Source organism: Coturnix japonica, chromosome 30 (assembly GCF_054131305.1).
Source record: "Coturnix japonica strain WE chromosome 30, WE-NBRP24, whole genome shotgun sequence".
Lineage (NCBI taxonomy): Eukaryota > Metazoa > Chordata > Aves > Galliformes > Phasianidae > Coturnix > Coturnix japonica.
In genome coordinates, this window is record NC_140692.1 from 2,918,353 (window position 1) to 2,987,597 (window position 69,245).

Below are 69,245 nucleotides of genomic sequence, written 5' to 3' on the forward strand. Positions count from 1 at the left end.
CTTCCATGTGCTTTCTTTTGTTGCATCTTTTGAGCGAGCTTTCTGCTTCAGGAGCTCTGTGAGGGGGCTTAATGGCTTTCTGCTGGTTCTCTGTTATATAGTCACGTAGCTCTTCCCTTTCTATCTTTTCCCTTGGCATTAGGGAGCAGCTTCTTGCTGTTTGCAGAGGTAATAACCAGCGGGTTACTTAGCACAGCACTTTCTATATAGTGAGAACATTCCACAGTGGGTAGGTGTTCTGCTTCACCAGGCAGAGTGCATCACAGAGCATCTGTTTAACGTGCGATTAAGAACCTATGAAGCTTGATAGATCAACTGCCCGGGGAAATAAAGTTCACTTTGTTTGGAAGCAAAGACAGAAGTGGAGCACTGTGTTCACAGTAAGGTTTGTACTTCTTTCCCCTTTTTAAGAAGAATAAGAAAAACAACTGAGCACCTGCCTGGCAGAATACTTGTTCTCAGTCATATGAATGGTAGTAACTACTTTTGGGATGTTGTCTTAGATCTTCAGCACTTCAGTAGTGTTTAGCATCTGATTTAGGCCTTAAAAGGTATGCAAATCAGTATTGGTACTCCCCAGAACCTCTTCTCTAGGCTGAACAAGCCCAGCATCCTCAGCCTGTCTTTACCCGGGAGGTGCTCCAGCCCCCTGAGCATCCCAATGGCCCTGCTCTGGGCCGGCCCCATCAGCTCAGGGTGCAGAAAATGAAATCCTTCTGGGCAAACGTAAGCCGTGGTATTACTGCACTGATTTCATTTGCCCTACATGTTTGCTTTGGATTTTATGCGGGGTCTCATACGGGTTTTATGCTAATCATGCTAATGGTTTTGCAGAAGAAAACGTCTTAGAAGCACAATTTCCTTGTAGTATCTAAATCTCCGTCATGTAGAACAGTCCCAGGTTGTACATTACCTACAGACAAGGCCGCATTTAAATGCAGAATAACTGGGGGAAGAACCTGTCTTTACAGTGGGGTTGGGAGCACGTGATTAATGAGCTGGAAGACTTGCTGGAGCTGAGCCCTGACAGTGACCGTTCTTATTCCTGCTCCAGATAACATTATGCTTGCTCCATTTTATTGGCACACATGAAACACCTAAGCATGGTGCCGTTGCATCCCTCCCACTATACTAGGATAGTTGCCACCACAAATTACTGGGTCATGACTGACCGAGAAGGGCAGGGCTTGGTCTCTTGTACCTTTTTATGGTATTGCAAATAGCTATGCAGTCATCCTGGAGGAACAGTGCAAGAAAACAAATTACAGGCTAAGCCAGTCTGCCGGTGTCTCGGTGCAAGAGTTTGTTTATGTTAGTTTCACTCTGCCAGTTCTTCCAGAAAAAGGAAATACAGGGAATGCTGCCGTATCAACAAGATCTTCAGCAGGTGTAAGGTTACCAGTGAAATAAGCCACCTGGGAGTGCGCCCTGGGTGCTGCACTGGGGTAGAACAGTTAAAGACACTCGATGGTTCCTTCCTTGGATAGGAACGGGGAAGTGGACTAAATGAATGTGAAGTTCAGTTGGGACAAACACGCTTCTCCAGAAAATCATAGAATGACCCAGGTTGGAAAAGACCTTGAAGACCATCAAGTCCAACCGCAGCCTAACCAGTACCCTAACTCTAAAAACCCTCCGCTAAATCATATCCCTGAGCACCACATCCAGACGGCTCTTAAACACATCCAGGTACAAACAAAGAATCCTCTATAGAAACGCAGTCCAGCAGAGAGAGATTTGAGAGATGCAGTGACTTATAGCCTTACTAAAACAGAACCATGTGAGCTGTGATCCTCAGGAACAGCACAAGTGCTGTCCTGGCCTGCAGCGTCACTGTCCTTTATGTCTCATGGTACCCGTTTTCTCTGTAAAATGTGTGTATTGTCAGCAGTTCTTAGTCTGTTCTTGTTACAGTTAATAAAAGATAGGATAGAATATTTTAGCTAACCATTGCCATGGGGTGTGGTTTATTTTAGCTCTCTGCTGAGTTATTTCTGAGAATGGCCATCCTTCTTTCAAACATGTTTTACGTTTTGTTCCTATTCTCAGATACCGGCTTCTGCTGAAGTCTTTGCAGGGCTATGCAAATGCTAGTTTTAGCTCTAAATAGCTTCTCTATTTATTCAGAACTAAAGATTTGTGGCAAGACAAGCTTTTTTAAGAGCAAGTCTGTATCTTAGAACCAGTGATTTGGCTGCTGTGCAAGAGTTGAACTGACCCTAACCGATGCAGGTGAGGATTGGCCTCTGCACGTCCCACATCTCTGCCTCATCTCTGGAGGCGAATGGTGCCTTCAAGGCCAGGTTGGATAGGCAGCCTGAACTAAGGGGTGGAGACCAACCCAGCCCATGGCAGGAGGTTTGGAGCGAGATGATCTTTAAGGTCCTTTCCAATCCAAGCCTTTCTATGTGTCTGGGACAAATAGGCACAAATAAGCAGTTAGATGAATGATTACAGTCAAAACCGTGGTCATTCCTGAACAGGCTGTTTGCTCTGGGAAAAAAAGGGGTGATGAAAAATATATGGTATGAAGTTCCATGACTGCTGACGTTCTCAAGCCCCATAAATAGTCCGTGACTGCAAACACAAATTCAGATTTGTTAATCAGCCCAATCCCTGGAGAGAAATGGGAGAAAACTGTATCGCAGATACTGCATCCATCATTGGTGTCATTACTGTCGCTTCCTATTTGCTCTAATAAAGAGACAGAGACCTAGAAAAGGAGTCTAAGGCTGTGATTGGCAGCACAGGGAGGAACCTTTGCAAAATGGAGCCAGCTTGTTTCCAAGTCACTTCAAAACTAACAAGCTTTCTGCTACTTTTAGACTGCAAAATATGTAATGTCTCCTGTGCTCACCCTGATACACGGGGTGCTTTTATCGTCATTCTCATCACAGTCATGCTTTAAGAAACCTCAGAAATATTGTCTTATCTGTCATAAAATCTAACCTTTTATAATAGCTACCAAAACTCTTAATTCGTGGCTGCTCTGCTTCATAGCAGGATTATGGTTTCCATTTAAGAGGAAAGAAAAAAAAAGCAGTTTGCCCAAGATTAGTGACAAGAGGCAGCAGTTTCAGTAGCAGCTATAGCCATTAAGAGTGCTTTCTTGCTAAGCCCTGTCACCTTTCTTTTAAGACAAGTGTTTCTGCATCTTTTTGATCCTGTAGTCTATAAAACAGTACCATATTTATTTGGCACACTTGTGTTTTTCTTGTTAGTCAGATTTTTCTCCTTTCTAACTTGAAGGCTGTAAACTGTTTCCAGTCAGTCTGATGCTTAAGGGCCAGGAGCCTAATGAGAACAAACGAGAGGCTAAATTTTGCTTTTGCTTACAGTGGGTTTGTGCCAGAAAAACTCAGCTGAAGTTACTGGAGTAGAGTTACCCTTGTGCAAAGCCAGAGTAATAGAGTGACCTGGATTAATTCCACTCCATTAATTACAACTTTCCCTCTAGTCTGATTTTCTCATTTCAGCAGTAATAAAGGCTGGTAGTGAGAGGGACTATCAGAATGAAGACTATGGTTTTTCATTTCCACCTTACAAACGATGCTGACTTTCTGTGTGCTTTAGTGACCCGTTACCTTTCCTGTTCACAGCTGACTGTAACGTTCAGTCACCTTCAAATCACAAAACAGACACTGGACACTTAGCAGTGGAAAGGAATCAGAACAGATGGACATTTACATAGGTTAATAGCTGCTAAAAACAATTCACTGCAGCAGTTCTGGAATTAACTTTCCAGTAATTGTAGAGCTGCTTGAGAACCTGCATAATTTCAGAGTGCCACGTTTGGACCAGCAGCTGAGTGTCCATGTAGTAGAGCTATAGAACAGGGACTTCTCATTGTCAAGATTTAGTTGGACTGTGGATGGATTTGGAAGTCGAAAGCTGCTTGATTTCGGTCATCCTAGCACAGAAAACAGGCAGCTTTCCCAAAGACATCCAACCCAAGAACGTCAGTAAGCAAGAGTACAGAGCACTTTCTGCAGGCGGTGCTGCACAGACTTGGAGTAGTTGCTGGCACTCACTTGGCAGTTCTCTTCTGCAGGGATGAACCTGTCCACTGCCACGGACTGAGCCTGTTTATTAATACTGGGTGTGGGCACTGATTTTAACCATATTCAACCCAAACAACAAAAGCTAACTGTTGTTAACCTTCTTGGCCTGTATCCCTAAAACAGTTCTATCTAAAGCTGGAATACTCATGCCAGTAGGCAAGAGCAGCAAGGCAGGAGCAAGACTGTGGGTGGTGAGAACAGATGCAGCACGCAGAAATATTTTAATGCTGCAGTTTTACTTTAGCATGGAGGCGGGCTGTGTGTGTTTGGGCAATGCTGTGAGCCAGGAGAAGAGCCCCAGGCTGCCACCCACATTTGTCAGTATTCTCACAAGGGGAAAAAAGAGAATATTTTCTGTGGGGGGTGGGCTGAGGCCAAACACCCCATGGTGAGGCTGGGAGGAGTCTTTATAAAGTCTCAAATAGGTTGTGGATTTTTGGAGGGTTTCCTCCCCTGCCCCAAGTTTTTATGTGCATGTTTGTTTCACGGTTTGTGGTGGGTTGGCTTTTGTCAGATCTGCAGCATGGCTATTTCTGTACAAGTTATTAAACAGTAAAAAGGGAGAGAAAAGGAAGGCTGTTTGCAGTCTTGGAGGACTTTGTTACAAAAGCAAACATTAGAGTTTAATAGATTTTCACGGATGTGAAAACAGCTCCAGCAGGGGAGCTGAAGAGAGGATGGTGGATAAGATTCTGAAAGAGTTTTTGACTGCTCAGCCTCTGATCAAACCTGGCTGCTAACAGCATCAGTGGGGCCAAGCAATCACAGGTGTGTGTCTGTACACCACTTCCTTGTCTTCGAAGTACACAGTGCTTTGTGGGTATGTAAAAGGACCAGGAATCTCTGAATGCTGCGTGCATCCTGGATGACTTCAATGAACGTTGGGTACTTTCCACTGTGCAGGTGTACGTGTGAGCTCTGATGCTCATCGTTTTATAATGCAACAGGAAAGATCTCAAGAACCCCTCTGTGAGTGAAGATCAGTCAGTCAAGACTGCTGTGATCTTTGTGACCTGACTGTCCTGGCTGCTTTCAAAAAGCACCGTAAGGATACTGGCTGTTAAACCCCTGTGCTGTATGACATGTGTGTGCTCCCTGCTTCTATACACAAGTCACTAAGCAGCGCGTCCCTCATTCCAGTGAGTGGCCATGTGAATTACTAGCAAAACTGCTCGTAGTTGTGGACAGCTCATCCTTGCTGTTTAGCTGAGAAGTTAAAGCAGTAAACTGAAAACATCATTTGTTCTTTCAGCCTCAGCTTTTTCAGTCTGTTTCCCAGAGAGGTGAAAGTAGCTGCGTTGGCTGCCTCAGTACATGTCTTCCCATGCATCTCCTGGGAGCACTGTGCAGAGTTCTACTTGTGCTTACTCTTTGCTTGGAGGGGGGAGCAGCCTTAATGAGTCCTGTGAGAGTCATTCTTAGGTTTTTGCCTTGGAAAACGAGAGGATCAGAGGCATGCTATGAAGGAGCTGGCGTGCTCCTTCAGTGACAGAAAGGGAGACAGATGGTGAGCTTTGGTTCTTGAAACCTCCATCCATTTCTGCAAGGAGAGGACATTCATTCTTTTAGGCTTTCTGCATTATTTCAGTCTCTAAATGCAGTTAACAGTTTCACTTAGTGAAGTGTGCTTTAATTCCTGTCCTGTGCCTTCCAGCTGTAATGCTTGAGCAGTGGAAATGCTGTGTTTTCCCCAGGGGGGGAAGACGGTCTTGTGAAGGACAAAGTGTTTGGGAACCATTGGGATGAAAAGGAAGTTCAGGAACCGCATGGCATAAGTTTCAAAGAAAATCCCCAGGATGGTTTTTTAATCTTATAAAGGAATGATCTGCTCCACTTCTCCCTTATTTGTGACTTGTGTTTAGTTATGTCGGTGTGTGCTGTAAGGTGTGCTGCTTCAGTTGACGTTACCCAGGCTGAAAACACCAGAGGAGAGCAACAAGGATGAGACAGTATCGTGGAATACAGTGCAGTTTATAGCATGCATGTGCTGTACAAGCATTCTGACTATCAATATGCTTTCCTTGTTGTCCATAAAATTCCTCTCATTCACTTCCAGGAGAAGACTGGGAAGTCCTTCTTTTCCACGTGTTGTCTGTTCACCTTACAGACTGCATTGGAATAGTTAGACTGACATTTCCTATTTATGCACAGCTGGGTACAGGATGGGCAGTAACACACGAAGCTGTCTCGGATTTGCCCACCTGGCTCTGGTGATGTCAGCACATTTCGGTCCCTGTAGCAGTTCAGTGCTGCTGGTTTTTGCACTCTGCTGGTCAAACACTTCAGAAATAGTTGCAGAGGAGAGTTCTGTGTTTTTTTGTTTTGAATCCACCTCGGTGTGTGTGGGGGAGGCAGCTCTCGGCCCTACACTGACTGCTTTGGCAGACCCATCCAGTTTCCTCTGTAGTGTTCTCCACATGTGGTTGTGAAATCCAGTGGCTGACCTCTTTTCTAAATACTGAGTCACCATTCTTTTAAAATAAGTGATGCCAGAATTCTCCCTTGTTTTCAGGACCTTTCTTTCTACTTCTGCAAGTATTGAGCATTTCTCCCTTGTCCATTCTGCACAATCACTTTTCAAGTAACTTTATTATTCTTTTTGCTTTACTGTGTTCTGGTGTAAGTAACTGTTTGGTTTGTCTTCCAAGCAAAAGATCTGCTAACAAAGACTGCTTTCCTTCAGGAATGCAGGAGCAGCCACCGAGGAGTGTGCTGTGCCCCACAGTTAGCACAGAGCGTGTTCTTCACGTGGGCACACCTTCTGTGTGTAGAACACGGACAGTAACGATGGTGTTAGCAAAGATGAAGTGTTCTGTTTTCTCAGTTCAGTTCTGAGCAAATAGCTGATATGTCTTCACTGCACTACCCAGCTGGAACCACCTGATGTCCTGCATTATTAACGTGGTTAAATGGTATTGCGTGTAAGTAAATGTCTTAGCTTGGCCTCTTGCTAACGATGCTAGACTTTGGCTCAGAGGTAAAAAGGGACCAAATGTAAGCCTGGGCTGCAAAACAGCCAGCAGACTGAATGAGTTCACTTTTTATTGGTGAGTCGTCATGTGCTTCAAGAAAATGACACGCAAAGCTCATAGCAGCCTCACATGGATTTGGTTGAAAAACCCAGTGTTGCACAGTGAAAAGGGCTGCTCACCCTTTTATCTGTATGGTTTAACAAGGCAAGTCTGATTTTGGGCCTCTCTGGTTACTGTTGAGTGATTTACTCTGTAGAAAACTTATGCAGTTCCTTTGTGTATCTGCAAAGATGGTGATTTTCCACAAGGGAGAAAGTCAGCCAGACCAGGGTGACGCTGCTTCTTTGATTTTGCAGGCTTTCCTTAACTGGAAGGAAGCATGGCTGACTTGGAGCTTCTTCAAACAGTCCTTCCTGAAGCAGATTTTGACAGAGGGTGAGGCTCAATGTGTGGGAATGCTGGGGGAAGGAAAGTGGATACAGGTCACAAAATGGACAAGGAGCCTGGGAAGGCTGGGAGGGGATGGTGGTCAGAGCGGCACCAGCAGGTGTTGGCAACCCAGGTGCAGTTACGGAAGGTTTGTGGAGGATCAGAACTGTACCGTCCTGCTGGACATGTCTCTGGAATGCGTCCTGTTAGCAGGGCCTGGACACACACGGGGAGAGATGTGGGGGTTTGTCCTTACTTCTGTGTTTTCAACTTCAGGTGAGCGATACGTGATGACTTTTCTGAATGTGATAAACTTTGGCGATCAGGGTGAGTGTGGCGATGCTGTGCAACAATGACATCATTTTCTAGTTGCTCCTTTTTGTCTGCTTCTGAAAATACTGAAAATATTAGAAACCATTTGAAAATAACATGAAAATGTTGGAGGATTTCAGTGGCGCTGGGACGTTGAGGTGCATTTCAGAGAATGATGGGTAAATGGTTATTAAATATAACACACACCAAAAAACAAGAAACAAAACCAGAGCAACTTGTTTGAGGGTCGTGGATTTAAGGAATGCTTCTCCCTTGGATCAAAACTTGGCAGTTGTGCCTCTTCTGCTGTGCGTCTTGTTTCTGTTTTAAAAACTTGGAAGGAGGCAGCATAGTATCTGATACATTGCAGTTCCTTCTCTTCATTTTCTTGGCCCTGTTGTCTTCCTTTGCAGTCTGTTAGCTGTTACAGCAGGAACACTGTTGTTTGTAGCATCACATCTCCAACTGAATGTGCTCCATAAAAGCAGTGTCCTTACAGAGTAATGAATGGCAGCAGCAGTTCAGGTGACAGCACTGGCTGCGCCACAGGCTGATTCTCTTGCATCTGGATCTTTTATCTTCCTCTGTAGTAAGAACTGAAGGGGCTGCCTGGGGGTGTCTGGGGCTATTGCTAGATTTGCTCTAATGCTGCATTAAGTTCCACTGGTTCTCTCTTTGTTTATCAGAAATGTGGAATAGGAATTTGTGCCAGAAAAAAAGTGACAGCTTGTTGGTGTGTTTTGTTTGTGAAGGTGTGTATGATATCGTGAATAATCTCGGGTCGCTGGTGGCCAGGTTCATCTTTTTGCCTATTGAAGAGAGTTTTTATGTCTTTTTCGCTCAAGTATTGGAAAGAGGGAAGAATGTAAAGGATCAGAAGCAGGTACGTTTGTTAGTATTGGTTCCACATGAAATGCTTACCTTCTGTTGGAGATCAATTGTATCAGGAGTGTGACTGACGTGTGTTTAAATTACTGAGTGTAAAGATATTTGGAAAGAAACTTGAAGTGGAGACCATGCCGAAGGAGTCTGGACAAAAAGCAAATGGATAAAAAGGTAGCGAAGTAGGAGTTACGAGGTGCAATGACATAATGCTGCATTGTCTGGTAATTGAAGTTAAAATCCTCTACTCCAACAGCATGGTGCTTGTGCACCATGTCTGTGCAGCTGTGCTGAGGCAATTACTGTAGGTTCAATCTCTTTCCAGCAAATAAGTGGCACTTGACAATATTTGACTGACTTGAAAATACAACAGGCTGGTAAGCATTGAGCGCTTCAGAGGGTGCCCTTTCCAGAGGAAGACAGCTGTGTTTTAGCTGAGCTTTGGGATTGTTTGCGCAGTAACGATGGTTACATGAAGGAGAGGTTTCTGTATGCTCTAGAAGAAATTCTTGGTCAGATAGGAAGGTCCCAGTCAGCCAAGTGTCGTGTCTCACGTTAATGGTAGGCTGACAGAGGTGTACCTGTGTGTGTGTTTGACGTGGAGTGTTCATGGTGTGTTTGTGTGTGGGCTTATCCCGTGCACCTGGCAGGAGGTTTGACTCCTCATGAGGGGTGTGGGCAGCTGCATCTTACCATGTACAGAACTCACAAGTGGCTCCTTATGCTGTGGCGAAACTTGTAGTCCAGTGTAACAATGAAGACGTGGCCCTTTTGGTGATTCAGGCTGTGGCCCTGGGCAAATGCTGTGCTTTTCTTTGCTATTTACTGGCTGCTGTTTGCCCCTTTCCTTAAGCCCTGAAACAGAGCTGTCAATGGCTGATCTTTGTTGAGAGTTCTGCATATAATACGGAAGAGAATAAGAATACCTGAGCACAGCTGGAAGCCAGGACCAAGTGTGTAGGTGTGTCAATACCAAAAAATAGTCTTGGCTGTGCCTTGCATTGTGCCAGTGGACTTTTTCCCCCTGGAACAGTTTCTCTTGGTGACAGCAGCAGTTGTGCTGGTTCTAGTTCGTGTAATTGACTGCTGGGTTTTGTTGTTTTGTTTCTGTTTTTTTCTCCAGGATGATGTTGCTATGGCTTCGAATGTGTTAGAACTGCTGTTGAAGCTGGTGCTTCTGATTGGCCTTACCATTGCTGTTTTTGGATGTGCCTTTTCTCAGCTGGCTCTGGATATTTATGGAGGTTCAATGCTCAGTTCTGGAACAGGTAAAAAGCTTTAGCTGTGTTTTTTGTTTCTCAGCTCTGTTCTGAGCTCTTGGCTCGGTCAGCTTTCTGTCTGAAAAAAATCAGCTCAGGTTAAAAGGAGCTTCAAGTAGCCTCATTCTGGTAGAATTATTTGATTGCTTTGCCCTCCTGTAGATGCATGCATTTAGAATATTCCAACTGTAGCACCACAGCTCCCAAAGTTACCTGCAGGGATGCTTGCAGAGGCTGGAATGTAGCCCAGCAGTAGTTTTAACAATATTAGGAGGTTTACAAGGAAGGAAGGATAAAGCATTGGCTTTTCCTGACTTGTGTCACGTGTACCAGCTTATGGCCCAATAAATACAACCACCACTTTTGTGTAGGAGATCTTGTCTGTTACATTAATAGCTGCTGCTGCCTTGTACTTTGTGTTTGGGTTCCCCTTGCTTTGTTTATTCTGTTTGTCATCTTGTCAAGATGTCCAGACCAGAAGCTTCTCAAAGGGACACAGAAGTTGCTGTTATCATCGGTGATAATGTTACAGCTTCTGTTGTGGAGTATGAAACTGTGGCTTTATAAAAGAAATAATGATCTCTTTATCCTTGTAATGCTGCTGTCTTTATTTTGTTGTAGGTCCCGATCTTCTCCGGTGCTACTCGTTGTATGTCCTATTTCTTGCTGTCAATGGAGTAACAGAATGTTTCACGTTTGCTTCGATGTGCAAAGAAGAAGTGGACAGGTGAGGAGTACCCCCAGTGCATCTGTGTGTGATTTGCATGGAGTTAAGCATGCAAATGGAGAACAATTGTTCTGCTTGGATATTCGCTTGGAAATGCTTTTCTGTTACTGAGAAGGCAGTTTCTTTTTGCAGTCGTTTTAAGGACTGTGTGCAGACCTCGATGTAAAAGCTTTAGTTTAAACCTTTGGGTAAAAAGGATCCGAACTGACAAGGTTATTAGCTTTTAATACACAGCAAACTGGGAAAGTAATTTAATGTGAAGTCTTATTTTCTGTACATGTACGTGAATAGAAGCTTCAGTTTTTAAGGTGGACTGTTATGTTAAACTCCTTAAAGTCTTGCAGCTGTTAAAACTTCTCAGTCACAGTTTCTATAGATCACATTTGGGATGACATGAGTTCAGTGGTTTATCGGCCTTGAGGAGAGCTCTGGACAAGATGACTTCCTGTGATGTTTTGCAGCCTGGATGTTTTCTTGGTTCTCTGTTGTGGTGTGTTGGCACTGCAACCTGATGGCTGCCATCGGACTTGTTTCACTTCTGTGGCTGTTGTCTATTACAGCTCTGTTCCAAATTAATTAGGCCTTTATTTTTTTTAGGTCATTAATTAAAAGAGATCCTCTTTTAGCAGTTTAGCAATTGAGCAATTCTTTTTAGATGTGCAAGGACTGCTTTTGTCCCCCTTTCCAAGTGTGATCTTCTCTTTAAAGCCACTGTTTGGAGCAGGACTAAGTGTCACCCTATTGAGCGTTATTGTTCTTCAGTACCGAATAGAGAAGGAAAAAGTCCTCAGTGTTTGATACTGCTAATTATTGTTAGTAGGTTTTCTGAAGTGAATGCACAGGTGAATAGTAGGATAGAATTTCCTTCACTTAAAGTAGTTGTTGGTTTAGTTTACTCAACGTATTTTTCATTCTTGTGCTGCATTTCTTTTCTCAGCCTTGCCGGCTGTTAGCAGATGACAGGAGTTGTTGCTCCCATGTTTTAGAAAGCGAATGGATTTTTATCTTCTGAAAATGAGTTTAGTAATTAAATAGTGCAACTGCATATGTTGTTTATGTTGTTTCTTCTTCCTAGGTACAATTTTGTTATGCTGGCCTTGTCCTTCGTGTTCCTGTGCATCTCTTATTTCTTGACCCGCTGGCACGGAAGTGTTGGCTTCATCCTTGCCAACTGCTTTAATATGGGTATTCGCATTGCTCACAGCATCCAGTACATCTATGAGTACTTCAAGGAAAGCTCCTACAGACCTTTGACAGGCTTGCTTCCCTCACCGTTTTTAATACTCGCTTATGTCATAAGTGGAGGAATTACTGTTTATTCAGAGGTAAGTATCTGCCTCGGGATGTTCCTTTCACTGCGGAGGTTTGTCAGATGGCTTCATTACCAGAAGGAAAGAAATATTATCAACAGGAAAGGCTTACAACCATAGCCTTGGAGATTTCCATTACATCTTGCAAGGCTGCGTATAGATCTATTAAAAATGAAACAAAGACATGCAATTATATTGATCTTCAGATGTGTGCCTGCTTGCCTTCTCCAGGTGGCAGAGAACTGTGTACCTAATGAGTCAGACAGTTCTGCTGGCCATCTGTATATCCACATTCTTAGTTCTTGGTAATTGATGGTGATAGTGCAAAGAAATGGTCACTAAAGATTCGGTTAAAAAAATAAAAAAGCAGTGCAGGGGGAATAAAACAACAACATCTATCATGTATGTAGCTGGCCTACCTTGTGCCAACTGGTTTTCCTTCAGTTGCTGGTTTCCTTTGTTTTAGGCATTCTTCTGCTGCGATAAGGGTTGGATGTCAAGGCTGATTCACATCAGCATTGGGGCGCTGTGCTTTGCAGCTACCACCATTACCATGTTCTGCACAGAGACCAAGCTGGTCCACTTTGTCAGAAGCCAGTTCCTCTCCCAGTATATGAAGAAAGGAACATGAAATGCTCGTGGGCAGAATAATTCTTGTTCGTGGCTGCAATTATGGAGGGTTGTATTCTTTGCACGGGTCTGCCTGGATAAAGGTTTCCACATGAGTTTGTTGGAAGTATTGATAGTGACAGTATAAGTGGTTGCTGACTAAACTACTCTGTACAGTGAAAGAGAGCCGAGTAATTTTCTCTTCATGCATCATTCGTTCTTAGCTTTTCTTCCAACAGCCTCGTTGGTGATGAAGGTCTGTAGTGCACCTGCCTGACATGAACTGATGGCCAGAATTAATGTGGGGAGCTCCCATTCTTACTGGTAGGGAGACATATATGAAGGCATTGTATGGCTTACGTCTTAATTAACATGTAATTAAGAATACCCTTATTGAGGATGGTGGGCTGTTGAAAAAGTTAGCAAAGAAATGGTTTGATGTTGAAAAACAAAAACCAGAACCAAAACCTGAAGCAAACACTGGAGCGAGGACCAAGCACGAAACCAGTACCAAAGTGGAACGTAATGCAGCGCAGAAAAACCTGAGTTATCGGTGCCCTGAAGTGAGAAGCATTAAACAGACAGTTCTGGTACTTGCAGGGAAGCTACTGGAATATGCAGCGTGTCCAAGTCCAAGCTGGCTGTGTGAGTTTACTTCTGTCAGCATCATTCATGTAAGGAGAGAATCGATTAGCTTGTCAGAAATGCTCTGAAGCTTTTCTCTAGACAGAAGTGTGGTGGGTTTTTGAGCAGTGCCGAACAACAGCTGTGAATTACAGTCACGTCCAAGTTCCAGAAGGTAGAGTTAAATATCATTGACTTCACTGCTGTTCTGTTCCTACCTGAGGTGATCAGTGCAGTTATGAGCAGATTTGTCTCGCCTTTCTGCAAAGTGGAACGTTGTGTATGTTGAATGAGATTTCCTTCTGGGTTTGTGCGTGTTGGATCTCTTGCTTTTGGATTAAAAAAATGCTGCTTTTTCTTACAACGAGGTTTTTCATCTGGTTGCTCCTTTTTGTGTTTGTTATAAACCTTTGTGTTGATTTAATTTATTGAAAATGTCAATGCTCAGAAGCAATAAAGCATTGAATTTTGTTTCCTAAGGGCGCCATGTCGTATTGCTGGTCTAAGATGTGACTTCAGAGCATACGAGCAGCACGTTGTAACAACCAGCATTCCCTTCACATGGTTTGAGTGGAGCAGGAAATGCCGAGTGTGCTGAGACGTACAGCATGAAGACTTCACTGTCATCACATAGCAAACTCCACAGGTCCTGAGACAGCTCTAGAAGCATCTTCACTTCCAATGGCAGTGAGGAGTTGGTACCAATGGACAGAGCTGACGGGGTGAAATGCTTTCTGGTATCACTGTGGTACCGTTAGAAATGTTTGGTTCTGTTAGAAATGTTTTCTTAACTGTCGCCTCCAAATCCGGCGACAAGTCAAGGCTGCGTGTGAAAGTACCGTGCCTCCGCACATGGGGAACAGATGAGACTCACACACAGTGCGTAATGCCAAAAGAACGAATTTAATGCCTTGCAACAAATAGTATATACCGGTACATGTGACCGCCCCCATCAGGTACTTGTGACCTCCCTGACTCCAGCCCAGGTGCACCCAACAGCTTTGTCTCAAGTGATGCACGGTCATAGTTTACAAATCCTGATGAGCGGGCTGAAAGGAAGTGATCACACTATGATACAGGAACATCCCCTTCACCCGAGATTTCTGTCCAGGTTTTGTCTTCTCCAATTTAGAAAAGGCTCATTGGTAGGCTAACAGCATTGTAACCAGCATTACTAACACATCAAATGCCTATTCCCATAGATTCCAGCATTGGTAACATTAGATCCTATTTGATTCACATCCAATTTATTAATAAAATAGAAGCACACTGGATAATAACCTGGATAATGCCTAATAATTGCAGTTCCTGAGACTGCATTGGAAATGCTAGAAATTCTCCCATTATGTCGCTCCGCTGTTATCTGCAGTATAACAGGTTACAAAGCAGCACACGGGCCCAGTCACTATGAAAACTGGATACTAGGGCCAGTCCTAACGACTCCCATTTACTTTCCAAAAGCACAATTTGTGCGGGCGATGGGGCAAAGGGAAGTGATGTGCCCGAGGAGTGGGGCTGAGCAGCAGGCAGGAGATGCTGGGAGCTTTGCAGGGCGCTCAGCTGTCTGCCCGGGAGGAGCGCCACCTCCTCCATGTGCCACGGAGCCTGGTGGAGAGCTGCCCAATGGCTCCTTGTGGATGTGGCCTCGTTTCCTTCAGGATCTTCAGCGTCTGAAGGGCCAAGGAAGCGACAGCTGGACTGGGGTCATGCTTCATTCCCTGAAGGCCTGCGATAAGAGGAACAGAGAGGCATGATGACCCAGCTCTCCCCTCTGGCAGGAGGGAGCGAGGGACAGGCATGTCACCTGCTGGCTGCCCCAACATCCCACTCCCTGGCTTACTTTGGTAGATGTGCTCTCTGTCAGCCCGCTGCTCATCCCTCATGTGCCGCCCTAAGAGCCCTGCGAACACAAAGCCCCGTCAGCGACCCCCGCTGTTCCGTGGGTGCAGCATGGAGGGCCGGGGATGGGGGAAGCTCAGCCTCGTGGCTCACCGATGAACCTCACGGCCTCCAGTCGCAGGGTTTCCTGCAGGCTCTGCAGGTAGAGCAGGCAGTCGCCCAGGTAGTCCTGCGCTGCACTCTGTCTCCTCCTCTTGGTCAGCTGAAGAGGGAAGAATGTGAGGTCAGTGCAGGCTGGTCCCGACCCTGTCCTGGGGTGTGGGAATGGGCATACTGTTGCGCATACACACCATGCAGTCGCTGATCTGCCAGAACTGCTCTGTCTGCACCAGGTGCTCCAGCTTCCTCCAGCGCAGGAACCGTGCAGCACCAAGGAGGGCTTTCTGGGAGGCCTGCCAAAGAGCTGAGATAGCACCGCAGCCCGAGCAGCCGCAGAGCCCGTGTCCCCAGAGCCCCTCTGCAGGGAGGATGCAGCAGCAGGGGCTGATGCTGCTGTGGGCTGCAGTACTCTTGATGTATGGGGGGCACCACGGGAGCAGCATCACCCTCCCCCAGATGAACCTGATTCCCACCTTGGACGCGTTCTCTTCCTCATCGTGCAGGTGTAGATACAGCAGGACCAGGTTCCTGCACACCGTCTTCTGCATCTTCCTCTTTTCTTGGCCCTCCACAAAGCTCAGCGTTTTGAGGAAGAAGTCGATGGAGAGCTGACGCACCGTGCCGGACTCCTGTGGAGGAGGAAGGAAGGACATCTGTGTCAGCAGCTCCAAGTCCATGGCAAGCAGGGACAGCACCACCAGTGAAGTGGGGGCAAAATCTCCGAGCTGAGAGGATGCAGATCTTGAGGATGCCCTCAGAACTGCTCCAAAGTGTGCAAGCTCTGCCCAGCGGAAAGTCTGCCCAGGACCACGCAGTGCCTGAACCTGGTGAGCGGCCAGGAAAGTCCCCTGGTGCGCTGTCACAAGGCAGCAGGCATGGGCACGCTGGGCTGGCAGCCACATCCCTCGTGTGCTGGACTCCCTATCATCCTTACATCGTTAAGCAGAGCTGGGAGCTTGCCGGCCAGCTCCAGAGCCATGACGCTGAGCTTAACCTCCTTCAGGAGGTGCAGCAGGTTGCTGAATATTGGTAGGGCCGTGGCACGGATGTCACTATCTGCATCCTGCAGCTGCTCCATGATGCACGGCAGGAAGATGATCATTGTCCTTGTCTGTGGGGAAAAACACCCCATCCTTTAGGTACGGCAGCAAGCGTAATGAGGGCAAGGCTACTCTAGTACCAGCCCTGAATAGCAGGCAGTGACGGGGTGGGCAGAGCGCACCAGCTCCTCACTGCCTGAAGAGTTGCCGAGTTGTACATGGCCCCGCTACAGCCCCATGGCAGGCCCAGCCCAACCTGTGGCATTCCTGGCCACCCCTGCTCACCGTGTCCTGCCTCTTGCTGAGCTGCAGGATGCCCCTGAGCACCAGCTGCTGCATGCCCACCCTCTTGCTCTGCAGATAGTGGGCAAAGATTCCTATGATGCGGTGCAGCTCTTTGCTGAGGTCCATGCATTCCAGCATCTGCAACAACACACGTGGCTCTTAGTGCTGGATCTAACAGTCAGCTTGGGGAAAGACAGCAGGCCCCGAGGGAGGCAGCAGGGCTCGTGCTGCCAGTGGCCTTGCAGCCTCCAGTGTTCTCTGCTTCTGCAGCTGTTGCTCACCTCAACGAGGAAGACCATGGCCACCATATCCCAGGAGTAGAAGTTGGTGCTGAGCAGCTCAACCAGCTGCTGGAAGATGGGGTCACGCAGAGCAGCAGGCAGTTCCCTCATCACCCTGCAGGGATAAGAAGGCACCGTGAGCCCTGAACCAGGCAGACGCAGCTCTGGCTGTGCAGCCCTCTTGCCACTGCTGCAGGGGCCACAGGCTCTGAGAACTGGGGACCCCCGTGACACCACAAGGAAGGGCTCCCACCTGGCCACCACCTGCACACCCTGGAGGTGGGTCACAGTGCTGAGAAGCGCGTCCCAGCCCCCCTGCTCCTGGATGGCCTCCATCTGCTTCTGGAGGCCCACGATGCAGAGCAGCACCTTCAAGGACTGCACCGCGGACCTGCAGGTGGAGAAGGGTGCGAGTCACATCAGGAGCCCCAGCACCGGGTCCCTGGGTGCAGCAGGGGGACGGGGATGTGGCACCTGATGGGAGTGAGCTGGTGCTGCTGTTGCCCCTCCCAGAAGATTTCCACCTCCTGCAGCGTCAGCTCCGTGGTGAAGGACACTTGCAGGAGAAGGGCTGGGAAGAGCTGGGGGAAGATGGCTTCAGCCTCCTTGAGGACCAGAGGCAGCTGGAGTATCTCTGGTAGGATCCTTGCTGCCTGCAGAAAGCACCCGGATATGATTCTTGCCCTGTCCCCTGGGTTTCCACCCCGTCTCTAGAAGTGTAGGGATGGAGAAAGGGAGGGGGGGGGAGGGAGACCCCCAGAGCCCCAGGCAGGTCTATGGATGCATCCCAGGGCAGGAAGAAGGCTCGGGGGTGGACAGGGAAGGGGAGTGGGGACTCAGCTGGGGTTCAGCTGGCAGAATGAGGAACTCACGGCCAGGGCAAGGACACGTGGCCTCTCCTTGATGAATGGGGAGGTGTGCTGCAGAGTGTGGTTTATGAGCACTTGGAACACCTCCTGCAGCACCGTCTTCACGGTTGAAGACTCCGAGAGCATTTCCCTCCACATGGTGACAGCAACTCTGCAGGTCCCCAGGGCTGTCAGCGTGGCTGCTCCTGCCTGGCTGACGGCCGTGGGGTGGGGGGGGGGGGGGGAGAGGAGCCCTGAGGGCTGTGGCCCCATACCTGGAGCAGGTGAGAGAGCAGACCAGCAGGCTGCTGACCATCTCCTTTGGGAATTTGCTGGCCAGCACAAGCAAGGCCCTGCTCAGGCTTTCAAGAGCTGGCTTGGCTTTGATGGAAGGCAGGCTGCTGTGGATCGCCTTCACAATCTTTTGCACCTGGAGGGGGGGAGCATGGGTGAGAATGGGATGGCACCAGAGCAGGGCCCTGCTGCCATCCCCACTGCTGCCTGCCGGCCAAGCGCAGTGCCAGGAGGCGCAGAGCCCCCAGGGCTGGAGCGGAGGCAGCAGCAGGTTCCCACCTGCTGTGGAGGGAAGCGAGCCTCTCCTGCGAGCACATCCACCATGTGGGCAGCCAGCTGGGTGCTGTGGAGGCTCGGTGCTTTCATGCTCTCAATGGCTGTGAGTAAAATGTTGACCTTTTCAGGGTACAGGAGGTATTTCAGAAGGACCTGTGGGAGGGAGGAGAGGAGGGATGACTTATCCTCTGCTTGGCTGCTCAGCTGTGCAGGTGTCCCAGGAGAACTGGGAGCAGAGGCTGTGCTGGGTGATGCCAGGGATATGAAGCGTGAGGGCCCCAAAGGCACCAGGGCTGCTCGGGGACAGTGCGTGCACTCTTCCTGACACTGCAGGCCTGGGTTCTCCTGTGGGCTCAGGGTTTGCTCTTTGTACCTCGAAGATATTTCTGGCTCTGTCCTCACGGGAAACCTCCTGGTGGAGCGAAGTTTGGCTGTCCCAGAGCTGTGGTACTGTGCGCTCCTCCGGTTGCCATGGCAGTCCTGGACAGGAGCACACACGGTGTCAGTGAGGGGTCTGGGCATCTGGAGGGACCTAGCCCAACACAACTCCTCTCACTTGGGGCAGCGATGAAGATGAAAAGCTGATGAACAGCATTAATCGCCTCATCTCTGGTCCTGTCATCCGTGGAAGTGCAGGACAGGATGAGGTGTCCGACCAGCTTTCCCAGCACGGGGAAGCGTTGGTTCTCCTGGCACTTGTGCTGGAACACCGCGGTTCCAACGAAGCAGGTGCACAGCTGGGGAGAGAGGCAGCACGGCTGAGTGGGCAGCAGGGCCCAGCCCAGGCTCTGTGCAAGCCTGGACACAGGTGGGCTCTGGCTGGGGAGCCAGGATGTGGTCCCAGAGCTGAGCGCGCCGGGACTCCCTACCTCAGGCAAGACGCAGGTGTTGCTGAAGGCGAGCAGCCTGGCAATGCACACCACAGCCCTCTCCTCCACGGCCGCCAGCTGGCACGTGGTGAAGGGCAGCAGGAGCTGTGGAGAGAAAAGTTGCTGTTGTGCCCACAGCACGGGGCACTCGTCCTTCCCCTTGCTCCCCAGCTGCAGCGGGGTGGGTGGTTGCGTCCCTGTCCTGCTGCAGCCCTGCCATCTTCCCGCTGCTCCCCACCCATCCCTCTAACACCACACGGGCTAGTTTTGGGCCAGCACCCCCTGCCCGCAGCAGGCCCTGGGGGGACCTCGTGTGGATCCCTCCTTTGTGGCCTTGAACCATCCCCGCAAACCCCAGCGTTGCCACATCCAAACCTCCATGATGTTCTGCAGCTCCACGAGGACAAAGCGGCCAGCGCTGCTCACCAGCACCTGCAGCAGGTGGTGCAGGGCTTCCATGGTCTGCAAAGGAGGACAGGGGTCAGGGCGGCCTGCCCTGCTGCGTCCTGCTGGCAGCAGAGGGGCATCCCGGGTGCTGGTGCCCAGGAAGCGTCCCCAGGGCTCAGCTGATGCACACCTCCACGTAGAGTGCCGCATCGAGGTCCGCGTCGTCCTCGTAGCAAGGGAGGTGGAGGACGCTGCCGAGGCAGGCACGCAGGAGACCGTTCTTCTCCTCTGGAAGCAGCCATGCTCCACTGCGAGGGGAGAGAGGGCAGAGGTGTGATGCTCCGCTCAGCACCCTGTGCCCTGCAGCCTGTCCCGCTCAGGGCCCCGGCTGGGACTGATGCCTCCACGCTGGCAAAGCCGTGCTGGGGTGGTACCTCATGGCGGTGATGGTGCTCATGGCCTGCTGCCGGAGCTCCGTGTCCAGGTGCTCGGCAGGCTCCTCCTGCAGCAGCGCCTGTGGGCACAGCGGGATGGGATGGGATGGGATGGGATGGGATGGGATGGGATGGGATGGGATGGGATGGGATGGGATGGGATGGGATGGGATGGTGCAGTGTGCCCTGCTTGGTGTGCAGAGCCCAAGCACCCCATCCAGGCCCCCAGTCCTGGCCCTCGTTCAGGGCTCCCCAGTGACCCTGCAGTGGAAGGGCTGTGCCCTCAGCCCAGCCCTGCAGTGCTCCATTACCTCAATGCACAGCACCACCTTCAGCACGTAGTCACACAGCTGGCTGTGGACCACGCTGTCCGTGATGGCAGCTGTGCAGGCAGTGCGGACGCAGGCCAGAAAGCGCAGCTTCTGTTCCTGTGTCTGAGACAGGAGGGGAGTTACAGGGGTTGGCATCGGGGGACCCCGGCACCCTTTGGGCACAGCCGGGCAGGGGCAGCCATGGAAGCACAGAGTGCACACTACCTGCGGTCTGCATGCACAGCAGGCGTCGATGTAGCTCAGGGGATCCTCGTCCTGAGGTGACACGACGGAGGCAAAAGGATCCTCAGCTGAGCCCACGGGCCCCTGCTGGGGCTGCACCCCATGCACCTCGCCGGGCCCCTGCGGGGCCGTGGGGGTGCGGGATGCTCCGCGCCTCTCTGGCCAAGCCTCTCGAACTCGGAGTGGGGGTCTCTGCTCCATCTCGCAGTGAGGAACAGCGGCGAATGAGCCTCGTGTTCCAGCTCTGCCTCCTGGTGGTCAAAGCCCATTGTAACGGGGCTGTGATCTCACCCCGTTCCATCCGCCTCCACATAGAACCCCTCCTCTTGCCCTGGGCTCGCCCCAGAGCCCCACAGCCGTCCCTGTCCTTGGGCAGGTTCGGTCTGGAAGGAGCCCTTGTATTCACTGTGTGTGTTTGCCACAGCTGCAGTGTTGGGATCCGGGAGTCCTTCTTCAGTCCATCCCCGCATCCCCCCCTGTCAAATTAAACCATGTTCTGGTCTCCATTGGGACGGAGTTGATTTTCCCTTCTTGGCATCTGGTGCTCTGTTTCGGCTTTAGGAGAAAAACAGTGTTGGTAACGCAGCAGTGTTTCTAGCTGTTGCTGAGCTAGATGGGATGGGATGGGATGGGATGGGATGGGATGCGATGGGATGGGATGGGATGCGATGGGATGGGATGGGATGGGATGGGATGGGATGGGATGGGATGGGATGGGATGGTGCAGTGTGCCCTGCTTGGTGTGCAGAGCCCAAGCACCCCATCCAGGCCCCCAGTCCTGGCCCTCGTTCAGGGCTCCCCAGTGACCCTGCAGTGGAAGGGCTGTGCCCTCAGCCCAGCCCTGCAGTGCTCCATCCCTGCAGGCATTCAAAGGCAGGCTGGATGTGGCTCTGGGCAGCCTGGTCTGGTGGTTGGCGACCCTGCACATAGCAGGGGGTTGGAACTGGATGATCTTTGAGATGCTTTTCAACCCAGGCCATTCTATGACTGTACAGTTCCATACTGGAACAAAGATAAAATGGTAACTATGTAAAACATGGAGTCAAACCTGTGTGATTTGTCCACACCAGGAGGTGATTAGAAAACAATTTGTAAGCTACAAAGCTGCTTGCATGAAAGGAAAAGAAAATAAAACTACAAGAATAAGGGAAAACCTTTCTTCCTGAAAATAGGAAGAATAATGGACCTGACATGAAATTTGGGTGAAGCTGCCTGATTTTATGAAGCTATTCCCATTATTTTCTTGGTGCTGTGTTTCCCAAATGAGTGGTTTCTGGCTGTGCTGCAGCACCAGTCTGCATGTGAACATCAACTCTATTCACCATCTGGGAAGATTAGGACTTCCCTTCTCCCACCAGCACCACTGAATTACAGTTACTCAGTGGTTAAACAAAGGAATCCTTAAAGAAGGGTTTACAGCTGTCGTGTTATCTGAAGTGCTTGGAGCATTCTGATGCTATTAAGCTCTATGTATTAACAAGTTCAAAAAGAAAAGGTAGGCATCTGATTGTTGTGCCAGTTTCTAAGTGATTTGGAAAGCTGTACCACCCAACCACTCCTTCTATTTGATGGAGGTGACAAAGCTCAGTTTAATTTCTGACTGCTGTTTAAATTCTGAAGCTCGAGCTGGTTCCTGGAGCAGAAAAAGCTCGGAAGCTGTCCCTCCTACAAGCAGGCACCTCTGAGCAAAATATGACATCTCAATTTCTGATGGTAAGGTCAGGAGACCTGATTCCAGCGTCTAGCTTTCGGCTTCATGCTATGTTAGTGGGACCTTTGGCATCTAGCACTGACCAACAGCAACTGACAGGCTGGTAACAGTGCACCCCAAAACAGTTACGTTTCTATTTATGTTGTGAGGGAAAATTGTATCGCATTGAGATTTCCAGTTTTTACTCTTTGCAGATCTAACTAGCTGCTGGAAGAATCGTGTACGCCATGTTCACACCATTTTCCATGAGCTGGATGAGTCTGTTGTTGGCATTTTAATACCATTGACCAGGCAGGCAATATGTATGGAGTATTTGGCTCTCTCTACAGTCATGAATGTTTGAGTATCTTCAACATGTGGCTCATTGCTTCCATTTCAGGCTGCCCAGAGAAGCTGTGGATGCCTGTCCTTGGTGTTGAAGGCGAGGTTGGATGGGTGATGGGCAGCCTGAGCTGGTTAGTGGGCAGCCAGCCCATGGCAGGGTGTTTAGAACTGGATGATCTTGAAGGTTTCTTCCAACCCAAGCCCTCCCGTGATCCTATGATTCTGTGATTTCATTCAGGTTTATTAAGATGAGATGAGTTCTCCTAAATGCGCTGTTCTCCATATGATGATAATTGGAGTCTAGATGGATGACTTAAACCAGACACCAAACTTTCTGATGGCCAAAATGAAATGAACTCAATCCTTTACTGTGTCAGTAGTCTGTAACTAGAGCCCATCAGGTAATTCCCAGCCTCCTGCCTGTATCAGTGGCTGCACACAGTGAAAAAGTCTGATGGGATTTTAACCTCTAAAATGTTCCAAAGCAACCAGAGGGTGAATATATTCACTATGCAAATACCTGCAGGAATAAGCTTGTCATGTATGTCCTCAGGTACCACAGTAGTTAATGGTGGGACTCAGTAGGTCATGCTGAAAGTTGAGTCTGCTGATCTTGAAGGCCTTTTCCAGCCTAAATGACCTTATGCTAATATTTCTGTATTTATTTCTGTTCAGCTCCCAGAAAACCTCCCACCCAGCCCCCAGCTGACCCCGTGGTGAAAAATAAAACAGAAACCTCAGTGACGCTGGCATGGTCCCCTCCGAAGATGCAACCCCCATTCCAATCGATGGCTACATTGTGGAAGGCAATAAACTAACTGGCTTCACGTGGGTGAGGTGCCACGAGTCTCATGTCCCCGTCCCAGAGTTCACGGTGAGCAATTTGTCTGAAGAGGCTGATGATCAGTTCCGAGTGTCTGCAGTCAATGCGCATGGACAGAGCCCGTCTCTGGAATTCCCAGGGAGCGTGCACCTTGGTAAGCACAAAAACCCCAATGGAAATGGGTCAGTGTGTGCTGAGCAGCTGTGTTGGTTCCCTAAAGATGTTTCCTTTGACTTTAAGGATAGTAGTGCATTAACACACCAAAGGCTTTCCCTTCTTCCTAGTTCTCCTATCAACCTCCAGCTACCACTAAAGTGATACAAGTTCTGTTTCTGTGACAGAGACATGAATATTATTATCTTTTGATATCTCACATGTGCAAGAGGCAGAACTTTCTGTAACAGATTTGAAGCATAGAAGTTCTTCTTCCAGCACTCATGCAAAGGGAGAAGAAGAAATGTCCCTATGATTTAAACTTCCATCTCTAAATGAGATACCAGACTTGCATCTAAAGAGCATTAGGACATACATGTTGTTCTTCCTCAGAACCAGTCCTGGCTGTGAAATCCCCCCTAACAACTGGTGAAGCTGTACCTGGAGGGGATGCCATGTTTACTATTGACCTTATAACAACGTGTTGCAGCACTTGGTACCTCAATGGTAAAGTCTTACAAGAAAGTGAGACCTGCATCATCAAGAGAACCCAAACTACTCACAGCCTAATGATAAAGAACGTCACCAAGAACGATGATGGAGCAGAAGTGAAATTTGTTGCCGAAAATGTTGATGTCAGCAGCAAGATGAGAGTGAGAGGTATTTGCTTTGATCCTTCTCCTTTCATCTTACAGTCAAGGCATAGTTGCTGTGATCTGTTGATTAGAACTGGGGCTGCAGGCATTCACTGCCTGTACCAAATACCTGAAATTGCATCCCATGGACTGACGTGAGTCCTGGTAATGACCTAAACATGATAGCACAGAGTGTAGGGTAAGCCAATCTACCCAGCTGCTTGGTATCTGAACCAGATTGCTTCATGCCAGTTGATGAATGTCTGCAGTTCACAGGTATTGGCCAGTGCATTCAGTCAGCAGGTTTACCACTGCATCACCATAGAGCAGTACTTTCAGCTCCAGGTTCAGACAGCCTTTCTGATTGCACTGGAATAGTTTAGAAGTAGGGGAGCAATCATTCCAATAATATCTGTATCAATCAGCTTTGCATGACCAAATAGAACAGATAAACATTCATTATGGAAGGACCTGTTTGTCATTGGGTGGAAACCTCTGCAGAAGCATGTTTAGAGCATTCTTAATCAGTAGAAGGAGATGTTTGGTTGATTTTTACTTAGTAAATCTGGCAAGAAGACCAAATGAAATATCTTGAATTGATCAGCACTGACACAATGATGAGTGCAGGAACAGAAGGTGATACTTTTTCAGAGATGTTGCAGCAAACATTGACCACGTTAGCCTGATATAAATTGAAATAATGAGGCCTTTGCTCCTGACAGGTGCTGCAGTGAGATTTACCAATAAGAGCAAAGATGTAGAAAAGATCTCCGCTCGGCTGCGTGAGGAAGCCAAACTGCAGGCTGAGCTTTCAGACACAGGCGCTACTGTGGAGTGGATGAAGGATGGGAAGGAGCTCAAGGCCAGTGAAAAATAGGAACTGCACATTGTGGGGAAGAAACACACCCTGAAAATTCACAGCGTCTCAATGGATGATGCTGGAAGTTGTCAGTGCATGTGTGAGGGGGATAAAATGCTCTATCAGCTTTCACTGAAAGGTATGTGACAGTCTGGGCTGTCCTCTTCCAGCCCAGGGCCAGCAGACTGCATTCACCTGACTCCCCGACAGTCCAGCTGTTGTCAGACAGCATCTGGGGTGTTTTCAGTGGGTGTATTGACTTGAACTGGCCAATCTGCTTTGTAGAGCCATTTGATTTCTGTGTTCTGTCCTGTGATTCGTCCCTAAGATATAGAGGAAATCAAGGGAAAGATAGGAAAAAGAGCATCCCCGTCTTCCTGTTCTTCTCTCAGGGTGGCCACGAGAGATGATGTAAACAGCTCTTTTTGTAGCAGTGATCCCAAATGTAGAAGAGACCTGTGAAGAGTCACAGGGATGTTTACTTAGCTGTCATTCCATGGTGGGCTTTTTCTTGCACAGATGTAGAGAGAAACTTAACTTTCCCACGCAGGTCTCTGTTTTGCTGCAGGGTGTAGGTCTGATCTCTGAGATCCACACGCTGGGCCTTGATTGCAATAAATGAGAGCCCTTTGTTTGCTCCAGTGGAAGACTTTCCATTTCTGCAGTACCCTCTGCAGATGACACAAATGCAAATGAACCTTCTTCCCAGCAACAATTGGCTTTTTTTTTTTCACACTGAGTATGCATGAGGCTCTTTATCATATTCTGCTGGCTTGTCACCCTTGTTGATCCATGGAGAAACAAGAAAGGCCTAGAGTAGTGTATGCACTTTGGCATTGGAGAGCTTACTTAATTGCTTCTTCTCAAAGAACAAACTCCAGAGAGACATGGAAACAGCTCACAACAGAATTGAATAATGGGACTAAATTGATGGAGAAAAGAACTTCCTGCCAAGGTTTGTTAGCTAGTCTTAATTTTGCTTTTCTTCTCTCAGTCATGTTAGCATAATATTTCATACTGGCAGGTCTGCCCCCAGAATTAATTGAATTAGCTGGTGGACGTTTCCATGTGCTTTGCACTGTAATGTGACTATCAAATGAGTAATCAATGCTGTTATTTTAAAATCTGTGCTGGCAAACTGTAAGACAAACAACTGCTGTTGGTAGTTTGGTTACTGCAGAATCAGCTTTCGTGTATCTCATAGATAGGGAAGAGACCCTTAAGGGTCAGCTAGTTGGACTCCCCCCGCAATGAACAGGGGCACCGCAGCTCCATCAGGTGCTCTGAGCCCTGTCCAGCCTGACTTTGAACATCCTCAGGCTCACCAATCTTATACCCATGCCACACACTCGCAGTATTTCACCATTCAGCATCGCCACTTGTATCTTCTCTTGCTGTAAACCAGAGCTAGCTGGTAAATCATCTGCTGTGCGGGTCAGCTGTGTCTCTCCCATGGGCATCACGTGGCTGCTGGGAGGCTCTGAAGAGCTGCAGCCAGAGGTGTGTCACCCGCTGGGCCTCGTGCCCAAAGGAGCCCACAGGAAAGTGTTGTTGCAGTTTGTCATGCACTGCACTGCCATGAGACTTGACGTGCCAGACATCCTCTGACACGTGACCTCCTGCATCCAGGCAGGACATCTGAGACGTCTCCTTCAGCCTGACGTGGCTGCAGTTTCACACTGGTTTTACTAAGGAAGGAGAAGGCACGTGGATGAAACTCTTTTCCTGCTCTTCCTGGCATTAGCTCATAGTACAAGTAAAGCACTGTCAGGTCAAGCCTGGAGGAGTAATGCTTGTCACTGACCTGTTCCTGTTCAGGGTGGAGCTGGAGGGTAAAATAACACAAGAAATTGTCATTGAAATTCAAGATCTGTGAAATTCAGCTGGCTGCATTCACAGAACCTGGCGTTAAGATCTGTTTTCTGGTTTCTATCTTGAGCCTATTTTCCATAACCCAGTCGTCATTTGTGAACTGAAGCTCTACTGAAAGCCTTTCGCTGTGTATGCTCATGCTGCAGTGCAGCGCTTGTGACCTCTAACAGCACATTCACATTCCTCTGATCACAGGATCCTTAAGGCTGATTAAGACCCTCTAGTCCGACTGCTCACCCATCACCACCATGATGCTCACCATCAGCTAGCTAAAAACTCAGCAGAGATGATAGATCAAGCACAACACTGGATTTGGGATGGCTAGAGATTCCTAAGATACTGAAGGATTGCTTGCAGGTGGTATTGGCTCAGGTATTCACCCTGCATCCCACCTGCTGTTCTGTTTGGTTGAGAATCATGCATTCTGCAATTTCACTTTGTAATTCAAAGACCCTGGCTTTATCTGTTGAAAAACTGATCTAAAACAAGCCAAGAAGACTCCGTTGGAACTGGTGGATGCAGAACAAAGGCATCCCCAAAGGACAAGTTGCACTGTTTGATGAACATTATTGGATGAGAGCTAAGCTAAGATTTAAAAAGTTCTGGGGCTGTCTCTGAGCATCAAATACAGAGGAAGCCTGCATGATTCCCTGAGAATGGATACCTCCTACTTTGGTGTTGGGTTAAGGGAACACTAGCAGTAACTCCTATCACAAAATGTCACATGGCTCAGACAAAAAAGCCATCAAGAGGGCTTAATTAATAGCACCAAATGGTCACAAGATGGTCTTAGGGCAGGGAAGTAATCTATCTATGTGATACTGATTGATGCTATTAGTTCTTAACAGCTTGACTCTAGAGGGGCTGTTCTTCTTTGGTCACCTAGTTTTAAAAGAATAGATGGCTCCTGTCTATTACAATTTTTAATGCATTATTTGTTCACTGATGCCATAAATGTGCCTGGCATAGCAATTGGCCTTGGTATATCCAGTGACTGAAAACAACAGTTGTTGCTGTAAGAAATGCAATACTAAGCTTGGTCTGCTTGTAGCTGACAGCCATCAGCTTGCTCCTCAGGCAGGTTCTGTCTGGATGGAATGAAGGGCATGAAATACTGATGTGCTCATCAAACGCTGCTTGTTAGCTTAGAGACAAGGTGTTGAATAGGTTTGTTCATGCATTGAAAACACGTTACTTAGCTGCCTTCATTTTAGCTACAGAAGAACACGTGCAGAATACAGAATTGATTAAAAGAAATAAGAACTGTCTGCATAGAACTTACTCTTTCCTTACACAGGAGAATCAAGCAGACGTTTGTATGTGAGTATCTCCAGAGGTGAAACTCGATCACCCAAATGTAATGAGCAGAGACATTACAATCAGTTCTAACTGTATCTTCATGCTGTGCTGAATAAGCCTGAGTCAGGATGTAAACCACTTTCTCTTTTTTTCTTCAGATGAAGCCATTAATGTTGTCAACAAGCCCAAAATGACTCCAGAAATATCAGTCAGTCCTTCTGAAGACCTGGAGCTGGTGTGTGAGGTGTCAGCTGCAAGCGGAGCTGTCGTATGGAAGAAAGATCAAACAGAGGTGAAGCAGGACCAGAAGACAACCATCATCTCCCAGGGGACGCACCGCAACCTCATGGTCAAAAATGTGACCCTGACAGACCAAGGGAGCTACAGCTGTGAAACAAAAGATGACAAAGCAACATTCCAAGTGAAAGTCAGAGGTGAGAAAATGCTTGGAATCCCAGAGATAAAGGAACGCTTCATTTGGTGTGTCTTGCATTTGGAGGATCAACTGACAGCCTCTCTGGTGCAAAACATTTTGGCTATAGGACTTTCTCTGTCATCTAGTCTCATAGCAACACTTTTCTACATGTGCTTTTCCATCCAGGAATGAATTACTGCAACAAACCATAGGCAAGGAGGGTAACTTGTGCAGCTCTTGTAGTCAGCTGGTGTCTGCAGGGTTACAGTGCAAGAGCACACCAGGCATGCAAGGAGTGAGAAAAGGGGAGGTGTTTGAAGAGATCTGGTTACAAAATTTGAGTGACACAATTAGGTGGAAAATGCCAATAATCAGACTCATAAATGGCCTGGGTTGCAAAGGCCCACAGTGCTCATCCAGTTCCAACCCCCTTCTTCCTATGTGCAGGGTTGCCAACCAGCAGCCCAGGCTGCCCAGAACCACATCCAGCCTGGTCTTGAATGCCTGCAGGGATGGAGCATCCACAGTCTCCTTGGGCAACCTGTTCTAGAGGGCCGTTCCCTTCTGATTTACTGGAAATGTAGAGAGACATCAGAAGAAAAAAAGATAAGATAGGAGGTTCAGCAGTGCATGCAGGTGTTCTAAATCTCATGTCCAAATCTGCTATCAGACTGCAAAATGTTTAGCTTTGTGATATGATGTGATATGATATGATATGATATGATATGACATGAAATGATATGTCTATCATTTCCCAAGGCAAAATAGAGGGGAAAGTATTTTCCTGTCTTAGTGAGGCATCACGATGCTCCCTGTGAAGTGCAAGTATAATGAAAACGGGCAACTGGAGTAAGCTCTGCAGCAGACTACAGCAAAACTGTGTGACTCTTGTGATGTCCCTGCAGAGAAAGAAGACGTGTTTACAGAGAAGGACAAGATACAAAAGGAGATGAAGGCTGCACCAACAGAAAATGCCACGCTGAGCTGCGAGGTGGCCCAGGAGAAGATGGAGGTGAAGTGGTACAAGGAGGGGAAACTGATCACCTGGAGCAAGAAGTTCAAGGTGGAGTCAGAGGGCAAACAGCGTCGGCTGGTGGTGAGCCAGGTGGAGAAGAAAGATGCAGGGGAGTACAGCTGCGAGGCTGCTGGCCAGAAACTCACCTTCAAGATTCATGTCACAGGTGAGACAGGTGTTGTCTGAAATACAGCAGAGAACAGTAAAGTAAAATCTAGTTTCTATTATACAGTGATCCAGTTGCAGTAGTCTGTGCTGAGGTTTTTTCCCTAGACTTGATTGCCTGGGTTTGTAGAAAGTATTTGGTTTCAGTATGGCACAAAGACCTGTTTCAGTCTGTCTGTAGAATAATAATTACTGATATATGTACAATGGAAGCAATATTCAAGATATTATTCAAATCTCTCCTGTGCCTGAGATCCCAAACTGTAATTCTTGTTCACCGAAACATTTGACTAAGATAAGTATGTGCAGTGAGGCTGGAGTGCATGTTGTACGTGCAGGCTTTCATGGCAGGAGAAGCAGGAACTTCTCCTAGTAGTACACTGCCTTTTTCCTATGCCTTTATGTTGGAGGCTGCATCTGGATAGGTGAGTCTGCTACTCACAGTAAGAGACCTGGTAGAGCTGACTATTCCCAGAGCTCAAAGTAAAATAGATATCTGCAAATCACACACAAAGAACAAAGGACTGCATTGGTGAGCATATTTCCTTTGTGTCTTTGACAGTCACAGTTGTGGCAATGGTAGATGCCATGAGGAGTCTGTTCAGGAAGCCAGGAGTACTGTTCTGGGTCATGAAAAGGCAGCCAGTGATTTGACTATCACACGTTTATGTGTTTTGATGTTTCACAGTGGGTCTGAAGTAAAAGGAACTCAGGTTTTGGTTGCCTGCAGGACAGATGTTCTTTTAGGTTCAATATGTTTGCATAGTGACTTGCAACCATGGGACTGGTGTTCAAGGACCCTCTTGGTTCCTTCAGTTCCTAGGTTCTTTCTTGCCTAGATTTGACACTTAGTTTCAACAGAAGAGCTGATATTCTCTAGTGAAGGCTATTAGTTTGGGCACAAGTGGTAACCTAAACCTGTTCCAACCTGTACATACAAACCTGCAAGATGGTCTCATTTCAGTCCCTCAGTCAATACTTTTTCTTTTCTTCCCTCAGAGCCAAAACCTGTGTTTATAAACCAGGAGAAGGTGCAGAAAGAGCTGAGTGCTGCCCTGGCAGCAAGTGCCTCCCTCAGCTGTGAAGTAGCACAGGATCCAATCTAAGTAAAATGATCCAAGGATGGAAGACTGCTTGCCTCCTCCAGAAAGTTCAGAATGGAATCTGTGGGCAAAACACGGCGTCTGGTTGTGGAGCAGCTGGAGAAGAAAGATGCTGGAGAATACATCTGCGAGGCTGCTGGCCAGAAGATGACCTTCAAGTTGGAAACAACTGGTGAGCATTCGCTTTGGGAACACTAAGCAGCTTTGGTGGGATGTGGATGTGGGGGAATGGCTGGTTTCATTGACATGAGAGAACAGGCAGTGATGCTGTGAAACCAGATGGATGATGCTCAGCCTGGCCATGTGCCTCAGAGCTGTTTGCTCAAGGAAGCCAAGTGTAGTTGTGGGTTTGCTCTCAAGAGCACAGTTTAGTAGGGATGAGTTGGCGGTTGGACTAGATGACCTTAGTGGTCTTTTCCAGCCTTAGTGACTCTGTGGTTCTCTGCTTCAGGAAAGACCTACTCGCTGACTTACACACGTGTCCAAGTCAAGGATGCCGCAGAAATAAAATCTGTAGCAGAAAAGGCAGAATCTCGTGCCCATCTTACAGTGAAAGGTAATTATGCTTCTGATGACGATTTTGCTTAAATTATCTTATGTTATAAACCAGCTAACATCCTTTGCTTTAATGTCAAGGAAGTTAAACACCACCATGACCTTTCACAGAAATAAAAGCTCCAACCTACCTGCCTTTCTGCCCACAAAATATCCAGCTTGTCTTTTGGGATTTACTTTGCTAAGTAAAACAGGCGATTTTCTTAGGAAGTTGATTTTCTACCTTTAGACTTCAGATTTGTGTTTGAACGTTGAGGGATAAAAACATAGCTTGAATTTTTCTTCATCTTCTCTGTATGTTTGAAATGAGCACAGGTTGTGTTTTTTTTTTAATATATACAATGTTAGGGTATATATATGATGTTAAGTGTGGTAAAGAAAAGGGAGACATTTGAGTTAGCACAGTACTCAAGAGTTCAGTCCCCAGCTTTGCCACTGTTACAATTATAAGGGCAAGAACATCCTGGAAAATGAATTTCTCCTAAGTAGAGTCATTACATTTGAGCTACAGAGACCTTTACTAGGAGAAAACTTGTTGTTCAGAGCTACGTTGCTGTATTTAACCAAAGTAATTATCAATGTCTGTGTTTCACTGATCCTATATTCCATTTCGTAATGCGAGGAGTTTGATATCGAGATGGGAAGGTCATGATTTGATTTGGATGTTGGACTGGGAATCAGAAGATCTGGGCTCTCTTCAGGTTGTCAGTCTTATTGTCTGACTTCTTAACAACTTTCCTTTCTTTCTACTACTTTTTTAATGATGTTTTAAGGCATTTTGAGCTGATAGGTGTAGTGTTCATGTGCAGTAATGCTGACATGAGTAAGTAGGGTGATAATGTATGGGTTTTTTATATTCCTTCTAAATCTCTGCTTTCTCGTGTTCCATCCTTCTTAAAGAGCAATCCATTAATGTAGTAAAGGAGCTGTGTGATGAGGATGTGACTGAGCCTGAAGAAGCCAAATTTGAATGCGAGATATCCATTCCTTCTATGAAACCTCCCAAGTGGTATCTGCGTGAAGAAATCTTACAGGCTGGCAGAAACTTGATTATGCAGCAAGAAGGCACCATCCACCGGCTGACCATACCGAAAACCACCACTGATATGACAGGCACCATTCAGTTCTCAATTGGCAAATCCAAATCCACAGCCAATCTGCTCATCAGAGGTAACGTATCCTGGCTTGATTTACATCATGAAGATGAAGAATTAATTAATGTACAGTCTTCCTTCACTGGAGTCTTTGAAATATTGTGTGTTTTCTGGAGGGTCTGCTCCATTTCCTTTTAAAAGTCGTTGGACACTAAATAAGACAGCTGCATCTCAGTAAAAGATCTGTTTGAATAGTTGTGATGTGCTTACTATTCAGACCTACAGAGCTGAGGTTTTGTCCTTGGCTATACCAAAGAAGTCAAATCAGGTGGAATTAATTGTATTTCTGAACTAGACAAGTTTAAGTTTGGTAGCACCTAAATTTGATGCAGTTTGTCATTGATTTCATCTGAAGGAAACTTCCAGGCTTCTTATCTGCTGTTGTCCCCAGCGTAAGAGTCTCCATTCACATCCTAAAGTACTTGTTATATTTTCAACTCACTCCTATTTGAAAAAAAGCCTCAACTGGGAGCAATTTAATAAGCACAGAACAAGAGCTGGACCTTGCATTTAGTAGATAATATACAGTATTACTTTATAGAAATGTAGTCAATGGCATTCCCTATAGGCAATCGTTTGTTTTATCTTTAGAGTGGTTCAAAGAACAATTGTGAACATGGAATTAATTGGAATGGAATACACGCAAGAGACTTTCCTCTTCTTCCAATTGTCCTCATCCTTTCTTCTCTTCCACCCCTGTTTTGCAGATTACCATTTACAAATCACCAGGAAGTTGGAGGACAAGACAGCTTTGGAACGTCATTCTGTCATCCTGTCCTGTGACTTCAGGCCTTCTCCGAAGGTTGTGAAATGGTTCAAGGGCCACCCACCCATCGAGCCCTCTGAGAAGTACAAGATCAAGAGGGATAAGCATTCAGCAGAGCTCAAGATTCTGAAGCTGAAGCCCGATGATGCTGGTGTGTACAAGTGCAAGGCAGAAATTGCAGAGACTTAGGCCACTCTGACAGCTGAATGTATGAGCATGGAGGGTGGCCTCTTCCATGTCCTATTTCACCTCAGATTTCTCTTCTTAAGGTTCTTATTTTTGTAACAGTTCACCTTGTTTCCCCACAGCTCGCAATGTAGAAGTGACGAAGCACCTGCATGATGTGGAAACTGAAGAAGAGAGCTCTGCTGTCTTCTCCTGCGAGCTGTCCCATGATGATGAGGGATGCTGCACACTGACAATGAGTCAGGTTAAGCCTGAAGATGCTGGCACACTGACAGTGAAGTCAGACAAGGTGTCAGAAAGCGCGCGCCTGAAGGTGATAGGTGGGTCTGGTCACAACCCTCCTGGATGTAAGAGATGCTAAGGAGCTCCAGTTCATTCTATTGTGAAGCAATCCTGCTTCTAAAGCTCACCTCTCTGGGGTGACAAGTTATCAGGGGCTTTCTTCCAGTGGAAGGTTCCATTGCAGCAGATATCAACGAAGGAGGATGGTTTTGGTGTCCTGCCAAAGCATTCCATTGCTTTTTATCATCATTTTACTTAACACAAGAAGAGTTACAGGAGCAATTTTTTTACTGCTTCAGTGCCATGCAGTGTCAATGCTGTTGTCTCCAAGGATTTATGACTGCAGGGAGAGATCAGCTTATCCTCTTAATCCTGTGGCCTGCTGTATGAGCTCTGCTCCATGTGAGGGCAATGCCAGCTCTCCAGCTTTAGAAGAGCTGCATCCCAATAACTTCATATGATATCAGTCCCACCCACAGCAATGCAGGCTGTCCCTCCTGTTCCCTGTATTCTCCTACTGATTAGTTCAGAATTCCTTAAAGCGCATTCTGTCAAGAGACATGAAACCGCTTTAGGTTCTATATTGGTGTTGTCAGTACTGGTAAAGATTTATTGATCTCTCCTTAAAAAGCTGAAAGCAACTGGAAATGTCTCAACTTCTGTATCACGTTGTTCTGTTTTGCCTGTTTAATTACAGAGAAGCCTGCTGTCTTCATGAAGTCCTTGGATGATGTTTTTGGTGAGGAGCGGGGTGTGATTAAATTGGAATGTGAAGTCTCTAAAGAGAAGGTCAAACCAGTGAGGAAAAAGGACGGTGATGTGCTCACTTCTGGCAACAAGTATGAGCTGGTACAGTCTGGGAAGACCCTATGTCTCCTTCTCCATGACCTCGAGAAGCCAGATGCAGGTTTCTATACCTGTGATATTGGCACTGATGTTGCCAAGTCAAATGTCGGCATTCAGGGTAAGTACTGTGGAAAGTGAAGGAGTGCTAAAAGCACATTCAGTGTGGTCACTATGTCTTACACCTATTCCCCCACGAGCCTTAATAGTTTCTACAATAGAACTGTATTTCTGCAATTTAGCGCAGTGATGTCTGGAAAATTCCCATTGCTTTTGAAGTAAATGTATCTCCTTTTGCCATGAAAATCACAAAAAACGTCAAGAATGTCCTGGAAATGTTTCCTTTCTAAACATCCCTAAAATGGAGAAATGGTTTGAACACCAGTAGGGGTAGGATGGTAACAAATTAGCTAATAGAAACATTTAATGTCTTGTCGTAGGCAAAACCCTTTTTCTCACGCAGCATCCTAGAGTTGTCCTCTCTGTTAGGTTTTTCCCTCTGTAGCTCATTGAATCTTCATTGTGCTCCATGGACTGAGCTGCTCTCCTTGTAGTTCTTCCAGAGCAAAGCCAAGAGATTCACGTCTCTTTTTTTTTATAGCTTTCTGGTAATTCTGAGTGGAGAATGTCTTAGAGAATACATCAGTGAGGAACGCAGCCATGATCTGCAAATCCTGAGTTCAAACACCAGTACTGCTACTCACGTCAGTCACAAATGCCTTTTCTCCATCTAAACCTCATACTAACCTATCTCTTATCTTCCAGAGCTGAATATTGGCATTAGCAAACGGCTGAAAAACAATGAAATCCAGGAGGTAGAAGATTGCACTTTTGAATGCATTCTGTCCCATGAAAGCATTGATGAGTTCAAGTGGACACTGAATGGAAGCAGAGTGGAAAGTGGTGGGCGATTTAAAGCTTCTAACGTGGGTTGGTAAGAGACTCTCCTTATCAAAAGTGTGACTCCTACTGACTCTGGGGAAGTCGTTTTTATTGCCCGTGGTCTAACCTCCAAAGCCTCTCAGTCTGTGAAAGGTAATGAGATGGGAGAGATTCTGGGGTCTGATTCCTTCAACTGTCTTCTGATAAGATTGTCATGAGAGCTAACTCATAATATGGTTAAAGTGAATAGCAACCTTCTACTTGAACCTTGAAGCACTGAGAATTTCTCTTAAAAATATGTAAAAGGAGGAACCATTTTACACAAATGTGAGAACTACCCAAAGCGCTGGGGTAGTGTTGGAAATGGGCATCTCACTACAGCTTGTTCCATTAACAGTAAATCAGGAATGATCTGTTGAGGGAACTGTGGGAGCAAATATCCTCTAAGTATAAGCTGAAGGGATGGCCTTCACATCATCTAGCTGTACAACAAATTCCTATCTAGAACATGTGCATCTGAGAGCATCATCTGAGGCTCCCAGTGTGATCAGTGGAGAGAAGGAAGAGGCAGTTTTCAGACATGGTTCATCATCCTCAATGGGGTAGATTTAAGAGAGAATTAATGGTGCCTGCAATTCTATTGTCTGTACTTTACAGATTACTGCTGGCTGTAGGATGGCGTCTGTTGCAAGTGCCTCTCTAACTTATGTCCAGCATGTAGATGCGTGTATTTTGAGAGAGGCATCCTACCCTAAGTGTATGTTACTCAAAAAGCATGTTTTCTTTCAGAAAAACCTACTGAGGTAACAAAACAGCTGGAGGATAAGACAGCAGCAGCAGGGCAGGACATCAGCCTGAGCCGTGAGCTGTCGAAACCAGATGTGAACATCAGGTGGTACAAGGATGGCAAAGCAATCAGAAAAAGCCAGAAGTACGACTTGCAGTAGGAGGGAACTGGGGCCATTCTGATCATCTATGACTCTACCGCCAAGGACAGCGGGGAGTACACCTGTGAGACAGAGGACTCTGAAACAAAAGCCAGGGTCACCGTGCAAGGTGAGTTGAAAAGCACACTGGGGATGGCATGTAGAGAAGTCGAGGTAAATATCTGCAGCCTGTGGGTGATGTTTTTCTCTTCTGTTTCCTTGAGCGGGATCAATTCTTAGTTTTCAGAAAATATGTTGGATTAAAATATTTTAGTTAAAATAATCTCTAAACTGAATGATAAATGGCATGAGAAAGCAAAGCTGAGAACTAAGCTCCAGAAGAGAAAACAAAGTCAAGTATGGCATATTTAGAGACAGGTGAAGAACCCTTGAGCTCACTGAGGAGTACTAGCATACTCTGGAATGTCTCTTGGGCTCCCTACAGCACACATACTTGCTCTGGGGCATGTCTGGATGTCTGTAGAGCTAATTGCAGGGCCCTGAGAAACCTCTGGGGCACATTAGGGGGCACTGGTTTCCATGTGAGTGTTTCCAGGTTCCCAGAAGTCAACAGGGAAGCCTTTGGAGACCCCTTGGGAAGACTCAGTGGGGCCCTAGAGTGATGTAGCAGCTTGTGTTGGTTGCATCTGCTTGGCAGGGAAGCGAGTTCCCTGGTGGGAGCTGACTGACTGGGAGGTGATTCCCTTGGTTTAATTAATTTAATTACCTGGATTATAATTAAATAACACTGTTCAGCGTTCAATCAAGATTATATTTTTCCAAAGTACTGCAGTCGTGCATCTGTAGCAGCTTTCCTAAAATATATCGAGTTTATTCAAAATTCCAGTGATGCTCCTAAAGCACTTGAAGTGCATTTGAGGTGGCGAGTGACAAAACAGCTCTGAGAGAATCATCATCAAATCAGAACATTGGAACGGTAACTAATAGCAGAGATTCTGATAAGAATATTTAAATTTTCAAATTACCTTTTTCTAAAGTTGTATTTCACCAAGTTTCATCAATATGCACACTGAAGAGCTGACTTGCTATGTTTCTTTTTATAAAAAATCATGTGTTACAATTGAGAAAAGAAGGTATAGCATGTAACATCCTCCAAGTAAAGTGCAAAAAACATTTCTTCACAGTTCCAATTAATGTCTTATGTTTTGTTCAGACTCACTAAATGATGTATTTCAGGGTACATCACATGGGAATATAAGAAGACTATTCAGAACAGGAGCTGCAGAGCAAGATGAACAGCATGTGAAGGTAAGGCCGGGAACCAAGGACACAGCTTTTGTGTCACTCAGCCACCTGTGGCAGAGGTCAGGATTTCAGCAGGGATTTCTGCAGACGTTCCTTGAACACCCCCAGGGTGGGTGACTCCACCACCTCCCTGGGCAGTCCATTCCAGTGCCTGGCCACCCTTTCTGAGAAGTAATATTTCCTAATGTCCAGCCTGAACCTCTCCTGCCGCAGCTTGAAAACATTCCCTCTAGTTCTATCAGTAATGACACGAGAGAAGAGGCCAAGCACCAGCTCACTGCAACCTCCCTTCAGGAAGTTATAGAGAGCAATGAGGTTTCCCCTGAGCCACCTCTTCTCCAGGCTGGACATTCCCATCTCCTGCAGCCACTCCTCATATGGCCCCATTGTGCTTCAGACCCCTCACCAGCTTTGTTGCCCTTCTTTGAACACGTTCCAATGCCTCAGTGTCTTTTTCTCAGTGAGGGGCCACAAACTGGACGCAGAATTCGAGTTGTGGCCTCACCAGTGCTGAGTACAGAGGGACAGTCACCTCTCTGCTCCTGCTGGCATCACTGTTTCTGATGCAAAATGTATGTAAGTGTCACATGTGTGACATCCTTCTTGATGGAGTTCTGTGACTGGAGTTCAATGGATTTGAGAGCTGACTTGAAGCCTGTGGGCATCACCCAGGAGTTGGGGTGAGAGGATGAGGCGTAGGAACAGGAACCTCTTTGGTCGTTATTAACTCCCAGCATTTTGGTCAGGAATCTCTGTGTGTTTCTTTATCATGTAAAGAACAGAGTCATTGTGCAGCTTGTGAATGAATTGATTCACGCCTGCTGATTGGTGCTGTTCTCTACAGGGAGCTGCAATGGAAATGGACACTTGTGGTCCACTGTCCAGCCCCCTCCCGTGTTGGATTTTCTGGGCTTTGAGACACGTCTTCCAGATGCACTTTGTGTTATTTCTGATGTGTTGACCTGTTGAGCTCCAGCCCCAAAGGAGGATTCAAGTACTACCATTGGGAATGTAGTATTTCTTGCTAAACAGAATTCATGTGCACCCTTGTCTTTCGTCTGCACAAAGGATCTTGTAATCATCTCTGTCTGTGTTTCTTTTAGACCCAGAGAAGGAGCAGAGAGGAACACAGACTTGGGTGAATCTTCATTCAGGAGCAGGGACACGTCATGCTCATCTGAGGTGTCTGGCTGACAGCAAGAGCAGAGAGGTAAGTTTCATAGGGTCGCGTGCCCATTTTATTTTATTTTTCATTCATGATGCATAGAGGCGTTCCCCAGACAAAGTGAGCATTTCTCAACTGGACTTTCTAGAAATGAGCTAGGCAGTGAAAATGGGTTTGAAGCATTCCTAAGAGCCCCGCAAGAGAATGCTGAGAGTTAATCTGGCACCCTCCTTTGGAAACGTCCGTTGTCTGTCAGCTCTTCAGCTGTGCCCTAACACCTCCCATTGCGCTGCCACACCAGGATAGAATTCCAAGCCCACACTAAGTCCTGGAATGTTGTGGTGCCGTGTTGGAATCAGATGTGACCACGTGGTCTTGGCTCCCCGCCTTGTGGGGGGTCATGGTGGACCAGGCTGTTGGCCGTTGGTGATGTCATAAGCGGCTGGAATGAGGGGAGGAGCGGTGCGTTCTGTGTTCCTTTGTGGGTGAGCTAGTGGTCGGAGTGGTTGGTTGTCTTGTTGGTCTTGTGCCTTTTGTGCCGTTAGTTAGTTAGTTTTGTTAGTTAGTTAGTTTTGTTAGTTAGTTAGTGTTGTTAGTTAGTGTTGTTAGTTAGTTACTGTTGTTAGTTAGTTACTGTTGTTAGTTAGTGCCGTTAGTTAGTTAGTGCCTTTAGTTAGTTAGTGCCGTTAGTTAGTTAGTGGCTTTAGTTAGTATCTTTAGTGCTTTTTCTTCTCACCGTCGTGTGCAGCAGCTTGTAGGTAAGCTGAGCTGACGTGCGATGGATGGGTGGGCAGTGAGGTGTTGAGAACTGCTGGCTGTTTGAGCTCACAGCACCGTATTGCTTACTCTTGACCATCAGACGTAATTTTCCCCGGTACACATGTTCCAAAGGGGGTATCAGTAAAGTTGGCACCTGTCCCGTGCTTCTTCCATTGTCTTTGCTCAGTAGTGGAAGCATTGTAAAGTTGCTGGGCGGACAGGCATCACGTAGCCTGAGACTCAGCATGTCTTGCAGCAAGTGGGTGGGACAGTTGTGCTGTGTGTGTTATTCCATGACTGTCTTAGCCCTGCTCACTGACCTGCTCTTTCTCTCTCCTCTCCTCACCCTCCGCCCACTGCCTCAGTGCAGCTTTTGCTCTCATTTCATCCGAGCAAAGCGACAAGGAACTGCTGCAGATAGCTTGAGGTGATCTCACTGCCAGGTACGTGCCATGTTTTGTCCCCCGCATGGTTTTGCCGCAGGGTATGCGCGGGTAGCTCTGAAGAAGTCTGTCCATACTGTGCTGTGTGAATAGAGAAAACAGAAGTGTGTTTCTGCTCTGTTCCAGCTGTTCACACTTGCTGTGATGGGTGCTGCGTGCAGTGGGATCAGCCGTGAGCCTGAGTTGGCGGCGACGGAGGTACAGTATGAAGCTCTGGCCAGTCTTTTTTCCCTGTGTTGAGCCATTAGAAGGAGCTGCAGGTGTACTCTCCTGCAGGAAAGAATGGGCCAAAAAGGGCCTGGCCACCTGTCTGTGCCAGTGCCATTGCTGATTAGTCTGGGTAGAGAGAGATGCATCTTTGCATGGCCTGGCAATGCACGCCAGAAAGGGAAATAACTGTGATGAGACGTGCAGCTCCTTCTGAAGTGCTCCTGATAAGGACGGAGTGCATTTGCTGCAGCTTTCTTTGCAGATGTGCTCCTCACCTTGAAATCCTCCTGGTTTGTCCTCATCTCCTGACCACGGCCTGTGCTCTGTTTTGCAGGCTGATAACATGCGGGAGCCGCAGCTGGTGCGTGCTATGTCATCTTTAAACGTACCAGCGATTGCGGCAGCCCATGTTATTAGGAGCCACGTTGCCCAGGGGCCGGATGAGCTCTCTCTGGAGGTAAGCAGTTCCAGGCGTTCCTTGTTGTTGTGCACAGAATTAGTATAGAGTGTGAACGCCTTGGGAATACTCTCATATTTTGTGTCGTAGAAGAAGGCTTTTGTTTTAGCTGTGCTGAAGCTGGGATTGATGTTTCAATCTTTTGCAGGTTGGAGACATCGTGTGCATTGTTGATATGCCACCAAAGGAGATGAGCCCCTTTTGGAGAGGCAAGCGTGGCTTTAAGGTAGGAACACATTTTTGACTAGAGAGCACAGCTTCAGTAGAGTCGGGAATCTCCGGTTGGAGCTGCTCTGCCTGCACAGGATGGCTGCTGGATGCAAACAGTTGCCCTGTGTCGGTGTCAGAGGACCTTCCCTTTGGCTCTGGGCTTGGGCTAATGCCCACCTGTCTTTTTGTTCTTATTACAGGTTGGTTTTTTCCCTGGTGAGTGCGTGGAACTCATCAGGGGAAAACTGCCCGAGTCCATCCTACATTCATTGCCAAAGCCAGGTGCGTATTTTACATTTGACAATGCGGGTTAGTAAAATGGGGTCTGAACGTGGCTTTCAGGGGGTTCATTAATGCCCGAGTTGAGCAAGCTTAGAAAGAGAACTGCATTAAGCTCCTTGGGCACCTCCAGGGATGGGGAAAATCCGTTCTTGTGTGTCCTTGTTGGGAACATGCTTTCTGTTGTTACGTGTTCTGTTGAATGTGTTGCACTCGGCCTCGTCCAACCGAGCCAGGGCTGAAATGAACTTGTTTTTTTGTTTTGTTGCGCAGAGCCAAAGAAACGGGGCAAGTTCATCTCCTGCCTTCGTTCCCTGTTGAAGGCCTGCCCCAGGAGAGCGAAGCAGCCTGAGCCTCCAACATTCTCGGGATCCATGACCCTGCTTGACATCGTTGAGAGGTATTTAGCCAACAGGACTTGAGGGCTGAGCTGTAGGAATGGAAGCATCCTCTGCTGTTTGAAACAGAGCGCTTTTCTAAGCTGTGTTTCAGCAGAAACCAGGCATTGCCCGGAACAGGCAACTATTGGCAAGGGTTCGGTGCAGCTCTTCCCTCACCCTGCACCACGACTGACAGCATGCTCTGTTTTCTCTGCAGAATGAGTTCTCCCAGTAAGAGGGCAGAGTCAGCAGCTTGCAGTTGGCGTTCCTGCTTCTGCCTGGGCAAACCATCCCCTGTGGCCAAACGCCAACTGCAGAGCAGTGCCAGGGAGCCCTCTGAAGCTGAAGTCGTGGTCCTGGCAGGTAAGCATGCAAATCCAGCTTTCAAATCACTGCTTGTCAGCAACACAGGTAGAATTCATGCTTTCAGTGGGCTTGTACATCCTTCTGGCATTCAAGCCTGTGCCTGACATCTTCAGTTGACCCCTGTCTTTCCCAAATGAGTCTCTTGTCAACACAAGAGCTGGACCTGCACGAGGATCACTTTCAAGACAGTGACACTGTTGCTAGAAGCCTATTTGCTTCTGCCCACCATCACTGCATAGCCAAATGTCAAGAACCTGTTTCATGATTCATCTTGTGAAACTTTGACACTAACTGCTGTGCGTCTACTCCTTCCTAGGTGACCCGAGCCCTTGTATATCTCCAAGACGCCAGGCATGTTACGATGCAGCATCCTGTGATTCCATCAATGAAGAACTGTTACTAAGCACAGGATGCTGCAGTTCAGATGAAAGCCTTCCGTATAACATCAGTTATAAAGGGAAGAATGCCATCATCGTTGAAGCTCTCGTTCATCCCATACCTGTTGAAGCTGCTGACCTGAGCCTGCCAGACTCCTCAGGCACCAGCCTGAACCGAGTGCCTTTCGAGGACAGCCCAGCCCAAGCACAGCACGAGTGCCCCGACAGCAGCACAACCATGCAGGCTCAGGTCAGCATTACAGAGGAGAAGCCAAACATCTTGGAGGGGGAGGTAGAATCAGGCCAAGAGTCCCAGGCTCCGGGCAACAGCACGACTTCTGAGACACTCTCGTCAGACAACAGAGAATGAGTCCCATCTTTCCTCCAGACCTCACACCCCCTCCTTTTTCCTGTTGAATAAAGGCACGCTCGTGCTCAATCAACGCCTTGACTGAATTCTGAGTTTTCATTCGCAGAGACTGGGATGAGTACAAGAAACAGCAAGACAGCTCAGCTTGCAACGCTCTGGCTGTGGGGTGCGTGCAGGGACACTGTAACCATACAGGGAAAGGCTTCCACTGCTTCCTCAAGCTGTAGTCCAGCCCTGCTACTGCTCTGTGGCACAAAGCCCTGAGGGATGTTCCATATTGTTAACCTAAGTGAAGCCAGCTTCATGCACTGTGTTTTGTTGTTGCTGGGTGAGAGGGGGATGCACGTTGGTGAGAAGATGAGCATTGCTGGATCTGCCACGAGTGTCCCTTCTGCCTCTAAGAATATGTCCTAAGTAGGATGTGAACACTGCTGGCACTTCCTCATTGCACGTGCTTGGAGGATCTTCAGTTCTTGCACATTCAGGATGTCTGTCAGTGACTACGAGGAAATTCTCAAGTGCTAGGAATTCCATGAAACAGTTGGAACGGGTAAGTGTCATCTTTGTACAGAAACAGCACGCCTAACAGTCTGTCTCACCACTCTAGAATTAATCTGAGAATAGATTAACAGCTCTTGTCAGTTCTCTAAGTCAGGTTTCATTTGTATAAATTTGAAATTCGTTTTTTAAACCAGTTGGAAATTGTAATGTTATATTAGAGAAGAATTCACACTCAACTTTAAGCATCTGTGTTTTGATTTGTAGGTGGTTTTGCCAAGGTAAAACTCGGGCGGCATCTTCTTACTGGTGAAAAAGTTGCACTAAAAATCATGGAGAAAGTTACTGTAGGGGTAAGCCAAAAGGCATTTAAATATGAGAATATCTTCTGTTGGAGTTGTGGAGTTCTCAAGAACACGGGGGCAGGTGGGATGGTACATACGAATGCAGCCTACTGGTCCCATTGCCTTTTGAAAGATGCTGTAGAGCTGGAAAAAGTTTAACAGAGCACCACAAATCTTGTTGCTGGTTGTTCAGAGGGCAGAATTCTCTGGCTTTAAAATGGAGGAAGTTATTACATCATTACATTACATTACATTATTGTTACATTATTACAGCAACTTTACCAAAATGCCAATGAAAATGCTGAATGTTTTACTTTTCATTTTTCACAGCTCTGTTTCAGAATTTCTATGGGAGTGATGTCAGTCATTGCTGAGTTGATGTTGAATTGTGTACTGTCCCATATGTGCTTGTTCTGTTCCACAGCAGTCAGATGTGGTACCTGGTATGTCACAGTAGTTAGCGATTTCATCGCTTGCTTTTATGGTCTCTTAAGGATGACTTGCCTCATGCTAAAACAGAAATTGATGCCATGAAGAACTGAAGTCATCAACATGTTTGCCCATTGGATCACGTAAGAGAGACATCAAAGAAATATTTATAGTCATAGAGGTACGAAATAGTTTCTGCTTTCTGTGCTGTCTTTCTTACTTATCTTTCTCTGATACTCTCTAAATGCATTTTCAGATAACCTTATCTTACAGGGAAGCTGTTTGATTGCATTGTTTCTAAGGACCGCCTTTTGGAAGAGGAAGCTCCAGTCTTTTTTTGACAGACTGTTTCAGCAATTGCTTCTGTTCACAGTCAGGGTTATGCCCAGAGACCTCAAACCAGTGAGCCTGAACTGCAGTCAGTCTTCCATAAATAATAATGAATGTGTTTTTATTTTTCTGTTGGCAGAGAGAGTTACAGTACTCCACTCCATTCCAGTGGATTGCAGGAGAGAACTGAAGGGGGGAGAAGTAACACAAAGTAGAACTCATGGGTTGAGATAGAATTATGTACTGAGATAGAGAAAAGGATAATAGTTATGATGAATGCAAAAGCAATTGCTCACCACCTACCAATCAGTGTCCAGTTAGCCTCCTCGTAGTGGAAGAGATTTACATGAAGTTATACCCCCTTCAAAACTCCTTCCACAATATGTCATATAGTATGGAATATCCTTTGGCCAGTTTAAGTCAGCTGTCCTAGTTCTGTTCCTTCTCACTTCCTTGGGCTCTCAGCTGAGATTGACTGTGGCTCTGTACAACGCTGCCTGGCAGCAACTGTAAGCATCACTGCGCTATCTCCATTGTTTCTCTAGAATGAAAACGTAGTATTATATCAGACACTGAAGAAGATAATTCAGTCCCAGCTGAAACTCAGATAATAACTTGTGCTTAGGATTCTTTCCCTACAGGAAATGTTAGATATTTATTGCTATGTGGTACTGTGTTCTGTAGCTGAGCTGGATTTTGTTATCCTTGAAGAAGTATCTTCCTCTGAAAGGGGAGTAAAACATGATGCTCCTAATGAGCGGAGCAGAGACACAGATCTGATCTGAGTGTTGGTTTCACATTTTTGTGATGCTCTTTGCTGCAGTTTGTATCTCGAGAGAAGCCCTTGTGGTGTCAGTCTGTTGTGTAACCTGCTCTAGTTTTGTGCCTCAAGGAAGAGTGATCCTTTAAACAAATGGTGGCTGTACAGAGGGTATGGGGTGAGATGCATTCCTCTGGCCCCATCCAATGGATTTTCTGTCACAAAGATCATTCTCCCCAGCTTCTCTTCTCTGAGTGGGAGCTTCAGCCCCCTGAACAGGCTGGAGGTCATCCATAGAACTTGCTTCAGAGTTTGTTTCAGGTTGTTATCCTTCCTGGCCAAAAACCAGATACAGTATTGTAGATGTGGTGCAATGAGTGTTGAAGCAGGAATGACTTGTCCTGGTCTGGTTGTGCTGCTTTTTAATGCAGCTGATGATCTTGTTGTACTTCTTTTCTGTCAGAGCACACTGCTGGCTTGCATTCAGCCTGTGGTCTCTCACCACTTGTCCTCCTAGTCCCCAGGTCCTTTCCAACAGATACAAGCTAGTATTTCCCACCTGGGATATTGGAAGATGGGAACTTGCCAGCAGTCAGTGAAGATCTCTGAGACAGCGAGAGCGAGCGAGCTTTGAGTAGACTGGGAACCACTGTCCACAGCAGGAAAGAAGAGAAGAGAAAAGATATTTCCTTGGGCATTTGGGTGGAAATCATTCCTGACTGCTTTCTCATCCACCGGGAAAATCTGCTGATTGACAATTTGAAGCTGATAGACTTTGGACTCTGTGCAAAGCCAGAGGTAAGAGGATGTGTTAAATCAAATACAATGTGCCCCCAAGTAATGCATGTTTGACCACCGTATGCAACAGGGGCTTGTCCAAACAAACTCCTTAAAATCAAGCTGTTTCTGTGGCTGACATGTCATTGCATCTTGTTTGGATTGGCCTGAACTGTATGAGAGTGGTTAACAGATTGCTCAGAAGCACAGGTAGATAATTTTCTCTAGCTAGACTCCCTGTTTTCATAGTCTAAGCTGTAGATAATCTTGTAGGTATATCACCTGTCTTATGCAAGGGTCTGTAATAGGAGCATGGGGTTGGTGTGCCTAAGGAACCCTCTAAGGAACTGCATGTAGGATGAGATTGTGGATAGAATAAAATGACTTTTGCAGGTGACGTACAAATGCTGTGATTGCATATGCTTGAACTGAATTGTTTCTTGATCTTCAAACTGATTTCCAGAAGCCTTTATTAACATGTAAGATGGGTGCTGGTAAGAAAGAATGGGAAGACTGCCTTACTGATTCCAAGAGAATTACTTATTCTCAAATGATTTTTCCTGGCCAAAGTTAGAGCCTCTCACAGGTAATCGAGACCAACAGGCTGTTGTTGCACAATCAACAGGCACAATCTAGATGATCAGCTGAGGAAAATAAAGCATCATGCCAAGGGTACTAGATAAGTGAGCAGCTTGAGATCTGCACATTTATGTGATACTCATGGTCTTAGACAATATTTGTTTAGTGAGGTCACATTGAATGAAAACAAAATCTAAGATTAATGAAAATATACAAAGGAGAAGAAGCCTCTGAGGCTTCTGAAGTGTTATGACCAGAAGACATAAACTCTGTTTTTGAAAGAGCAATTTGCTCTGTTAATTATCCATCATTTTTGTGCAGTCTGTTTTGTCAGACTTGTCTTTAGCTTCCAAGTTGTATGTGAAGACTTGTTTGCACTGTAATGCACAATGTACGAAAAATTGAGAGATGAAAATGTGAAGAGTTTTTCTATCTTTGATTTCATGTCTGGAATTTTGGAACCCACTACTTGCAGTTGTTAATCTGTCCAAACTGGTCTGGTTTGCAATGCCCTCATACTTCTTGAAAAGCTCTGCTGTTAAAGGCAGAACAATTCTTACAAGTGCCATGGCCCCACTGTTGTTCTAATTCTTGTTTCTTTGTTTTCCACACGCTGCTTTTCAAGCCTCCTTTTTCTTTACAGTCCAAGTGAGAATTGCACTGTGAGGTGTCTGAACCTTGTTGTGCCTCTACATAAAGAGAACAGCAGCAAAGCCTGACAGGTGACTGTGCTGACAGCTCTCGTAGCCAGTAACATGTAACTGTGCTAAATCCCTTGTGATGGCTTTGATTTAATTTTTGCCAGTGAAATCCTTGTAAAAGGAACTGCAGCAGTGTGATGAGCTAAGGTGAAGATGCTGGTTTTAGTAGTGCTCAAAGCTGAGTGGAAGGGCAATTGAATGAGGGTTATATGCTTTCTGTGGACAATAAGGTTGTGGTGCTGTTGGGGTGGGTCCAGAGGAGGGGCCACTGTGATGATCAGAGGGTTGGAGCAGCTCTCCTATGAGGAAAGGCTGGATTGTGGCTCTGGGCAGCCTGGTCTGGTGGTTGGCGACCCTGCACATAGCAGGGGGTTGGAACTGGATGATCTTTGAGATCCTTTTCAACCCAGGCCATTCTATGGCTGTACAGTTCCATACTGGAACAAATATAAAATGCTAACTATGTAAAACATGGAGTCAAACCTGTGTGATTTGTCCACACCAGGAGGTGATTAGAAAACAATTTTTTAAGCTACAAAGCTGCTTGCATGAAAGGAAAAGAAAATAAAACTACAAGAAAAAGGGAAAACCTTTCTTCCTGAAAATAGGAAGAATAATGGACCTGACATGAAATTTGGGTGAAGCTGCCTGATTTTATGAAGCTATTCCCATTATTTTCTTGGTGCTGTGTTTCCCAAATGAGTGGTTTCTGGCTGTGCTGCAGCACCAGTCTGCATGTGAACATCAACTCTATTCACCATCTGGGAAGATTAGGACTTCCCTTCTCCCACCAGCACCACTGAATTACAGTTACTCAGTGGTTAAACAAAGGAATCCTTAAAGAAGGGTTTACAGCTGTCGTGTTATCTGAAGTGCTTGGGGCATTCTGATGCTATTAAGCTCTATGTATTAACAAGTTCAAAAAGAAAAGGTAGGCATCTGATTGTTGTGCCAGTTTCTAAGTGATTTGGAAAGCTGTACCACCCAACCACTCCTTCTGTTGATGGAGGTGACAAAGCTCAGTTTAATTTCTGACTGCTGTTTAAATCCTGAAGCTGGAGCTGGTTCCTGGAGCAGAAAAAGCTCGGAAGCTGTCCCTCCTACAAGCAGGCACCTCTGAGCAAAATATGACATCTCGATTTCTGATGGTAAGGTCAGGAGATCTGATTCCAGCGTCTAGCTTTCAGCTTCATGCTATGTTAGTGGGACCTTTGGCATCTAGCACTGACCAACAGCAACTGACAGGCTGGTAACAGTGCACCCCAAAACAGTTATGTGTCTATTTATGTTATGAGGGAAAATTGCATTGCATTGAGATTTCCTATTTTTACACTTTGCAGATCTAACTCGATGTTGGAAGAATCCTGTACGCCATGTTCACACCATTTTCCATGAGCTGGATGAGTCTGTTGTTGGCATTTTAATACCATTGACCAGGCAGGCAATATGTATGGAGTATTTGGCTCTCTCTACAGTCATGAATGTTTGAGTATCTTCAACATGTGGCTCATTGCTTCCATCTCAGGCTGCCCAGAGAAGCTGTGGATGCCTGTCCTTGGTGTTGAAGGCGAGGTTGGATGGGTGATGGGCAGCCTGAGCTGGTTAGTGGGCAGCCAGCCCATGGCAGGGTGTTTAGAACTGGATGATCTTGAAGGTTTCTTCCAACCCAAGCCCTCCCGTGATCCTATGATTCTGTGATTTCACTCAGGTTTATTAAGATGAGTTCTCCTAAATGCGCTGTTCTCCATATGATTATAATTGGAGTCTAGATGGATGACTTAAACCAGACACCAAACTTTCTGATGGCCAAAATGAAATGAAATCAATCCTTTACTGTGTCAGTAGTCTGTAACTAGAGCCCATCATGTAATTCCCAGCCTCCTGCCTGTATCAGTGGCTGCACACAGTGAAAAAGTCTGATGGGATTTTAACCTCTAAAATGTTCCAAAGCAACCAGAGGGTGAATATATTCACTATGCAAATACCTGCAGGAATAAGCTTGTCATGTATGTCCTCAGGTAGCACAGTAGTTAATGGTGGGACTCAGTAGGTCATGCTGAAAGTTGAGTCTGCTGATCTTGAAGGTCTTTTCCAGCCTACATGACCTTATGCTAATATTTCTGTATTTATTTCTGTTCAGCTCCCAGAAAACCTCCCACCCAGCCCCCAGCTGACCCCGTGGTGAAAAATAAAACAGAAACCTCAGTGACGCTGGCATGGTCCCCTCCGAAGATGCACCGCCCCATTCCAGTCGATGGCTACATTGTGGAAGGCAATAAACTAACTGGCTTCACCTGGGTGAGGTGCCACGAGTCTCATGTCCCCGTCCCAGAGTTCACGGTGAGCAATCTGTCTGAAGAGGCTGATGATCAGTTCCGAGTGTCTGCAGTCAATGCGCATGGACAGAGCCCGTCTCTGGAATTCCCAGGGAGCGTGCACCTTGGTAAGCACAAAAACCCCAATGGAAATGGGTCAGTGTGAGCTGAGCAGCTGTGTTGGTTCCCTAAAGATGTTTCATTTGACTTTAAGGATAGTAGTGCATTAACACACCAAAGGCTTTCCTTTATTACTAGTTCTCCTGTCAACCTCCAGCTACCACTAAAGTGATACAAGTTCTGTTTCTGTGAGAGAGACATGAATATACTTATCTTTTGATATCTCACATGTGCAAGAGGCAGAACTTTCTGTAACAGATCTTAAGCATAGAAGTGCTTCTTCCAGCACTCATGCAAAGGGAGAAGTAGAAATGTACCTATGATTTAATCTTCCATCTCTAAATGAGATCCCAGACTTGCATCTAAAGAGCATTAAGACATCCATGTTGTTCTTCCTCAGAACCAGTCCTGGCTGTGAAATCCCCCCTAACAGCTGGTGAAGCTGTACCTGGAGGGGATTCCATGTTTACTACTGATCTTACAACAATGTGTTGCAGCACTTGGTACCTCAGTGGTAAAGTCTTACAGGAAAGCGAGACCTGCATCATCAAGAGAACCCAAACTACTCACAGCCTAATCATAAAGAACATCACCAAGAATGATGGTGGAGCAGAAGTGAAATTTGTTGCCGAAAATGTTGATGTCACCACCAAGATGAGAGTGAGAGGTATTTGCTTTGATCCTTCTCCTTTCCTCTTACAGTCAAGGCATAGTTGCTGTGATCTGATGATTAGAACTGGGGCTGCAGGCATTCACTGCCTGTACCAAATACCTGAAATTGCATCCCATGGACTGATGTGAGTCCTGGTAATGACCTAAACATGATAGCACTGAGTGTAGGGTAAGCCAGTCTACCCAGCTGCTTGGTATCTGAACCAGATTGCTTCATGCCAGCTGATGAATGTCTGCAGTTCACAGCTATTGGCCAGTGCATTCAGTCACCAGGTTTACCACTGCATCACCATAGAGCAGTACTTTCAGCTCCAGGTTCAGACAGCCTTTCTGATTGCACTGGAATAATTTAGAAGTAGGGGAGCAATCATTCCAATAATATCTCTATCAATCAGCTTTGCATGACAAAATAGAACAAATAAACATTCATGATGGGAGGACCTGTTTGTCATTGGGTGGAAACCTCTGCAGAAGCATGTTTAGAGCATTCTTAATCAGTAGAAGGAGATGTTTGGTTGATTTTTACTTAGTAAATCCGGCAAGAACACCAAATGAAATATCTTGAATTGCTCAGCAGTGACACAATGATGAGTGCAGGAACAGAAGGTGATACTTTTTCAGAGATGTTGCAGCAAACATTGACCACGTTAGCCTGATATAAATTGAACTAACGAGGCCTTTGCTCCTGACAGGTGCTGCAGTGAGATTTACCAAGAAGAGCAAAGATGTAGAAAAGATCTCCGCTCGGCTGCGTGAGGAAGCCAAACTGCAGGCTGAGCTTTCAGACACAGGCGCTACTGTGGAGTGGATGAAGGATGGGAAGGAGCTCAAGGCCAGTGAAAAATATGAACTGCACATTGTGGGGAAGAAACACACCCTGAAAATTCACAACGTCTCAATGGATGATGCTGTAAGTTGTCAGTGCATCTGTGAGGGGGATAAAATGCATGAGTTTGCATGATGAGGCTCTTCATCATCTTCTGCTGGCTTGTCACCCTTGTTGATCCATGGAGAAACAAGAAAGGCCTAGAGTAGTGTATGCACTTTGGCATTGGAGAGCTTACTTAATTGCTTCTTCTCAAAGAACAAACTCCAGAGAGTCATGGAGACATCTCCAAACAGAATTGAATAATGGGACTAAATTGATGGAGAGCAGAACTTCCTGCCACGGCTTGTCAGCTAGTCTTAATTTTGCTTTTCTTCTCTCTGTCATGTTAGCATAATATTTCATACTGGCAGGTCTGCCCAAAGAATTAAATGAATTAGCTGATGGACGTTTCCATGTGCTTTGCACTGTAATGTGACTATCAAATGAGTAATCAATGCTGTTATTTTAAAATCTGTGTTGGCAAGCTGTAAGACAAACAGCTGCTGTTGGTAGCTTGGTTACTGCAGAATCAGCTTTTGTGTATCTCATAGATAGGGAAGATACCCTTAAGGGTCAGCTAGTTGGACTCCCTTGCAATGAACAGGGGCACCGCAGCTCCATCAGGTGCTCTGAGCCCTGTCCATCCTGACTTTGAACATCCTCAGGCTCACAAATCTTATACCTATGCCACACACTCGCAGTATTTCACCATTCAGCATCACCACTTGTATCTTCTCTTGCTGTAAATCAGAGCTAGCTGGTAAATCATCTGCTGTGCGGGTCAGCTGTGTCTCTCCCATGGGCATCACGTGGCTGCTGGGAGGCTCTGAAGAGCTGCAGCCAGAGGTGTGTCACCCGCTGGGCCTCGTGCCCAAAGGAGCCCACAGGAAAGTGTTGTTGCAGTTTGTCATGCACTGCACTGCCATGAGACTTGACGTGCCAGACATCCTCTGACACGTGACCTCCTGCATCCAGGCAGGACATCTGAGACGTCTCCTTCAGCCTGACGTGGCTGCAGTTTCACACTGGTTTTACTAAGGAAGGAGAAGGCACGTGGATGAAACTCTTTTCCTGCTCTTCCTGGCATTAGCTCATAGTACAAGTAAAGCACTGTCAGGTCAAGCCTGGAGGAGTAATGCTTGTCACTGACCTGTTCCTGTTCAGGGTGGAGCTGGAGGGTAAAATAACACAAGAAATTGTCATTGAAATTCAATATCTGTGAAATTCAGCTGGCTGCATTCACAGAACCTGGCGTTAAGATCTGGTTTCTGGTTTATTTCTTGAACCTCTTTTCCATAACCCAGTCCTCATTTATGAACTGAAGCTCTACTGAAAGCCTTTTGCTGTGTATGCTCATGCTGCAGTGCAGCGCTTGTGACCTTTAACAGCACATTCACATTCCTCTGATCACAGGCTCCTTAAGGTTGATTAAGACCCTCTAGTCCAATTGCTCACCCATCACCACCATTATGCTCACCATCAGCAGGCTAAAAACTCAGCAGAGATGATAGATCAAGCACAACACTGGATTTGGGGTGGCTAGAGATTCCTAAGATATTGAAGGATTGCTTGCAGGTGGTGTTGGCTCAGGTATTCACCCTGCATCCCACCTCCCGTTCTGTTTGGTTGAGAATCATGCATTCTGCAATTTCACTTTGTAATTCAAAGACCCTTTCTTTATCTGTTGAAAAACTGATCTAAAACAAGCCAAGAAGACTCCATTGGAACTGGTGGATGCAGAACAAAGGCATCCCCAAAGGACAAGTTGCACTGTTTGATGAACATTATTGGATGAGAGTTAAGCTAAGATTTAAAAAGTTCTGGGGCTGTCTCTGAGCATCAAATACAGAGGAAGCCTGCATGATTCCCTGAGAATGGATACCTCCTACTTTGGTGTTGGGTTAAGGGAACACTAGCAGTAACTCCTATCACAAAATGTCACATGGCTCAGACAAAAAAGCCATCAAGAGGGCTTAATTAATAGCACCAAATGGTCACAAGATGGTCTTAGGGCAGGGAAGTAATCTATCTATGTGATACTGATTGATGCTATTAGTTCTTAACAGCTTGACTCTAGAGGGGCTGTTCTTCTTTGGTCACCTAGTTTTAAAAGAATAGATGGCTCCTGTCTATTACAATTTTTAATGCATTATTTGTTCACTGATGCCATAAATGTGCCTGGCATAGCAATTGGCCTTGGTATATCCAGTGACTGAAAGCAACAGTTGTTGCTGTAAGAAATGCAATACTAAGCTTGGTCTGCCTGTAGCTGACAGCCATCAGCTTGCTCCTCAGGCAGGTTCTGTCTGGATGGAATGAAGGGCATGAAATACTGATGTGCTCATCAAACGCTGCTTGTTAGCTTAGAGACAAGGTGTTGAATAGGTTTGTTCATGCATTGAAAACACGTTACTTAGCTGCCTTCATTTTAGCTACAGAAGAACACGTGCAGAATACAGAATTGATTAAAAGAAATAAGAACTGTCTGCATAGAACTTACTCTTTCCTTACACAGGAGAATCAAGCACACGTTTGTATGTGAGTATCTCCAGAGGTGAAACTCAATCACCCAAATGTAATGAGCAGAGACATTACAATCAGTTCTAACTGTATCTTAATGCTGTGCTGAATAAGCCTGAGTCAGGATGTAAACCACTTTCTCTTTTTTTCTTCAGATGAAGCCATTAATGTTGTCAACAAGCCCAAAATGACTCCAGAAATATCAGTCAGTCCTTCTGAAGACCTGGAGCTGGTGTGTGAGGTGTCAGCTGCAAGCGGAGCTGTTGTATGGAAGAAAGATCAAACAGAGGTGAAGCAGGACCAGAAGACAACCATCATCTCCCAGGGGACGCACCGCAACCTCATGGTCAAAAATGTGACCCTGAAAGACCAATGGAGCTACAGCTGTGAAACAAAAGATGACAAAGCAACATTCCAAGTGAAAGTCAGAGGTCAGAAAATGCTTGGAATCCCAGAGATAAAGGAACACTTCATTTGGTGTGTCTTGCATTTGGAGGATCAACTGACAGCCTCTCTGGTGCAAAACATTTTGGCTATAGGACTTTCTCTGTCATCTAGTATCATAGCAACACTTTTCTACATGTGATTTACATCCAGGAATGAATTACTGCAACAAAGGGGAGTACAGCTGCGAGGCTGCTGGCTAGAAACTCACCTTCAAGATTCATGTAACTGGTAGGAAACACATTTTGGTTGATATTCTTTGATTATTCCCTAGTCTGGCTGTGGAAATGTCTGTGTGAACGTGTCCTCTTTATTCTGCCATGAAACTGTTTTGAGAAGGATGAAAAGAAATGCTTACAAACGTGCAGCTAAAATGATTATTTGTTTTTAACAATATTTCATCCAGCTCTTCCCCTACAATTACTTTTATCATCAGCTGTCCATGGATGTCCAACTGTGATTTGTACAATGTGCAACACTGCTCTACCAGTTGATATTTCAACAGTACTATTTACACAGACGTCCTTTTCTGCTCCAAATCCACACCAGCCATGGGAGAGGCTGTAGGTGAGCATCTTCCTCCATTAGCTTGATCTAAATCTGACAGCTTCATCCAATCCTGGGCTTCTCCAAGACCTTTGAAAATTCTGTTACTGTTGAGGAGACAGCAGGTTTCTGGGCTTAGGTTAGAATATGGTGCCCTGTTGATGGGTCCTGAGAGTGTCCAAGCCTTACATGGAGAAAACCATCACTGCTCTTAAGATGTTTTGCAAGCAGGTGAAACTTGATTGAAGTGTGGCAGTGATGCTTTCTGAGATCTCTGGCCCCTAGTTTTTCTAGGCTTTTTGTTTGCCTCTTAAGATACAGTGAGCTGCTCTTAATTGTGGCTGTGTCCTTTACCACGAGCATACCTCTGAGCACACAGTTATTTTGAGCTCCTCTTCTTCCAGTGGCTCGGATGAGCAATTCTGAGAGATATGCAGAATGGGGATGGCTGTGCTGCTGCTTCCTTTTCTGTCTTAGCTGTGGTTTTCCCTTGCAGGGCACAGTTCTCTGCCTGGGCCCAAGTCTGTGTGGGTCTCTTCATCCACAAAGCTGCTCACCGTGCAGGCGGCACAGGCTGAGAGGAGAGGCCAGAGCAGCTCTCCTGTTGCAACACGGAGCAGCAAGATACAAGTGGAGGAAGGGCCTGCAGCTGTACTGAGGAACTTCAACGCAATCATTGATTTTCCATCTGAAAGATAAAGAAAGAGGAATTCCCTTTCCAGCCCCTACCATCATTGTTCGGATGATTTTTATTGGTTTATTTTTTGTCCATTATATCTTTGAGGATTCAACTAACACACAGTTGCCCTATGGCCTCAGTGGAGCCACACAAGGTGCCTTTCCTTCCTGGTTGGGCAGGCAGTCACAAGATGCAGAAAGCCACGCTGGCGTCTATCCTGTTCTGTGCTGGCTGTACATGGAAATCTTGGGGTTTTCCAGATTTCAGGGCCATGTGCCTGAAACCAATTGTGCTTCTCCTGTAAGCAGAGCTGTTGGTCAGACTTGCTGGCACTAGAAATTAAAGGTGGCAGTGAGCTGAGGCCGAGGAGGTGTTAACGTAAGAGTCAGGGATGCTTTTGAGCTTCCCTTATAACTGTACGGTTCCTCAGAAAGCAGTTACGCCTGCCAGCTCGTTTCCTGTCCGGCTGTGGAGCCTTTGCTCACATGCTCCGAATCTTGCTTGAAATCATTGAGAGGAATGTAGCCAGCAGGACTTGAGGGCTGAGCTGTAGGAATGGAAGCATCCTCTGCTGTTTGAAACAGAGGGTGTTTCTAGGCTGTGTTTCAGCAGAAAGCAGGCAGTGGCGGGAACAGGCAACTATTGGCAAGGGCTCGGTGCAGCTCTTCCCTCACCCTGCACCACGACTGACAGCATGCTCTGTTTTCTCTCCAGACTGAGTTCTCCCAGTAAGAGGGCAGAGTCACCAGCTGGCAGTTGGCGTTCCTGCTTCTGCCTGGGCAAACCATCCCCTGTGGCCAAACACCAACTGCAGAGCAGTGCCAGGGAGCCCTCTGAAGCAGAAGTCTTGGTCCTGGCAGGTAAGGGTGCAAATCCAGCTTTCAAAACACTGCTTGTCAGCAACACAGGTAGAATTCATGCTTTCAGTGGGCTTGTACCTCCTTCTGGCATTCAAGCCCGTGCCTGACATCTTTGGTTGACTCCTGTCTTTCCCAAATGAGTCTCACAAGCTGCTTGAAACCTGCTTGACAGGCAGCACCAAGCCTTTGCCTCCTTGGATATTGAAAGTTTGACGCTAAATGCTGTGTATCTACTCTTTCCAGGTGAATCCATCCCTCGCCAACACAGGAACCCACCAGCAATTTGCAATGATGCACGTTGTGCTTCCATCAATGGAGTGCAGTTAGGATGCATGAGTCACTGCAGTTCCAAGGACAGCCTTCCACGTGACAGCAATGATGGAGAGAAGGATGTTTGACCTATTCAGTTTTGGGCCCCTCCCTGCAAGAAAACCTTGCGGTTCTGGAACGTCTTCAGCTACGAAGGTAGTGAGGGGTCTGGAGCACAATCCTTACGAGGAGCTGCTGAGGGAACTAGGATTGTTCAGCTTGGAAAAGAGCAGGCTCAGGGGAGACCTTATAACTCTCTATAACGTCCTGAAGGGAGGTTGTAGTGAGCTGGGGTTTGGCCTCTTCTCTCGTGTGATCAGTTATAGATCTAGAGGGAATGGTTTTAAGCTGTGCCAGGAAAGATTCAGGCTGGACATTAGGAAATATTACTTCCCCTAAAGGGTATTCAGGCATTGGATAGCACTGCCCAGGGAGGTGGTGGAGTCACCGACCATGGGAGTGCTCAAGAAACGTTTGGATGTTGTGTTGAGAGGTATGATTTATCCGGGAAGTATTGGTAATGGTTGGACCAGATGATTTTGTAGGTCTTCTCCAACCTTGATAATTCTGTGATTCTGAGCTGAGAAACTTTTCTTGCTCAAGTCCAGCTTCCAAGCTTAACCACCTACAATGAAGTTGATGTCGTTTTTCTGGTAGCCCTCAAGACAGTGTCCGCATTTACCCAAAATCAGGAGGTAACCAGCTGCAGTGAAGTGAGCAATTTCAGTGCCTATTTCTGATGGTGGCAATGAGTTCAGAGGTCACACTTAATTGACGGTGCCTGTTTCCATTCTGACAAAGGATGTAGTTGCAGCTGACTTCCCGAGGCTGCCATACATGGTGGTGACGCAGCCTTGGGCTTCTGCGTTTGCATGACTCCCACCTTTCCTTTCTGTGTCTTGCAGGTCAGCTGGTGCTGGAAGCGGCCGGTATCTGAGTAGGAATGAAGGTGAGTGCAGGAGCAGCTGCTGAGCGGAGGAAGGAAGTCCATGCTAATGAGCTCTGAAGCATCTGCAGGTCCAGTACGAAAGGAGGCAGCAGTGATGCAGGGGGCTCCCCAGCAGGAAGCTGTCTGATCCAAATGCTTGCTGAGAGTTTGGAAGCCCAAGCCCTTATGGTCTCTGTAAGGGTGGCTAGTAAAAAGATGTTAACCAAGATGGTGGTAAATAGTCAAAGATTATTAGCAAAGGAAAACTCACCAATGTTGGTGCCTTGACCAGAAAGCTGAGGCAGTCTCAACTGGGGAGCAGTCTCCAAGAGATTCTGCCTTAGTGGTGGTCAGCCTTTAAATGAGGTGAGGTCTCAGAAGAGGTGCAGTCGAGGTCCACCCCTTCTGGGAGCACAGCTAGATTACTCTCACCTGTGCTCCCGCAGCTGGCCCAACACTTGCCTCAGCTGATTAATCAGAGGTTCAAGCTGTGATTTCCCATACAGTCTCTAAGCTGAAGGCAGCATCTCCTTGATCTGATGGTGGTTTGCCTGAGTGAGGGAGTGATCCAAGCTGGATGCAAAAGATTCATCTTAATTTCTCTCCTATTTTACTTCAGATGACACCTATTGGGTGTTGGTTTCTTAAAATTTGGATCTAGGAGGTGGCCTCTCCCTTTGCTTCTGGTGAAAGCACAGTAGTGCAGCAGGAGTAGAAGACAAAGAGGTTTTCTTGGTGACAGCAACACCAATTATTTGATTCAAATGTAGAACTGTGATGAAGATGGTGAAGAACAGATCCGCCTCGAAGACATGCTTGATCACATAAGGAATGAGCATGTGATCCAAGACAGTCAGCGTGGCTTTAGCAGGGGAAGGCCATGCCTAACCAATCTGGTGGTCTTCTATGATGGAGTGACGGCATTTGTGGACAAAAGGAAGGAAACTGATGTCATTGACCTGGACTTGAGTAAGATCTTTGACATGGCCCTTATCTCTAAACTGGAGGGATGTGGATTTGACAGGTGGACCACCTGGTGGATAAGGGATTGGTTGAAAGGCCACAGACAGAGGGTGGTGATTCATGGTTCTGTGTCCAGGTGGAGGCCAATAACAAGTGGTGTCATCCAGGAGTCTGTCTTGGGACCAGTGCTTTTTAACATGGTTATCAGTGACACCAATGATGCAATGGAGTGCACCCTCTGCTGTTTGCTGAGTGGTGCGGCTGATGCAGTGGAAGGAAGGGATGCCATTCAGAGGGAGCTCAACCGAGAGGTTGGCCTAGGTGAATCTAATGAGGTTGAACACAGCAAAGTGCAAGGTTTTGCACTTGGGCTGGAGGAATCCCAGGCATCTGTACAGCCTGGGAGGAGCAGTCCTTAAGAGAAGCCCCGCAGAGAAGGACCTGGGGGTCCTGGTGGATGAAAAACAGAACGTGAGCCATCAGCGTGCTCTTGCAGCTCAGAGAGCAAATGGTCCCCTGGGCTCCATCAGAAGAGGGGATGGCCAGCAGGGACAGGGAGGTGATTGATCTTCATGATCCTTGAGGTCCCTTCCAGCCCGGGCCATTCTATGATTCTGTGATTACACTCGCTGTCAGAAATAACGGCAGCTGTACAGAAGCTTGTTTTTTCTTTCTTTTTCTGGCTTTGAAGGAGAAGGGGTGGAGCAAGGGGAGACCCACTGGTCATTTGTCACCTCATGAACAGGATGGATTCTGCATTGACTGTGAAAAACCTGGGCTAGTAGCATGGGCATGTTTCAGGCTGGACTCTTCTTTTGCTGCTTGGTTTCCTTTTGGCCACGGGGAGACAGCTGTCTAAAGGTGTGTTTTCAAACCCACTCTCCAAAACCATGTTTCATTGTTGCAGGTGGTTCAGTGTGCTCTTGCAGTGCAGATGCTGTAGTTTGCTGTAGAATCTGAATGGTTTCTGTTCCTAGGGGAGGACTGGGAGGAGGTAGTGAGAAGAGAATTCAATGCCTAAGGGGAGGGGAGATCGGGGATTGGTGGGAGAGGGAGCCAATAGGAGGGAGAGAGGAGTTGGGCGCAGGGTGATGGTAACACCCCTTTGTGATGTCATAATGCCCCTTTGTGACGTCATAATGCTTCTTTGTGATGTCATAATGCCCTTTGTGATGTCATAATGCTCCTTTCTGACATCACGATGCCCCTTTCTGACGTCACGATGCCCCTTTGTGATGTCATAATGCCTCTTTGTGACGTCATAATGATCCTTTGTGACGTCACGATGCCCCTTTGTGATGTCATAATGCCTCTTTGTGATGTCATAATGATCCTTTGTGACGTCATGATGCCCCTTTGTGATGTCATAATGCCCTTTGTGACGTCATAATGCTTATTTGTGATGTCATAATGCCCCTTTTTGACATTATAGTGCCCCTTTGTGACATCATAATGCTTATTTGTGACGTCATAATGCCCATTTGTGACATCATATCACCCCTTTGTCATGTCATAATGCTCCTTTGTGACATCATAATGCTCCTTTGTGACGTAATAATGCCCCTTTGTGACATCATAATGCCCCTTTGTGACATCATAACGCCCCTTTGTGGCGTCACAATGCCCCTTTGTGACATCACAATGCCCCTTTGTGACATCATAATGCTTCTTTGTGACATCACAATGCTTCTTTGTGATGTCATAATGCTCCTTTGTGATATCACAATGCCCCTTTGTGATGACATAATGTCTCCCCTTTGTGACGTCACAATGCCCCTTTGTGACATCATAATGCTTCTTTGTGATGTCATAATGCCCTTTGTGATGTCATAATGCTCCTTTGTGATATCACAATGCCCCTTTATGACGTCACAATACCCCTTTGTCATGTCATAATGCCTCTTTGTGACATCATAACGATCCTTTGTGACGTCCTAATACCCCTTTGTGACGTCATAATGCTTATTTGTGATGTCATAATGCCCCTTTTTGACATCATAATGCCCCTTTGTTACATCATAATGCCCCTTTGTGACATCATAATGCTTATTTGTGACATCATAATGCCCCTTTGTGACATCATATCACCCCTTTGTGATGTCATACTACCCCATATGAAGTCCAGGCAGAGTCAAAACTTATGGACCTGCACGAGGATCACTTTCAAGACAGTGGCTCTGTTGCTTCAAGCTTATTTGCTTCGTCCTGCCGCCACTCTATTACCAAGTATCAACAACCTCTTGCATGATTCAACTTGCAAACGTTTGACACTAACCCTTGTGTTTCTGTGCCTTCCTAGATAATTCAAGCCCTTGTCAACCCCAAAGATCCAAACCAAGTAGTGATGTGCAGTGTGTTTCCATCAATGGAGAGTTCTTATTAAGCACAAATCGCTGCAATTCGGATGACAGCCTTCCACATGGTAACAGTGATGGACACAAGGGGCTCATCCACGTTCATGGTCTCATATCTCCTGGCTCTGCTGAAGCTCCTGACCTGAGCCTGCCAGACACCACAGTCACCTGCCTGGATTGTGACCCAGCGCCTTTGCAGTGCTGCCCATCCCAAGCACAGCCCGAGTGCCCCAACAGCAGCACCACCATGCAGGAGCAGGGCAGCATCAGTGAGGTGAAGCTGAGCATCTTAGATGGGGACTTAGAGTCAGGCTGCCAGTCCCAGGCACCAGGCAGCAGCACAAGCTCTGAGCCACTCTCATCTTGACAAGAGGAGTCCTATCTTCACCCTTGACCTCTCAAGCCCTCCTGTCTTTTATTGAATAAAGTCACTCTCATGCTCAATCATCGCCTCGGCTGCATTCCGAGTCTTCATTCACAGGGATTGGGATGAATGCAACAAACAGCAAGGCAGCTCAGCTTGCAATGCTATGGCTGTGGGGTTCGTGCAGGCAGAGCTCTGGGTTCCCATTTTGCCTGGCTTTGGGATGTCTGCAGCAAGATCTCTACCATTTTGTATGGCAGCAAATAATCTCTAGCATCCAGGTTGCTGCTCATGATAATCCCAGTCTTCCTGGCTGTCGCTTTGTGATACCTTTCAAAGCCTTTTGATACTCTTTGATGCCTTGGCTGCTCCCTAACACCTCTGTCCTCCTGCCATGTTGACTCACGTCTCCCACTTTGAAGCTGGCTTTGCAGATCATCTCCAGCCCTGTCATCATCACGCTGCAGCAGGAGGTGCTCACCTGGCCCAATGTCTGGCAGTACTGCTTGTTCTGCAGATGAGCAGCTGCCTCCTCATCTCTTCAGCTACAGTAGTTTTTCTCAGGGCAGTTAGATGCAGTCATGCTCCTCTGGATTTGGTGTGTTAAATCCATGCTGCATGGCAGCAGTCAGTGCAATACAAAGGTGTTCTGTGTGCCGCAGCATTTCTCCAGGGGCTGCCAAAGGTAGAAGCACAACACAGCACCATCCTTCTGACAGTAATGTCTGTGAGTTTTAGACATGTGAGCACTGCATCATCCCCAGCGTGTCAGTGCTTTTCCACACCAACCTGCCTCTCACACTCTGCACTGAATGTAACTCTGCTCTTGTGGAGACAAATGCTTTCTGTCACATCCTCCATCCCTGCAACCATTTGCCGGTAGGCAGCTCTTGCAGAAGAATCAAGCAGCAGAACCTTGTGCTCACCCTACAGCATGCAAATGCTATGAAAGCAGAAATAACCTGGCGTGCTCTGGGTCTGCAAGGCTGCACAGATGGGAGAGGTAGATTGTGTTTTTGCAGTGGAAGTTTCCAGTATTTTCAGTACACAGTGTAGGCCCTAACTGAATGTATAACCCACTTGTAAAACAGCTGTATAAGTAGTTTTTCCACCAAGAAAGTTGCTGAACAGAGTTAAGTTCAGACTGGGGGCATTCTGACATGGGGAGAATTGAGACAAGCACAAGATAAATACGCAGGGTGGGTAGAGCCCAGCACAGCACAGAATGAATGTACTGACTGTTGGAAACATTGCCCTTCTCTGTCCGCAGAAAAGTACAAGGCAGACCTAAAAACAAGAGGTTGGTAACTGACCTATATATTAGGTCAATTCAATTTCAATATATGGAAAGGAATCCTAGCAACAATCTGGAGGACTATGGCACAAGGCCATATTATATCAGGCTCTAGCAAATTTACAGGCAGTCACTGCACGAAGAGGTAGATTTGAGTTGCACATTATATGATTCCCACAAAGATTAAGGAAATCTGAAGCTTTCAATATATTTTTTTTTATTCTTTTTTCATTTCATTTTTTAAACACCTGACCCAGACCCCAACCCTCACAGGAGCTGTAAAGACAACAGCATTAACCCGCAATGTAACTCTAATCCTAACCCTTACCGTGATTCTAAAATCGTCTCTAACTCCAAATGTAACAACAAAAATGATGCTAGAAGTTTGTAGCAAAAGGAACCTTAACCCTGATCATAATCCAAAAAACAATCATTAAGGTAACAATAATCTTTACCTTAGAAGTAATATTAAACAGAGCCCAGATGATGCCTGCATCCAATCAGAAGCATGCTTTGCATTATTTAAGAGTTGTATTTTTTCCAATGAACTCTCTCTATTATCACGTTTATAAAGTAACAGAGTCTGTTCTTTTTCTCCTGACACTGTGCCTTACTCCTGACATCCCCTGGAAATGACCCAGATAGGGCACCATCAAAGTAATGCTAATAGTAATGTCAATCCTAAGGGTATCTCTAGCCTCAGTGTTAATGGGACGCTAACAACAATCCCAACAGCCTTAAACATTCTGGTGGTGTGAAAGAGGTGCTGCCTTGCACATGCTGGGCAGTCCCATTGCCTGTTAAATGCAGGCGGCAGCGTAGAAACACGATGCCCGTGGTCAGAATGCCCTGTGGCAGATCCTGGCACCGGAGAACTGACCGGAGAACCATGAGAGAACTGACAACAAATCACGCGACATCAGAACCGACCCAGTGGTTATTTACAAGCCTTGGGTGACCCAGACAGGATCTCAGAGTGGTGAATGTAGGTACAGAAGTTGTTACTACTCTGTTTTCTTCTAAAAGCTGCTCAGCTGCTTTGCGTTTCAGACCATCCCTGGCTTCACTGTGTGCATCTGTCCAATTGATACCAGGTGTTTTTTCATCTCGGAAGTGGGGGGGAGCGGGGGGGAGGGGAAATGGACATCAATTCAATTACTCATTTATTTATTGACAGAGATTCACGTTTGCTACGTTCGGAGAAGTTTTTATTTGTTTGCTGTGGTTTGGTTTTATCTTTTTTTCTTTTTTTTTTTCCCCCCTTACCTCCTCTTCCATCTTTGTGTTCTTCCCCTATAATCAAAAGAGAACGGATCCCCAGGGTCTGTCCCGCAGACGTTCTTTCCGTGGTCTCTGCTGCCACCTGCTGGCCAATACACGGAACTGCCACTGTTGGGCGTTTGGTGCCGCAGGAAGCACAACGCAGATCTGAGTTCTGACCGGTCTACACAGCAAATCCGCCAATCTTTATTGTGATAAGCCCTCCACATGGCATTGCGCATGCACTCGAACACGCAACAGGTACAGATTTCTCCTAACTCCTTGAGGAGCAGGCAAGCAGAACAACTGAGCGCACCACTGCTTGTGATTGGGCCACCCCCATCATAGAGATGCACATTAGTGCAGAACTTCCTATGCTGTACTTTCATCCCATTACCCCTAATCCTGTCCCCACGCATTTCTGAAAAGACACCTGCCTCACCACTATGACCCCCACACCTCAGGTATTTATTAACCTGGATCCTGTCCCCTCTCAGCCTTCTTTTCTCAAGGCTAAACAGACCGAGTTCCCTAAGTCTCTCCTCATAGGGGAGATGCTCCAGGCCCTTCACCATCTTAGTGGCTTTCCGCTGGACTCTTTCCAAGAGATCCCTGTCTTTTTTGTACTGGGGAGCCATGAACTGGACACAATATTCCAGATGAGGCCTCACCAGGGCAGAGTAGAGGGGGAGGATCACCTCCTTCGACCTGCTGGACACGCTCTTTTTAATGCACCCCATGATGCCATTGGCTTTTTTGGCTACAAGGGCACACTGCTGGCTCATGGTCAATCTGTCGTCCACCAGGACGCCCAGGTTCCTCTCAGCAGAGCTCCTCTCCAGAATCTCTTCCCCCAGCCTGTACTGGTGCATGCAATTATTTCTACCCAGGTGCAATACTCTACACTTGCTTTTGTTAAACCTCATCCGGTTTCTTACTGCCCGGCTCTCCAGCCTGTCCAGGTCTCGCTGAATGGCATCACAGCCTTCAGGTGTGTCAGCCAATCCTCCCAACTTCGTGTCTTCAGCAAACTTGCTGAGGGTGGTCATTGATGAAGATGTTGAACAAGACCGGACTGAGCACAGACCCCTGGGGGATGCCGCTCGTTACAGGCCTTCAGCCAGACACTGCACCGCCAACGACAACCCTCTGCACTCTGCCAGTCAGCCAATTCTCGACCCACTTCACTGTCCAATCACCTATCACATACTTCCTCAACTTTGGTATAAGTATGTCATGGGAGACTGTATCAGTTAGAGAGGTTATAGAGTTCAATTCCTGTAGTCAATTTGGCGGCCCAGGTGGGACCAGCTCTGTTCGCTGCAGGACCAGCTGAGAGGGAGACACTTTTGGCGCACCCTGAGATTTCTCTGAAGGACTCCCTTCCTCACCTGATCACTGCAGGGACAGACAAGGACCACCCATAGGTGGACCAGGTATGTGTATGGTAAGTGGAGCCCATATGTCTTGAGGAGACATCCTACACAGTTTACAGCCATACGTGCTGCTCCCAGGGAGGTGAGCTCATGGCTTTGGTTGCCAGCTGGGGTAGGAAGACTCCTTGGGTGAGTTCCTATGAAAGGGAACTGTATGTCATATGAATGGAAACAAGAACAAATACTCTCTCCCAGGTGGTTGGCAATAGGAGGGACCTAGGTTGGTCTCTCCTACGGGTATGGGACATAGTGGATAGCCTGTCAAATGGTAGCCTGGGTTCTCCAAGGTGTAATCATGGGGCTAATAGGTTGTATGTTCAGTATTATCATCTGCTTTAAGTGTTTGGTACCGTGTGTCAAGCCGACTCTGGGAAAAAAATTAACGTTTGCAACTGGTTGACCAGAGTATGAGTGTTATTAAGATTCCAGCTAGAAAACGTTGTCAGCATTGTGTAGTATGAATAAACCATGGTTTTTGATCTAAATGTCAGAGTGAGTGTGGTGTGAGTGAGACACAGAACAGCTGCAGGGTGAGTGCCAAGTCCCGACCCGTGTTTCCTTCCTCCTGTGAGCGAAATGGCCAGACACGGACAAAGTGAAAGACTGTGTTGTCTGTCCACTCATAAGTACTTTCTGCTTGTATGTAAGAAGATGGGAGTTTGTACTCTGTAGATTAATAAGATGGTCCTGAGGAGAGGTGTACATTCCACCACCAATGAGTGTGAACCCATTTATGTAATACTATGTACTGCTTGTGAGGAAGTGTGTGAGGGAGGTGGTTCAGTCAGTGCTGGTTCTGTGGCACAGTGTTTATAACTGAAGAATACAGACTGTATTAAGGGAGTTTATGTGAACTGAAGAACTGTACTGTTTGACAAACTGTTTTGATGGTATAAGAAAGTGTAATTGTTAATTATATAAGAAAGTGTACTTGAGGGAATGTGGAAGTGTATCTGAGCATAGAAATAGAGGAAGCATTTACAGAGGAAAAAGGGTTAAAGCAAGTTTACCTGCACTGACATGAGAACAACACCCTGCACCGCTGCCCTGTGAGCTGAGCAGAGCAGAGCAGAGACACAGTCCCCATGTATCAGGTAGTGTTATTCTGCTTACCAAATGAATGAGTTCACTACAGAAGAGGCAAATCTTCCCCTTTGCTCCATTTGTGGCATACTCTGGAATTCAAGGCATTGCAAAGCTATGGCACAGCCAACACAAGTTTGTGAGGCGAAGGTCCTGTTTAATTTAAGCTCATTCTGTGACACAGTTATCCGTTTAGTTGACCAAGGGAAGCCAGTTGATGTAATCCTTGAGGATTTCAGTGGAAATTTTGATACTGTTTCTCACAACAACCTTCTGGACAGAATGTTCTGCATATGGCTAGACAGAAACACAATGTGGTGGGTGAGCAGTTGGCCAGTAGGTCAGTCCCAAAGGATTATAGTCAGTTTTTTCCATCAGGCTGGTAGATGGTCACTGTCGGGGTCCCCAGGGTTCCATTTTGGGGCCACTTTCCTTTCATGTTTATGCAGATGACTTGAATGCAGGACTAGAAGACGTTCTGAGCAAGTTTGCTGATGAGACCAGATGAGGAGGTGCTGTTGCCTCCACTGAGGGTGGAGAGGACTTGCAGAGAGATGTGGACAAGTCAGAGAAGTGGGTACCAGTTGGTACTAAGCACCAAGTGCATAAAGTATAACAAGAACAAGTGCCTGATTGTGCACCTGGGTAGGGGCAACCCTGGACATACACACTGACTGGATATGGGACACTGGAGAGGAGTCTGACTGGAAAGGATTGAGGTGCTGGTCAGCATCACACTGAATGTGAGTCAGCAGTGTGCCAAGGCAGCCAGGAAAAACAACAGTCCCCTGGAGTGCATGAAGCAACTTATTGCCAGCTTGGTGAGGGAAAGGATCATCCCTCTCTGCTCTGCATTGCTACTGCCTCACTAGCAGCACTAGGTGCACTTCTGGGCACCGCAGAACATAAAGGACTTCAAACTCTGGGAGAATGTGCAAAGGAGGGCACTGGAACTGAGAGATCTGAAGTTCAGAGTTTCATAGGGATTGACTGCTTGTTCAGACTGGGCCCTTCTCACATCCCTTCTCAGATCCTGCAATGAAACATAGGTCTCATATGGGACATGAACCTCACAGCGTCCTTGCACCACATGTAGAGCCTGGGATCTTTTGTCCCCATGTCTATCATTTAACATCATACAAAATTCCAACCCATTGCCCCAGGAAATGCCCGGAGCCAACATGAGATACAGGACCTCTCTACCACTGGTCTTGCAATCAGGGCTTGACCTGTCTGCTTTGTAAGGCAAAGGAGAGGTTTCTTAGCATGCCAGTGCCTTTGCCTGCCTGTAGTCATGGCTTCCAGTTATCTTCTCTAACAAGTCCCTTGGGAAGCTTGCTTGGTAATGTTCCTCAGTGGGCCCATTAATACTCCAAGAAACTTCACTGTTACTTCTGACTTTGTCTTGTTGAGCACTTTGTGCAAACTTCTCTCTGCACTAGAGGCTGATGAACTCAGCATCAAATGCACCCTGGGACCATTATAACCTAAAGAATCTCCTGTGCCTTATGCCATCTTGTTATCTTCTTCAAGTTATCAGAACTTGTTCAGCAAAAAGGAGGGATATCTGGAGAGAGCTTAAAGAATCCAGTATAAATTTATTGTCTATTTATTTATAGCTGGGTTTAAAGCAGCACTGTGCAACTGATACCAATCCAGGATGTCCCAATGAGTTCTGTACTGTTACTGTGTTGACAAAGGTCCTTCTCAACCTCCCCACCCAATTTCTGCTCACAATGGACCTATGGGACTTGCATCACTTTTCTTCACATCACTCTTCTCCTCTGCATTCATCCGCTCAGTGTTAAAACTGCTTTGCACCAACTCCCACTGGCTTTCCTCAGAGAACCAGCTACACATGGAAAAGGAAAGATTTCTCTTTTTTATCTGGCCAGCAAATGGAAAGAAAGGTGATGCAATTGAATGAACAGTAAAACACAGTGATCAACTGCATGCCATGTTCAAGCGGCATCTATTGAAGTTTGTCATTCATATGGAATACTTTTAAAAGAAATGATTTATACTGAGGTAGGACAGGATAGATTGAATCACAGTGAAGTAGTTGACAACAGAGGCCATCAGACTCTGGGAGATAGAGCAAATTCCAGTAATCTTCCTGGGATAGATCAGCCAGGTAGTTGAAAGGTATCAACTTAAAACTGATCAGGACTTCTGAGTATTTCACACATTGAGACGGGTTAACACATTCTCACTGATTCTCAGAATTTGGGGAGATGGAACAAATTCCAGTAATCCCCCTAAAAGTCAGAAATCAGACAGATAATTGGGAAGTATCTGACTGAACAAAGAGCAAGGGATGGAGAAATCTGGAGGGCAGTGGGAGTAGTGTGTGCCCAAATGGTCTGCTGAAAACATGCCCTTAACCATGGCCATTTATTTAGGAGAGCTGAAAAAACTTGGAGGATGAGACACATCAAATAGGCAGCAGGGAAGAGTAGTGCTGGGCACCGGGCTATAGTCACAGGGCATTGGCACTGGCACTGCTGTCTGTGTCTCTGAACCTGAAGGCATTTGTGTCCAGCGAACACAGTTCTGGAAAACATTGTAGTTTCAGTAAAAGAAAAAAAAAGACATCAAATCACCTCAAAGATTCATATTTACAACTTAAAATGGAACAAGACTCATGAGAATTTCTCATGTTGAGAAGGGTTAACACATTTTCATTGATTTCCATCTTTGTCTTCAATTATTTGTTTCAGATTTATTGACATTTATGATCAACTATTAAGCTTACAGCCTCAAAATAAATAAATAAATTAAAAGAGATACATTTGCATCTTGCACATGGCCTGATGCCCCTGTGACCTTCACAGTTCCCACAAGTCCCTCCATGACAGAAAGTATGAGATCCAGCAGAGCACCTCTCCTCTTTGGTTCCTCCACTACTTGGTCAAGAAGCTGCCATCTGTGCTCTCCAGGGATCTGCTGGATGCCACATGCCCTGCTGTGCTGTCCCTGCCGCAGATAATGGAGTGACAAAGGCCCCCAAATGGGACAAGGGACAGACAACATCAGAATCCCATCTGTCTGCAGAGGGCACCTTCCACTTGCTCTCCCTGATCAGGAAGACAGGAAAAGACACTGATGGTC

At 46.6% G+C, this 69,245-nt stretch overlaps 4 protein-coding genes and 2 long non-coding RNA genes across 6 annotated transcripts; 5 read left to right on the forward strand and 1 right to left on the reverse strand.

Annotated features, from left to right (window-relative positions):
- The first annotated feature begins 7,288 nt into the window (after positions 1-7,288).
- LOC146755810 (man(5)GlcNAc(2)-PP-dolichol translocation protein RFT1-like) lies at positions 7,289-13,664 on the forward strand. Its single transcript, XM_085525295.1, has 7 exons — positions 7,289-7,468; positions 7,739-7,789; positions 8,527-8,657; positions 9,780-9,924; positions 10,537-10,642; positions 11,718-11,967; positions 12,419-13,664. Exons 1-7 carry the CDS (start codon positions 7,297-7,299, stop codon positions 12,581-12,583), a joined length of 1,020 nt encoding a protein of 339 aa, XP_085381421.1. The 5' UTR covers positions 7,289-7,296; the 3' UTR covers positions 12,584-13,664.
- Positions 13,665-14,069: 405 nt separating this feature from the next.
- On the reverse strand, positions 14,070-19,920 carry LOC146755811 (maestro heat-like repeat-containing protein family member 7). The gene is made up of 17 exons (XM_085525247.1): positions 19,898-19,920; positions 19,654-19,771; positions 19,452-19,538; positions 18,764-19,322; positions 18,581-18,687; positions 18,211-18,360; positions 17,913-18,067; positions 17,662-17,809; positions 17,264-17,442; positions 17,043-17,180; positions 16,790-16,904; positions 16,417-16,646; positions 16,118-16,316; positions 15,375-15,812; positions 15,178-15,286; positions 15,026-15,085; positions 14,070-14,911 (listed from the first exon to the last, which is right to left on the reverse strand). Exons 1-17 carry the CDS (start codon positions 19,918-19,920, stop codon positions 14,742-14,744), a joined length of 2,985 nt encoding a protein of 994 aa, XP_085381373.1. The 3' UTR covers positions 14,070-14,741.
- A 755-nt stretch (positions 19,921-20,675) lies between these two features.
- On the forward strand, positions 20,676-35,549 carry LOC146755812 (obscurin-like). Its single transcript, XM_085525249.1, has 3 exons — positions 20,676-20,832; positions 34,466-34,732; positions 35,377-35,549. Exons 1-3 carry the CDS (start codon positions 20,676-20,678, stop codon positions 35,547-35,549), a joined length of 597 nt encoding a protein of 198 aa, XP_085381375.1.
- Positions 35,550-37,614: 2,065 nt separating this feature from the next.
- On the forward strand, positions 37,615-40,052 carry LOC146755813 (uncharacterized). The gene is made up of 3 exons (XR_014937920.1): positions 37,615-37,688; positions 38,789-38,895; positions 39,975-40,052. It is a non-coding gene; the product is annotated as an uncharacterized LOC146755813 (long non-coding RNA).
- A 1,659-nt stretch (positions 40,053-41,711) lies between these two features.
- LOC146755814 (rho GTPase-activating protein 32-like) lies at positions 41,712-43,556 on the forward strand. The gene is made up of 3 exons (XM_085525250.1): positions 41,712-41,951; positions 42,271-42,623; positions 43,551-43,556. The coding sequence occupies exons 1-3, from the start codon at positions 41,786-41,788 to the stop codon at positions 43,554-43,556; spliced, it is 525 nt and encodes a 174-aa protein (XP_085381376.1). The 5' UTR covers positions 41,712-41,785.
- A 12,833-nt stretch (positions 43,557-56,389) lies between these two features.
- LOC146755815 (uncharacterized) lies at positions 56,390-61,204 on the forward strand. Its single transcript, XR_014937915.1, has 3 exons — positions 56,390-56,608; positions 57,358-57,401; positions 60,643-61,204. It is a non-coding gene; the product is annotated as an uncharacterized LOC146755815 (long non-coding RNA).
- Positions 61,205-69,245: the final 8,041 nt, after the last annotated feature.

What these genes read in the sequence shown, in the direction of transcription:
- LOC146755812 (XM_085525249.1), top strand. Translation starts at nt 20,676, where the DNA reads ATGAGCCTCGTGTTCCAGCTCTGCCTCCTGGTGGTCAAAGCCCATTGT. An exon ending in CCTGTCCTTGGGCAGGTTCG is followed by an intron (nt 20,833 to 34,465) that starts GTCTGGAAGGAG and finishes GTTTAATTACAG; the next exon opens with AGAAGCCTGCTGTCTTCATG. An exon ending in GTCAAATGTCGGCATTCAGG is followed by an intron (nt 34,733 to 35,376) that starts GTAAGTACTGTG and finishes CTTATCTTCCAG; the next exon opens with AGCTGAATATTGGCATTAGC.
- LOC146755814 (XM_085525250.1), top strand. Translation starts at nt 41,786, where the DNA reads ATGCTCTGTTTTCTCTGCAGAATGAGTTCTCCCAGTAAGAGGGCAGAG. An exon ending in TGAAGTCGTGGTCCTGGCAG is followed by an intron (nt 41,952 to 42,270) that starts GTAAGCATGCAA and finishes ACTCCTTCCTAG; the next exon opens with GTGACCCGAGCCCTTGTATA.
- LOC146755810 (XM_085525295.1), top strand. Translation starts at nt 7,297, where the DNA reads ATGCAGTTCCTTTGTGTATCTGCAAAGATGGTGATTTTCCACAAGGGA. An exon ending in GATAAACTTTGGCGATCAGG is followed by an intron (nt 7,790 to 8,526) that starts GTGAGTGTGGCG and finishes TTGTTTGTGAAG; the next exon opens with GTGTGTATGATATCGTGAAT. An exon ending in ATGTAAAGGATCAGAAGCAG is followed by an intron (nt 8,658 to 9,779) that starts GTACGTTTGTTA and finishes TTTTTTCTCCAG; the next exon opens with GATGATGTTGCTATGGCTTC.
- LOC146755811 (XM_085525247.1), bottom strand. Translation starts at nt 19,920, where the DNA reads ATGAGCACCATCACCGCCATGAG. An exon ending in ATGCGGCACTCTACGTGGAG is followed by an intron (nt 19,539 to 19,653) that starts GTGTGCATCAGC and finishes CCTCCTTTGCAG; the next exon opens with ACCATGGAAGCCCTGCACCA. An exon ending in GAGCCAGAAATATCTTCGAG is followed by an intron (nt 18,361 to 18,580) that starts GTACAAAGAGCA and finishes TCCCTCCCACAG; the next exon opens with GTCCTTCTGAAATACCTCCT.